Source organism: Pinus tabuliformis, chromosome 5_2, assembly GCF_031772625.1.
Source record: "Pinus tabuliformis cultivar Carrire ecotype Pingquan chromosome 5_2, CPIR1, whole genome shotgun sequence".
Lineage (NCBI taxonomy): Eukaryota > Viridiplantae > Streptophyta > Pinopsida > Pinales > Pinaceae > Pinus > Pinus tabuliformis.
The window spans coordinates 215,951,392-216,023,480 of NC_142306.1; positions in this window are offsets into that span (position 1 = coordinate 215,951,392).

Sequence of the window (72,089 nt, forward strand, 5' to 3'; positions counted from 1 at the left end):
GCAAGTGTCATAGGAGAAGTTTCTGGAAGATTCCAAGATCATCCACTTAGCAAACTGCTTCCGCCATTTGTCTACTCTCGTCCATCGCACCCCATAGAAGGGCTTTTTGAAATGCATCACACTTCTCGTGTGTACAAGGTGCGATGCATCGCACACTGGCCATGGAGAAAGTGAGATGATCCAGTTTTGACCAGTTCTCAGTAGTTTTTCATGGAGAACTTCTGGGAGATGATGTAATCAGCTGACCTTGTTCCTTTAGGGTATGAAACAACACTTTTATGGACTTAGGAGCCCTTGGTTTATGGACATGTTTGATTGGGGTTGCAGTGCCCAAAAATGTCTATAATAGTTGCCCCCTAAAGCATGAGGTCATTAATCTTTTGATGTCGGGTGAAATGCTTTATCATGAGGATCCAAATTTTTTTCAAGCTAGAAGGAGACCTATAATAAGATACAATAAAATACATTATCTTCATAATATTTTCACGATCTAGCTGAGGCGGGAATTCCCATGCTCAACTTTATAAATTCATTTTCATGTACATAAGACAGACAATCGTCTGAGTGTAGACTGATGATTTTGGTAGAGCCATCATCCCATAGATTGGATGATTATCTGTGCAGAAATGATGTACATTTGATGTCTTTATTTTCCTGAATATATATCGTAGCCCGGATGGATGAAACTAGATCCGGGGTCTTCAATCTCGTTCGATCTTCACTCAAAGTACAAGTCAATCTATGTGAGAGATGTTCTGGAGTCGAACATGGAAAGGCATCGCCTGATTACCAGCTAATGATGTAAGATGTTAACAGGCGCGAGAGGAATCACCGATAATGATAATGATCCTCAAGGTATTGTAGTACAATTCACGTGGTGTGAATAAGGGACTTTTCGTCGAACACCACGCAAAATCTTTTGGTTGAAGGCCATTGATGTGAACCTGTCGTCGGAAGTGAGAAACTTGCCATTAAGGCATGCAAGCTTCAAAGTACTGAAAGGGGTGTTCCTAGATCGACTTCTTGGATAATGAGCTGACGTCGACAAGAAGTGATCCATCATAGGAGGGCCTTAATGAATCCCACATCAATGACACAGAATGGAGAAAATGATTTTAGTGGAGGTGAAAACGATCTGGTGATATAAGGTTCAGTGTGGCGGTCATGAAAGAATGGAACGTAAATGTATTGCAGCGGGTGAGACACAGGTGAATTCTCTGAGTGACTTCTCTTGAACATATCGGCGACACTGACATGATGGATTGGTAGCATTAACCCCAAATGTGGATGGTGTGATGTGACCGGTGAATGAAACAACCCAACCCGACTTGGATGCAGAGTGAAAGTGTCATGTTCAAGAGCGACTTGCTACCAACAAAGTTTCTTCAAGTTTTCTGCCTAATTTTTCCCAGTCATTGCTAACCAGTACCTCTTTATTTTTGTCAAGCTTGAGGAGGATAACATATTCTTGTTCTATAATTTTCCCTTCGGGGAAAACCATCACTATGTTTTAACGAGCCTAGCGATAGTGAAACTCGTTCTTGTCTGTTATGGACAAGTTTGTCGCTATTAGGTTTTAACGAGTTTAACGACAAAGATAACTCGGTCCTTTTCAATTTTAGAGAGTCTGAAAAGGGACGTAAAGGAAACTCCAAAAATCCTTTTTCTTCATCTAATCCTTTAGGTCTGAAAAAGTATAAAACAATACAGAAGGGATGAATTTTTGGTACTTTTAACGAGCTGAATAAAACAAGCACTCGATCTTTTTGTGTAATAATCCCTCAGGTCCAAAAAGATTAAAATCTAAAGGAGGGATAACACTTCCGTTCACTTTAATGAGCTGGAGAGGCCAATGGCTCGACAATATTTTCATATTTTACGAGTCAGTTGAAAAGAGCTTAAAGGAGACTCATCTTTGAGGAACGAGTGATAACTTCGGGTAGCAGCTGATTCCAGGTAAGGTTTGGAATTTTCCAATCACGGCAGTGTTACAAGGATGGCTAACAGGATCACTCTTCGCAGCTGTTCCTCAAAGGAGTAAACAATCAAGTGGAGATGAATGATCGGCCAATATAGAGTGGATGTGATGATGAAAACACGACCAAGGCTTTAAAGGCTAAAGTACTACATTCACGACGGTTATTTACCAGAAATTGGTTCTTTTTTATTGAGATTAAATGCTGGGGGAAACATTTGCTCATTGCTTATGTTTATTTTTTAACGAGCATGAAGTCCGCGTTAAAACTGCTCGATAAATCCAATCGTATAATAAGAATGTCTCATATATAAAAATGGCATTATTTCAAAGCTTTTCCCCACATCCTTTCTTTATGCAAGTTAGGAAACGACCAATCCTACGAGTTTAAAGGGTTAGAGGACCTACAAACTTAAAAAAATAAATAGTCGCTCTTCGCTTGCATGCCAAAAGGTTTGCATGCCCCCAGGTATAAAATAGAGTTTCAAGGTCACCTCTCAATCTATCGACAAAACATTTGTTTTATCGGGAAAGGCCTACCTCTTTCAGGTTACCAAATTTGTTCTATCTGCACCGCAAACAAAACCCTTCTTCGACGATGCCTACCGAAATAGACAAAGGCGAGTGGCGCAGATGCCTCTACCCACATAACTTTGACAAGGGAATCTTATTCTAGTCTAACCCCCTTTTCCAATTACGGACGGGAGTGTCAGACTAGTCATATATCTCTCGCGGAAACCTATCCTATATTTGAAGTTTTCCTACCGAAGCAGACTAGGGTGCATGCCCCCTGGGTTTTAGTCATGTCCTCCGAATCACTCGCGCTCATCAGGTGGATGGACTGGGGATTAATGAGACATTCCTTGTGTGAAAAGACCATTCAGGGCTGGTATATGACTATTTGCCATGTGTGAACCGGGAAATGAAAGCTGGTCTATGAGCTTGACCACTCTTCCTTTGTGCGAAAAACACATTACTCTAAAGAGTGATGAGACAATGGCTCCCATGCAATAAATATAGTCTCGTCCAAGGAGTAGATTATAATCTAGGGGTCCTTGGACTACCATTACATTCATTTGAACAGTTTTCCCTCTCAATGTTATGGGCACATTGGGAAGGATCCCTAATGGTCGACTGGTTCCTTTGTTGAAGCCTGTTAGATTTCTCATCTTAGGCAAAAGCGAAGGCGAACCAAGCGCTTTCCAAGCAGTCGAGGAAAGGATACTCACAGAAGCCCCTTCATCTATGATGGTACCGGCCATAACCATTCTATATACTTGAGTAATGATTCGGAATGGTACACTAGCCAGTAAACGGGGTCTGCCTAGCTGATTCCAGTCGAAGGAAACAACTAGGTTGCTTGGAGGTGGGACCGAATAGATGGCTGGGTACGACTCTGACGAACTTCCTTCCTGCAGTAAAGGAATGGGTAAATTTCCCCTATGTTCATTGGAGTCTGTGTTTACGAAAAGAATTTGGACGGTGTCATCCTTGTTCTCCCGGTGACTGTATCATCTGAAGATGGAACCTCTGAAGGCAAGACCAGGTCAACTGTTGCCTCGACCTTTTAACTTTCGTCTGGTATGGGTTCATATGGTTTATCTTCAATGATAGATGCTTCAGCCGACCACCTGGGCAGGTCAGCCAAATTTTCAACTAGTGATGGACTTGGCAAGAGTTTCTTATATCCAGGAGGAAGTTGTAACGGTGAAACCGGACGATTGTCCAAAACTCTTTTGGCCTCGTCGACAACGATGGACGCCGTGATCGCCTTCACACAACTTACAAGGAAATTTGCACTTTCCTTTTTGTCCAGGGGCTTCACTTTCACTGGCCGACGGTGTGTTTTCGACATGATCATCAGAGGTTAATGACACCGGGTTGTGCAAACGAGGAGACCAGTCCCTTAAGATCCGATGGATGTAGGGACAAACTCTATGATAGTGGTCTCCTTTGCAAATGACACATGGCGATTTAGGCCTGGTTAGTGCAGTGTGTGGATTTTCGCTAGACGACACTTGGTTGCCCCTTTTCGGCTTTGGCTCCTTCTTCTTCTTCTCTTTCTTCTTCTTTTCCTTCTTCTTCTCAGGTACTTGATTTTTGGCTTTACCGGCCCCATCAAGTGAAGAGGAAGGAGGAGAGGAAGAATTGGATGAAGTAGAAGGTTGGGGGGTAACTCTAGAATTGTCTAGTTGCTGACTCGATTGTTCAGGAATTGCGGTGTTCTGAATGATGGAGGTTGAGAAAAGCCATACGGGCAAGTCGATTGTCAATCCTGGAAGCAACAATGTGGCCATGTGGGGTGCACCAACATCTCCCCAAGAGGAGAAGGTACTAGGATTTCCTCCAAGGGGAACTCCTTGGTTGGTGGACTCCATTTTCTCAACCTAAGACCAACGTAGGAAAGGTGATGACTATTCCGTTTAAAATAAATTTTAGATGCTTTGACACAACTTGTTTTTTCAATTTTTAAGAGTCGAGAAAAAACAAAAGATGTCTCTAGTCGCCTTCGATTTTTAATGAGCCTGAAGTGATAAGTGCTCAGATGGACCTTTTCCGTTAAGGAGTCTGAAAAGGAATGAAAGGGACTGCTATGGAAATCTAGGCAGAGGGATTACCAAACCAATCACAAAACTGCAGAATACTTTTTACGGTACGACAGTCAATCTTCCCGAATGCTGTGTTCAGTGCATTGTGATCGATAGGGCGGCAGACACGACTTCCTATGGATAAAGGATTAATCCTATTGTGGTCTCCCAAAATATACTCGATGGTACGTGGGAGCACAAGTCCGTACTAGCACTTATCGTCTCAAAGTGGAGGAATCACCCAACCAATAGTGAGAACAACAGTTACCAGGCTTTACGACGCTGAAATACGTCTCTAGCCTAGACTTCTAGATGTTGTGCGTTAGGTTCCAAAGCGTTGTTAGATTCATTAAATTTATTTTATAGTTGATCTTGCTTAAGAAATTTGCCTTTCAGGTTCACCGCGTGATGTAGATGTACAATTCCTAAAATGCAATCTAAGATGATAAACAGTCGTTTTATCTTCTTTGTGCAATGAAAATCCTAGCTACTAAGGAAAGAGAGACAATATTCTTTCAACAAAGAGCAAAGAGCACACACTATATGCACCGTCCTAAATCAAACCAATCAAATAGTCTAAATGCAAATGCACATGCATGTATTTGTTTTCAGCCTTCTTAATATGTGAATGATAAAAGAAAGCTAATGCGCAAATCTGAATTATTTTTCAAAGCGACAATTACTAACAAGTTTCTTTTCAAAATCAAAATGAAGACAATGACAACACTTTGCGATTTGGAAATGAAAACTTGCTTTCGACACTAGAAAAACTACTAATTCAGATCAAATACAATAGTAACAGGGTAATCGACTATCAAGAACAATCAGATTCTCTTCTATGACTGAAAACGACACTTGCGACACTTTCAAATCAAGAAACGACAGTATAATTACGTTACTTCTTTGTAAGGGAGAACTGAAAATGACTCAACAAATACATAAAAATATTTACAGTTCTTTGCACAATGGAGGCGGAATAACAACAAGGAAATGGGTTTCAAATAGAGGTGTACTGACTACAAGCAGCAAAACTCTTGAATAGATCTGAAAAGAGTGAACACAGAAACCAAAATTTAGGAACAATGCCTAGTCTAATCAGCGCACCTGTAACACAGTGAATCTGAAATGAAACGCACCTACTACACTCGGGAAGTGCGCTGAATTTGAGATTCACATAGCAGACAGTGCGCTGGACCAGGGACGAGATTTTGATTGGGTTCCGGGTCATAGTTTGCAGTTCAGTTCAAGGATTTTGGCCGAGCAAGTGGTAATCAGTAAATCAATCACAGGGGTAGATCTAAGGAGGTTACTAGAGCCACCACAAGGGCAATTAGAAAGTTTGTAAATCAGTTTTTTAATTCATAAAAAAAACCCGGAGATTGACTGAAGCGACATTTATCTACTTTGCATTTGCATAGCAAATGCAGTTGGAAGGCTAGCTGGCTTGACTTCAGGCTCCGTCTGCAAGTTTATAAAGTAAACAAATGTAGATAAACAAACAACCTAGTCGCTCCCCAGCAGAGTTGCCATTTTGTTACAGGGAAAAGTGTCTATGGAGAACTGCTAATCCCACTAAGGCTGGTAGCTACCTTAGAAACAAACAAAGTAAAACTATTTTCGTTTTCCTTTATGAAAGATAGATGAGAGAAGAATAAAGGAGACCAACCTCTATCTTGGGCTTGGTTCCTTGCTCGATTCCTCTCTCTTCTGATAGTCCTTTGCTACTTGCTTTCTCGTATACCCAGCTTCACACAGTACTTGTAGAATCAAAGCAGCATAACACTATACAAGAACATGGATCTATTATCATAAAAAATCTAGGATCAGATGTAAATTGACCATACAAATGCATGAAACATAAATTACACAAGAGTATGGAGGAAAACTTGAATAGCTTTATTGATAATCAAGAAAGAGCCAAGAGAGTTACAACCAGTTGTTCTAACCCAACATCATCCTCTCAGCAAGTAAGCCCTTCTTCACCTCATGAAACACTTAGATCACCCAACACTATGATGTTGCCTCAAGAAACCAACAACAATTCCTTACAAGATGCAAAATTCCAGCCTCCTAACCTCTGGATCTCTGGGATGAGAGATCTATATATAGATATTTGCAGAGGTGTGAGTCAGATCTGGGTTTTTGATTAGTGTCTTCTCTCTGATAGTTCTTGATTCCACTTGGAGATCTCATTGATCTCTTACTCATCCTTGGGCAATTCTGAGAGGCAAGTGTCCCAGGAGAAGTTTCTGGAAGATTCCAAGATCATCCACTTAGCAAACTGCTTCCGCCATTTGTCTACTCTCGTCCATCGCACCCCATAGAAGGGAATTTTGAAATGCATCACACTTCCTGTGTGTAAAAGGTGCGATGCATCGCACCCTGGCCATGGAGCAAGTTAGATGATCCAGTTTTGGCCAGTTCTGAGTAGTTTTTCATGGAGAACTTCTGGGAGATGATGTAATCAGCTGACCTTATTCTTTTAGGGTATGAAACAAAACTTTTAGGGACTTAGGAGCCCTTGGTTTATGGACATGTTTGATTGGGGTTGCAGTGCCCAAAAATGTCTATAACAATATGAAAACCATTAAATCGATATATAAACCAGTGCAAAAGTAATAGAACTTATCCTTTATTGATCATAGGAAAATCTAATTAGGTTCGGGACTTCCACATACCACCCAACTATAGACATGGCTGAACCAAATCTCTCTTTCAGTGAGTCACCCCCCTGCCATATTCCAAGCATGAATGTGGGATCTCATAGAACAACCAATGGAATCTAGAGGTTAAACACCTCCACCCCCTATCGAACCATGATCACACCTAAACTAGTGCTCCAATCACAACTGAACAGAACTTGGAATGCCATCTAGCATCCATCACTATCCTTGAGGAATTTTCCATCTCCTTGTCTCTCAGGCTTTACAACAATCCAAACCTGGATCACTATGCCCTAAATCGAGACTACTCCTACAGGATTTACTGTGTATCCCGCCAAAACCAGTCAAGGGATTCATAGGCCTCTAGGAACGAACGTTAATACCACCTCCACCCCACATTCCAAAATACATCCGGCAAATCCAAAGTTCCAAAACTGAAGTAAACATCCAAACATACCATGGCATCCGAAGAAAGGCTAGGCTAGGCTAAAATCCATTGTCATAACCTAGCAAGACCATGCCACCGACAACAAGAGAACCATACAATAACATGCAAAGCCATGTATGTCTAAACCAGGTACGAAATCACACATGTAAAAGGTTACTTGCGAGTATTCCTATTGAAGTTTTTTGAGTGCTACTTTCCTTTCCTTGATACTTGTTTTCTTTTCCTTTCCTTTCCTTGCTCCAAACTAGAGTTCTCTAAGAAAACTCTAAGTGACCAAGAGACTGAGAGAGAGAGAGAGAATAATGAGAGAGCTCCAAACTTGAACTTGATAAAAGCTTAAACTGACTAAGCTTGAGCCAAGATCTTACACTATCAAGAGCCTAACACTAAGCAACCTGCCAACTGATCCTCAAAAGCCTTTTTATGAATGAGGCCTCCATTTTCTTCATTTTCCATTATTTTCCTTCAATTTCCTCTTCACATGCAACCTGTGACCTTTCAGCTTCCTTTTCTCCTAATTTCCTTTATTTTCATAAATAAATGTGCCAAAAATGCCTTTTTTCCTTTTAATGCCTTTTCCTTAGCCTTTTCCAATTTTGCTTAGCCAAAACACACATTTAGTGGTGCCCACTAGGATATATTTTCCCAACATTCAGCTTGGAATACGTGTCCCTTACCTGTGGTCTTATTTTGCCTTTATTAAATTTTATTACATGAAATTTTCACTAGGGATGTTAAAGAACCCTCCCCTTGGGAAACACCATCCTCAGTGTTAAACCACACCAAGACCTCAAAAAAGCCACTGAAAAGCAAAAATACTGGCCATGGAGCTTTATAAGCTAGCTCATTGCATTATTTACAATGAATTACCTGCTCAAAAGAAACATCATGATAACATGACCAGATAACAAGCATACCACATACTGGAGCTTTATAACACAGCTCATTATGGTATTTACAATAACCACATATACACATATGCACAATTGCTAAACCAACAAATAAGCAGATACGATGCATGTATCATTCAACAAGGGAATCCACAAAATCACACCTCCACCCTCAAAAGTAGTACCAAGATTCACCTCCTTCCCAGGAAGTCCAGAATCCACTACGACAGTCAAAGCTGCATCCAATGTATAACACTACAATCTTGCACCACTTGTCCTCTTAGTGAACAGTTACCGGCCCATTGTTCCAAGGCGCACTCCCAATGTGAATCTGATTCCATCTAACAATGCTAATGACCAAAACCAATATATCTGTGACCTTCCCTTCTCTGCTGCACAGTCACTCGGGAAATCTAGTCACCCACTTCCGTGCAGTCACTCATCTTCCAAGTTCCCCATAATACCCTAACCCGAATGATCCATCCCTTGGCAAGGCTTCCTCACATCGAAATATACAAAACCAAGGCATATGTCTGCCTCAAAACTATCATACCGGTCATAGCATGCTCATGGAAATCAATGGACACTGTTGGGTACCAGTGTCCCAGAATGGACCTGTTCCTAAAGTGCTTTACCAACATACTGCTGCATGTTTTAATTTATTTCATTGTTGCTACCAATTCTTGCAGTCAGTTTTAACCACCCAATCATGCATGTTCATGCATTCCTGTTCCAAGCACATAATTTCCATTAGATTCAAATAAATTGAAATAACATCAAATCATACCTCATTGGTAGCTCATCAATAAGGTACACTTGCAATCCCATTTACTTCCTATCACGGCATGTCAAACTAACATCTTTGACAAAATCATCATGCATAAACATATCACATTAGGTTAGCTCAAAACAAAAACATCATAGATCAACATCATAAATCACATGTAACCATCATAAACTAGAATCATAGATACATGTAATCACCATATATAATAGTCATAAATCACATACATAATAAAACTGGAATAAAATACTGACACTTATCCTTTAATCACTCCTTAGCATCTACCTTTTTCTTTATTCTTTACACACTTTAGATCGGTTGCCACACCAGACAAACACCCAGTTCCTTCTCGTCAACCATGTACACATACATATAGTGTGCATCACACATATACAACTACACATATCATACAACACCATGCAATACATGCATCTACAATAGTACCTTATGTAAAGGATGTACACAGTACCACCTGTACAAAGCACCACCTGAACAATGTGTGCACAACATCACATGTACATGGCACCACCTATACAACGTGTACACAACACCATATGTACCTTACACCACTTGTACAACGTGTACACAATACCACATGTACATAGTACCACATGCATGACATGTACGTGACACCACATGTACACAACACTACATGCACGACATGTACACAACACCACCTGCACACAATGCCACCTGTACAACATGTACCCAACATGACATGCACACAACACCAATTGTATAATCATGCACACCACACCATATATACATAGTACCACATTTACAACATGAATGCAACACCAAATATACATAGCACTGCATATCCAACATGTACATAGCATCATATGTACATAACATTGCATATCCCACACACAGAGAAAACCATATGCTTATAACACCACATATTCATCATGCACACCGTACAATATATAACAAAACCTTATATCCAACATGTACATAGCACCATCTATACCCAACATTGAATATGCAACATTCATACAACACTATCTGTACTATCATGTACATAACATTGCATAAACAACATGTACACACGCTATGTATGCACAACACCACATGCTCACAACATCATAGATGCAACACGTACAACATATACAACAATAGTACCTCACATCCATAAGCATATTGTCTCTACCAATAAACCTTGTTCCTAGTGTCTTATCCATGCTTGTCCCAACATGTCGCAACCATGCTCCTTTGTTTCGTTGATGTATCTCTCAACGTTATCTGTCATAACATAACATAGGCTTAATATAATCACATGATAGCAACTCATAAACATATGATACCGACCTTGTATATTTGTCATGACTACTCTTCTCAATTGATTCCTCATAAGACCAAAAATTTCTTCATGCCATTCGCCTGTGTAAGCAATCATTCCTCCATAAGAATGATCCTTTCCAACCCTGTTAAATAGTGACAACATACAAACATACATATATAATCATTAGCATAAAACAATCATCATCTTGTCAGACAACGACATACATACATACATGCATATATATATAAACATTAGCATAATCATGATCATGACATAATTACCAAATAACATAAGGTCTAGGTTAAGAGAACTTCATTTATCCGTGTACAACATGTACAACATTGAGAACAATCATTCCCAACATAGCCAAGGAATCCAACACCTCAGATCCATTTAATTTACCTTTTTTAGTTACCTTTTGCATGTTTGTACTGCGACCATCCATTTACCACTATGGACCAACCAGTCCAACCGACTGTCATAGTCTTACCTTCCACTGCACTTACTCATGCACAAAGCTTCATCTGAGTCTTACCTTACCTATTGGGTACCACACGACTCTCCCCGAGCTCCACTAACTTTCCTCTTTCCCAACCAATTCCCAAGACTCAAAACATAAAAGGCAACCCAAGAAACAAACAAGAACAAGATCATGAAAATCCATAACAACAATATGACACTGCAACAAAGTGGCATATCTATGCACCAGACACATGAAAAATCGTAAATCGAGTACAAAAATAGCAAAATACCAAAAGCACAAGACTAACAATAGACATCCTTACTCAATCCCCATGGTTCCCAGTGCTTCCAAAGGAAAACTCAACCCGAGCCTTCTTCAAGATTCATGGAGATATCTCTTTCCATGCAACTCCCTGCATTATACTTCCATAAACACATAATGTCATTGCATAAATAACAATACATCAGTTAACTCATCTTGTCATGCCAAGCTTGTTTCCTTTCAACTTAACACATCCACTCCATCTCTCAAGGGACTCCAATTATCTTGAGAGATCCACCTGTAACTAGAAACTAACTAATATACTTAATACCTATCAAGTACATGTTCATGAATCTAGCACATATCCTCATAATGTCAACAAAATCAAGGTTAAGAAGACTCCCTGTATGCAACTCATTTGTTTGGAATCTCAGTTTCTAAACCTAGCCAAAAATATTATTGCCCAAATCCTTTCTTTTACCTTTTTCCTTGTTGCAATCGAGGATCACTATGCACTATCGCATCACCCAATTGTTAGTTATATAAACACATCAACTATTATCTTGTCACGCTAATACCAAGCATGTTTCATGCAACTACTCACACATGTCAACCACATGTTCCACATATCAAGACAATCATATCTATCAATTCGAAATCAACCTTTACCAGGACTAACAATCATGTCATAATCCATATTCAACTCATAGTCATCAGTCATAATACATAATGCTACAACTATCACCTATCATACTCAAGTACAAGTCAGCTATCTCAACGTATTAGCAAAATCATCTGAAAACAAGATCATTTGAACACATACTCATATTATGCAATTCATCAAACATTCAACCAACTTGCCACATACCATGTTAAATAAACCAACTAGGAGACATAATCAAACAGTTAAGCACCAAATATACAATATAAGCAAACTCATATCTTGTTGTGTCTCAAGGGAGGCTATCTTGTCTGCAAAATCAATCTAGTTAGCATGATATAACTTCACAACATATCAATTTAGACATAAATAAGATCATGATATCTAGAATAGTCATTAGCTAACATGTTTACATCATAACTCATACAAAATTATCATTCACACGTATGAAAATTCAATCTAGATTAGTACAACACCATATCAGAAATATGTCGTCTCATACCTGAATATCGTAACCATAACCATCTGCATAGGCCAATCCACTTTAGAATGATACATATAACATCAAGGTATAAATTATATAACCCTAATCATTAAGCTAACTATCATATAACAACAACAAGTTAACCTATAACATACTCATCAGCAACATATAACATAATCATTACGTTATCTAATATAAAACAACAGTAGCAATGCCTACAACTACAAGTTCCTATCATTCTTGACTATCCAACACATGTGCATATAACTACAATAATCAACTAACATCTATCATGAATGTAACCATAACATCAAAAGACGTACATAACCCTAATGTATATAAACCTAATGCATATAACCTAATGCATATAACAATCATTGACTTACATACATGCATGCCAAACATACAATACTTGTATGATGATCTGATCTTACCCCAAAGTCCAATGTTAAAACCTCATTATGATGCTCTACATCTCCTGCTCTATCTCATCCAACACATTAACATCATAACATACCAATATCACCCTAATGACCTAAATTGCATACCATGAATTCACAAGGCATGTTTGACCTACTATTCATGCATAACTATAACAAATACCATACATGCATGACCACAACCATTACTCCATTGTACACATTTCCTCATGCAACTATCAACCCGCATAAGCAATGCTTAATCAACTACACATATGCATAACCGCATATAGTCGAGCATAAGCGATCAATTTTTGTAATCAACCTACAAACCCATTTTTTCTACTCTTCTGAAGATAATATTTATTCGAAAAAGTATATAAGACTATCATGATCCGTTTTTACCTTGAAGTGTCTTCCCATTAGGTAATATTGCCATTTCTTAAGTGCATGTAGTATTGCCATCATTTCCTTCTCATAAATAGCTTTGTGTAAATACTTTCCTTTGATTGGACGACTTTCAAAAGTAATGGGTTTTCCTTCTTGCATTAAAACAACACCAATTCCATTTCCCGAGGCATCACATTCCACAATAAAGGTTTTTGTGAAATCTGGCATAGATAATACTGGTGCTTGGCACATTGCCTCTTTAAGATATTCAAAGGCCTGCGTTGCTTCTGGAGTCCAAGAAAATGCATCTTTCTTCATTAATTTTGTTAGAGGTGCTACTGTTTTCCCATAATTCCTAACAAACTTGTGATAATAACCCATCAACTCAAGAAATCCTCACAAATACTTTATAGATGCGGGGATTTTCCATTTCTTATTGGATTTAATTTTTCTAGGGTCTACCTTAACACCTTCATGAGATACAATATGACACAGATATTCCACCTCCTATACTCAAAAGAAACATTTGGAGGTTTTTTCATATAATTGTTTCTCCTCCAATAGTTTGAGCACCCTGTCAACATGTTGAACATGATCCTTCCAAGACTTGTTGTAGATTAGTATACCATCAAAAAACACTAACAAAAATTTTCTAAGGAAGGGCTTGAAAATGGAATTCATCAAACCTTGAAATGTAGAAGGTGCATTGGTAAGGCCAAAAGGCATGACCAAAAATTCATAATGACACTCATGAGTTCTAAATTTTGTTTTCAAAATGTCTTCAGTCTTCAGTCTTCATTCTGATTTGATGATATCTTGAACAAAGATCCAACTTGGTGAAGTAAATTGCTCCATGTAATTCATCCAATAATTCATTAATGACAGTAATGGGAAATGTACCTTTAATAGTGATCTTGTTGAGCTCCCTATAATTCAGACACATGCTCCATGATCCATCATTATTGTGAACCAATACTATTGGAGCAGAGAAAGAAATTTGACTAGGTTGAATTATACCAGCCTCTAGTATTTCTGCAACCATATGTTCAATTTCACTCTTTTGGGCATAGGAATATTTGTAGGGTGTGATGTTTGGAGGAACACTTCCCAGAATTAAATGAATAGCATGATCATGATCACAAATAGGTGGGAGACCTTTGGGAGTCTCAAACACCTTAGAATGATTGTCCAAGACTTTTTGGAGATCTTGAGAAATAAATGATTTCAACGTGGAAACTTCTAGTGAACATAACTGTGCAATAACACCCCATTGTTCTTTCTTTAGAAGCTATTTCATGTTGTTAGAGCTAGTTATCTTTCCCGGTTTCCATACGATACCCCTTAATTCAACTCCCTTTCATTCCCTACTATTGGAGCAGAGAAAGAAATTTGACTAGGTTGAATTATACCAGCCTCTAGCATTTCTACAACCATATGTTCAATTTCACTCTTTTGGGCATAGGAATATTTGTAAGGTGTGATGTTTGGAGGAACACTTCCCAGAATTAAATGAATAGCATGATCATGATCACAAATAGGTGGGAGACCTTTGGGAGTCTCAAACACCTTAGAATGATTGTCCAAGACTTTTTGGAGATCTGGAGAAATAAATGATTTCAACGTGGAAACTTCTAGTGAACATAACTGTGCAATAACACCCCATTGTTCTTTCTTTATAAGCTATTTCATGTTGTTAGAGCTAGTTATCTTTCCCGGTTTCCATACGATACCCCTTAATTCAACTCCCTTTCATTCCCAACAAAATTTCATGAAAAGTTCTTGAAAATTAAAAGCCATCGTACCCAAAGATTGTAGCCATTGGACTCCTAGTACAACATCAGCACCACCCATTAGAATAGAAAGCATAGGACTATTCAATACATATTATCCCATGGATAGATTGATATTATGGCACTTTCCAGATAAATTTATGGTTCCTCCATTTGCAACCATCACTTGACAATCTGGTCATGGATATAGGATGCAATTAAATTCCTTAGCTATCTTACAATGAATAAAATTATGGGTACTACTTGAATCAATCAACACTATTACCTTTTTCTTCTTGATATGTCCTTCTATCTTGAGAGTTTGAGGAGTAGTAATTCACACCAATTTATTACAATATATGGTTGGATTCATTTCTTATTTATCTAGGGTTGATTCCTGATGTATATCCTCTTCTTTTGACGTTTCTTATTCCTTTTCTTCCTCCTCTCCACAATCTATATAAAATAATTTCTTCTCAGCACATTTATGACCTTTAGTGTATTTCCTATCACAACTATAACAAAGCCCTTTTGTTCTTTTTTCTTCCAATTGTTGTGTTGTCAACCTTGTAGGTTGTGGAAGGCTAAGGGCAGCAATACTTCCATCTTTATAGGTGTGAGTGGTAGGCTTCCTTTCTGCCATAATTTTGCTTTCAATTTTTCTTGCCAACCTAAATGCCTTCTCCAATGAATCAAGTTCACAAAGGGGAACCTCATGTTGGATGTTATCCTTTAAAGTCCCTATGAAAATATATATTGTATGCTACTATAGAATATCATTTACCCTTATATTAAATTTTTGGAAGCCCTTAATGTGCTCCACCATTAAACCCTTTTGTTTGAGATTTATCAATTGGCTAAAAAAGGTGTTTCTCTTTGTATCGTCATAATGTGCTATCATTTCATCCGTAAAAATTGACCAAGTGACAATTTGTTTACAAGAGCAAAGTGATCGATACCATACAAACTGATTGGGTTCCAAATATAAAGTTGCAATTCATACTTTTTATGTGTTTTGCACATTATGGAGATCAAAATATTGCTCCATCTATAGTATCCACGTTATGCAATCCTTTCCATAAAACTTCCTCATATCGATCTTTGGAACATGGTGGGTCTTTATTCCAATATTAGAGTCTATGAAATCATGATTAACATTTCTTTTGTTCTCATCATGAGTTTTCTCTACTACCTTTTGCCATTAGGAAGCCTTTCCTGTAGCAAATTTATCAAACCTTCCTTCAAACCTTCCATGTCTTTCTTCAAATCTTCAATTTTGTCTTTCATACCATTGATGCCATTCTTCAAACCATCCATCTTAGCTTCTGTTACTTTTTGTGAGAGAGAAATTTGTTGCACTCTGTCTCATAATTTTGATATATCATGTTGCATTTCTTCCTCTTCTTCATGTGTCATAGTAGATATTTCAAGTTGCTTACTAGGTGTTTCAATTTTTTTCTTCGGGGCATCAACTAATGATAAGTTTCTTCACTTTTCCCTTTTAATCACTTCAAACTAATTTTTCAAACAAAACTTATGCAAATTTTTAAAAACACTACACACATTTTTTTTTGTAGGAGATTGATATTGAATCTGATATATGTCTGAAATTTCGGAACTCCAAGGTATAAAATTGTGAACTATGGTATCTCTCTGAGTTCGCTTTCCAATGCCACCAGTCTGATCGAAATTGTATCCTCCAAGAAAGAGTTATGTTGAATCTACCAAGATGACCTGATTATACACTTTTTCAGTAGAGCAAACTTGTATGAAGTGCCACGTGTCACTGTTTCAACCTTCGGACCTGAAAATGATGCACATAAAATTACAGTCCGTCATCTTTTTGTACCTTCTAAGCAAATTTCAATCTAATACTTAGAGAGAATGTTATGACAATTTTCCCATGGTATCCTATTTGGGATGTAATTTGGGATCCTGCGAAAACCCTAACTTCCTTGGATCATATCTCTGAAAGTATAGCGGTATAAGCTTTGAAATTCGAACCCATGGGTCATCAAGATTTCATCTCAAATGGGTTTGTTTTTCAGCTTTTAAAACGTTGTATAGAAAAAGGTATAGAGAAAATTCCATGATGACCTATTTGGAGCAGCGAAACCCTAGAATCCAAAGCTCTGATACCAAATGTTATGCAACCAGCTCACAAAATAGAAGAACAAATAGATCAACTACTTCAAAATAAGTCTCTTCGAGGGGGAAACCTCCTTTAAATTACAAAAATGAACAATTCTTGGATGATTCAAATGACAAAACCTCATTTCTATATATAAGAGTCTAAGGGGCACAATATAATCAAAGCTGACATAACAATAATAATATAAGGGCACAATAATAAAAATAATGGGCTTCTATGGGGCATAATAATAACAATGTGGGGACAACACAAGCACAAAAATAACAATAAGAGGCTACAATGACAATAGTAATGGGGGAATCAGTAGTATTATAGGGACCTAACAAGGAATGAACCTTGAGACCACCTCTACCTTGGATTCTGAAATCCATCTAGCAAATCCAAAGTTCCAAAACTGAAATAAACATCCCAACATACCATGGCATTGGGAAAAAGGCTAGGCTAGGCTGAAATCCACTGTCATAACTCGACAAGACCATGCCACCGACAACAAGAGAACAATACACCAATATGTAAAGCCATGCATGTCCAAGCCAAGTAGGAAATCACACATGCAAAAGGTTACCTGCAAGCATTCCTATTGAAGTTGCTTGAGTCCTTCTTTCCTTTCCTTGATACTTTCTTTCTGTTCCTTTCCTTTCCTTGATCCAAACTAGAGTGCTCCAAGAAAACACTAAGTGACCAAGAGAGTGATAGAGAGAGATTAATAATGAGAGAGATCCAAACTTGAACTTGAAAAAAGCTTAAGTTGACTAAGATTGAGCCAAGAGCTTACATTGTTAAGAGCCTAACACTAAGCAACCTGCCAATTGATCCTCAAAAGCCTTTTTATGAATGAGGCCTCTATTTTCTTCATTTTCCATTATTTTCCTTCAATTTCCTCCTCACATGCAACCTATGATCTTTCACCTTCCTTTTCTCCTAATTTCCTTTATTTTCATAAATAAATGTGCCAAAAATGTATTTTTTTCCTTTTAATGCCTTAGCCTTTGCCAAATTTCCTTAGCCAAAACACACATCTAGTGATTCCCACTAGGAAATATTTTCCCAACATTCATCTTGGAATACGTGTTCCTTACCCATGGCCTTTTTTTCCTTTATCAACTTTTATTACATGAACTTTTCACTAGGGCTGTTACACTTCCAAAAATAAAAAGTAACATCAAAACAATGATACAAATGAAAATACTTGAATGGATCCCTACTAGCCATGATCGGCATTTCGTCAAACATGCCACAAATATGCATCCTACAGGTTTAAACAACAAATCTGAGCATAGGGGTCTTCCACTTATCTGAGAATCACTAAGAAACATTGCTGACTCATCACAATAACTACATTACCATCTATTAAGCCATATATATTCATTGTACATTTAGTGATTAACCAAAACATGATGAAAGCGATACGTTTTCATTGTCATAAAACTCACTCATAACCAACATATAATTAAATAAAATATCAAGGATATAACAACCATATAAGCCACATATAAACAAGTATATTTACCCATAAAATACCAAGGAGGAAGAGCTCTTATTGATGATGTATGGGACTTCCACAAACCACCCGACCATAGACTAGGATGAACCAAATATTTATTTTATCCAGTCACCCTTGTGCCATATACCAAACATGAATGTAGGATCGCATAAAACAAATCAATCAAAACCATCCAGGGCTTCCTGTAACAACCCTAGTGAAAAGTTCATGTAATAAAAGTTAATAATGCAAAATAATACCACGGATAAGAGACACGTATTCCAAGCTGAGAGCCCATAGCATGAGAGCGATTATGTCCTAAGAGTTGCAGAATAGCAGTGGGACCTAGGGACAAACTGTCTGAGTGGCTGACTTGTCTCCTGAGGGTTCTATTGATGATGTTGGATGACTGTATGTGATGTTATGTCGATTCCACTTCCTTAAGGTGACATAGGAGTTTGAATTTGATTGCAGTAGCATCTCTCCTCATGTTTACCCTGGTTGTCATGGTTACTTTGGGTAGACCTAGGAGGGGGTGTTATAGATTGGTATCATAGCATGGTTGCGCTATCTTTGGGTATCTGGTGCTACAAATATGGGTGAATTTGTTGGTCATGCATGCATGTCAGTTGCGTGTGTGGTTCTTACACTTGCGTTCCATGTGATTTTTGCACTGCATCATATTGATCATGATAGTATTAAGGTTATCATGAGGAACTTTATGTCAATTTTATGTAATGCATCATCATGAGTGTATGACTGGTTATACCATTATATGTAGCTTGATTACATCCTTATACGTTGGGTTGCATTCTTGGTTATTTGATTACATGCATCAGTCTTGTAGGTTGATCACAAGAATTGATCGCTTATGCACAACTACATGCGGTTATGCGTATGTGTAGTTGATTAGGAATTGCTTATGTGGGTGGATAGTTACATGAGGAAATGTGTATACTGGAGTAATGATTGTTGTCATGCATGAGGTCATAGCATGCATTGTTGATATGGCCTTGCATTGATTACTGGACCCTAGTTATTATGATGGTTATGTGTTGATGCACTTATTGATATATGTCTATATGTTATTATGGTTATGTTGTACATGAATCACGCTGATTTGATGATATTGCAGGTAAGGTATCCTCCCTGAATTATGATAACGTACATTGATTTATGGTGATTTGGTCTAGTTGACATAGTATGCCTTGGAGGAAATAGATCAGATGGGTAGCAAGGTGGTAGACTAAATAGAATCTCCCTATGCATCAAATGGGTAGTGTAGTGTGAGGCACTCTTTTGAACTGAAAGACACATTGAGAAGCCTGAAGGAAGAAATAAGGAGTTGCAAATAAGACAATGACAAAATTATGCAGGCACAAGAGAAACAAGCAGAGCTGAATGCGATATTACTTCAGAGTTTTTTAGATTTGCAACAACAAGGACCTCTTCAGATCAACCATGGACACGAGGAAAAAACTAATGAGGCATATGGCAGTAGGTCTCATAGTAGACATAGGTTAGATATATCTGACACTATCAAATATGGCAGGATGTTGGACACTCCGGATAGGAGGGGTGATAGACACAGGTATTACTCTAGTTTTGGTTCTGATAGACATCATGATCTTCATCATTATTGTCTATACAAGAGGAATGATAGGGGATACTTTCTGGATGAGTTCAACAAGGAGAAGCCACCTACCTTTGATGGATATATGAAGAAATCATAAAATGTGGAGGCTTGGTTGCTTGGCATGAGGAAATTATTTAGATTTCATGATTACTCAAAAAACATGAAAGCAAGGATGGTCCTTTTCAGTCTCAAAGGTTAAGCAGATATTTGGTGGGAAGATGTGAAGGATGTAAAGGACATACATGAGGATGATTTGACTTGGCATGCTTTTGAAAGGCTCTTCAAGAAGAAGTACTTGTCTAAGAGGTTATATGATGAAAAAGCTAAGGAGTTTTATGAGTTGCGGATGGGTTCTATGATAGATGAGGAGTATACTAGCAATTTTTTGGAGTTGTTGAGATATTTGCCTTACCTTAGAGAGGAGAAGGCCAAGGTTTAAAGATTAATTAGTCGATTTCTAGTTACATACAGAGTCTAGATTGAGTTCAATGAGCCTAGATCATTGGAGGAGGCCATCTGAAAGTTGAAGCACTATTATGAGAAGTCGAAGCGCAAAGTTGAGCTGAAACATGACTTGAAGATAAATGGAAAAGCTAAAGGAAAATGGCCACCAAGCAAGGAAGACCTCAAGATGCAAGTGAGAAAGATAATGCAATTCCTTACAAGAGATTCAATACAGTTGAGAAGGGACATGGAGAGTAGCAAGCTAGAGGCAGTGGTAGGGGACTATTTTAGTGTTGGATATGTGGTAAGGATCATCGTAAGAGGGATTGTATAGAGTATCAGAGTGATGGTAGACCCCAGATCTACAATTCTTAGGAGGGACATACAGTTGGTGATGTTGGTCATAACATTCCTTGGATTTATGCAACTGTCGAAAACAGACAGGCGGATCATTAGGCATCGATCATTGAGATGGAGGGTAAGATTTGTGATCAAGTTGTTTCTATTTTGATTAATCCTAGATCTAACTATAGTTATATTAATCTTGACCTGGTGGATAAGTGTGGGTAGAGAAAAGAAGTGCATGTAGAATCTTGGTTGGTACAGTTGGCTACTGGTACAAAGAAGCGAGTTCACCATTGGGTAAGAGCTTGTGCATTTGAGCTAAATGTTATGCCTACAACAACACATTTGAATGTGTTTCCATTGGGTTCATATAGTATGATTTTGGGTATGAATTGGCTATACCTTCACAGAATCAAAGTGGATTTCTTCGACAAGGCCATTGAGTGTGTGGGTGATAGTGGGGAAAAGAGGACCTTGCAAGGAAAGAAGAATCCTACATTTGTGAGGATGGTTACCATTATGCAGGCTAAGTATAGTTGCAGGAAATGTTGTTTGATGTTTGAAGTACACATTTCCAGTGACAAGGGTAAGGAGGTTGAGGATGCAGAGGTTTTAAGCATGTACCCAGTATTGCAATAGTTTCAGGATGTATTTCCTGAGGACATTTCAGAGTTTCCACCTCACACAGAGGTAGAATTTTCTATTGAGTTGGTGTTAGGGGCAGCTCCAACATCGAAAGCACCTTACCAGATGAGAACACCTAAGTTGGTAGAGCTGAAGTTATAGCTAAAGGTAATTTTGGACAAAGGATACATCAGACCTAGTGTATCACCTTGGGGCGCACCAATGTTGTTCGTAAAGAAGAAAGATGGCACTCTTAGATTGTGTATTGATTACATGCATCTGAATAAGGTAACGATCAAGAACATGTACCCTTTACCGATGATTAATGATTAATGATTTGATGATCAAGAACAAGATCGACTTGAGATTTGTATACCATCAGGTATGCATCAAGGAAGAGGATATCTTCAAGACTATGTTCAGGACCAGGTATGGGCATTATGAGTTTGTTGTTGTTCCATTCGGTTTCACTAATGCTCCAGATACATTCATGTGTTTGATGAATAGTGTGTTGCATCCTTATTTGGACAAGTTTGTTATTGTATTCATTGATGACATACCAGTATATTCTAAGAATGAGGAAGAACATGCCGAACATTTAGAAGCAGTGTTGAGATTGCTAAGAGAACATCATTTTTATGCTAAGCTTAACAAGTGCAATTTCTTTCAAACTGAGGTACACTACTTAGGACATGTTGTCTCCAAGGAAGGCATAGCAATAGATCCAGAAAAGATAAGGGCCATCATGGAATGGGCAGCTCCTAAGAATGTAGATGAGGTTAGAACATTCATGGGATTGGCAGGTTACTAAAGGAGGTTCATTGGGAACTTCTCATGCATTGCATATCCTATCACATCAGTGCAACGGAAAGGTAAGAAGTTTGAATGGATGACGAAATGTGAAGATAGTTTTGAGCATATCAAGCAGTTGTTGACAAATGCACTAGTGCTAAAGGCTATAGATCTAGACACAGAGTTTTCAGTGTGTACAAATTCTTGTAAGAGGGGACTTGGTGGAGTTCTCATGTAAGAAGGACAGGTAGTGTGCTATGAGTCACAGAAATTGAATGAGCACAAGTAGAACTATCCAATGCATGATCTTGAGTTAGCAATGATTATACATGCATTGAAGATGTGGAGACATTATCTTCTGGGTAGGAGGTTTACATTGTTGAGCGATCACAATGGGTTGAGGTATTTGTTTGGTCAACCAAATCTAAATGCCAGTCAAGCTAGATGGTTGGATACCCCTAGTGAGTTTGAATTTGAGATCAGATACTTCAAAGGGAAGGAGAACTAGGTTGTAGATGCTCTTAGCAGGAAGGTACAAGTAAATCATGTAGCATCTATAAGTTCCAATGGGACAAAGTTACAGGATATGATCTTGCAGGCAAGACAGTGGGATGAAAAATACATGGATATCATGCACAAGTTATAACATAGTACATGTACATGTATAGGTGACCAAGATGCAAAATATCATCTCACGGAATGTCAGGCCAGGTTAGCTCAGAAATTAATGAGCGCAAGAAACAACTGGATGAGTATTATTCATTCAACTATTATTATTTATACAAATGCAAAACGGATCAGTTCATCTTCTAGATGACTGTCCGACTTCACCTCATCTGTTTCGGATTAGGTGTCAACATTCCCCCCCTTAATCTGAAGGGATGTTGGTGAGTCCAAGCATCGTTCTGAATTTTTCAAGCTTTTCTCTTCCAAGCGCTTTGGTGAAGATGTCTGCAATTTGCTCGTTTGTGGAACAATGACGGAGATGGATTGTTTTGGCCTCAACATGATGTCGGATCAGATGATATTTAGTATTGATGTGCTTAGTACGATCATGGAATTTTGGATTCTTGGCCAACTTTATTGCAGATGTGTTATCAATCATGAGTGGAGTAGATTGTATTTGTTTTACTTGCAAATCTTCAAGAATTTTCCTGAGCCACACAATTTCTTTCGTTGCTTCAGCTGCTGCCACGTATTCTGCTTCTGTTGTGGAATCTGCTGGTACTGATTGTTTGCGTGATCTCCAGGAGACAGCTCCTGATCCAAGACTCATAGCATATCCTGAAGTAGATACCCCAGTTTCTTTGTCTCCATCGAAGTCTGAATCAGAGTATCCAATCAAGTTGAAGTCGTCCACCTGTGTATACTTGATTCCAAGGTCTTGAGTTCCCTTCAAGTACCTTAGAACTCTTTTTGCAGCAGACCAATGTCCCTCACAAGGCTTTTGCATAAACCTGGAGAGGATTCCAACAGCAAATGAAATGTCTGGTCTGGTAGTAGTGAGGTAGATGAGACTTCCTACAAGCTGTCTATACCTTGTTGCATCCTCAAATTCCTTTCCTTCAGTAGATGTGAGCTTCAAGTTTTGTTCCATTGGAGTAGAAAGGGGATTGCACTCTGTCATGCCAAATCTGTATAACAAATCTCCAATGTATTTCTTTTGAGAAAGAAATATGGACTTTGGATGTTGGGTTACTTCAATGCCAAGATAGTAATGAACATAACCCAAATCAGTCATTTCAAAAAATTTTCCTAATTCTTTCTTTATGGATGCAATATAGCTTTCATTGTTCCCTGTCATTAAAAGATCATCTACATATACCACAAGATATACAACTGTTTTGCCAACTTTCTTGACAAATAAAGTTGCATCATCAAGATCAAAATGTTTGAAGTTGAGTTTCAGAAGATGCTCAGTTAGTTTTTCATACCAGGCTCGTGGTGCTTGTTTGAGGCCATACAAGGACTTCACAAGTTTGCATACTTTGTGTTCATGTCCTTTCACAGCAAATCCTTCAGGCTGGGACATAAAAACATTCTCTTTTAGATCTCCATTCAAGAATGCAGTTTTTACATCCATTTGATGGACTTTCCAACCGTTCTGAGCAGCTAGTGCAAAGAGTGTCCGGATGGTGGCCCATTTTGCTGTGGGAGCAAAAGTTTCCTCGTAATCGACCCCTTCTTTCTGTGCAAAACCTTTTGCCACAAGCCTAGCTTTGTGCTTGTCAAGTGAGCCATCAGCTTTGTACTTGTTCTTGTAGACCCACTTGCAGCCAATTGGTTTGGTTCCAAATGGAGGATCAACCAGCTTCCAAGTGCCATTCTTTATGAGGGCATCATACTCCTTCTGCATCACTTCTTTCCATTCATCATAAGAAGCAGCTTCTTTGAAGGAAGTTGGTTCAAAATCTGTAGACAAGTTCAATTCACAATCATAAGTAACATCCATATCAACAGGTGAATTAGAGTTATCTACATCACCTCCATCTTGTCGATTTGAATTTCGGGTTCCTGTTTTTCCAATTTCATCAGGATGAACACTTTCAAGTGTCTTTGTCAGCCACTTTGGGGGACCTTTCTGAGATGGTCCAGGCTGTTCTATTGATTGAGTTGGGTCTGAATCAAGATTGAGTCTCCCAATTCTATCAATTACATCACTTAAAGCATCATCCGTTGTTGGAGTGTCATGCAGGGGAGATTGTTCTTCAGAAGAAGATTCCACATGTTGATCTAGTATAGGAATCCCCCCTTCAAGATGTGGAATCTGATTATCAAACTCTTGGAATGATTTTGGTTTTGTGAATCTATCCAAGCGATCAAGTTGCCGCTCAACAACACTGTCAGATTTGGATGATTCAAGAAAAATGACATCTCTAGATAAAACAAACTTTTTATTTACTTCATCATAAAGGCGGTATGCTTTAGACGTGTTTGAATACCCCAGGAAGATACACTTACGACTTCTTGCACCAAGTTTGTTTCTATGTACCTTTGGTATTAAAGCATAACAGGTGGAACCAAATATCCTGAGATGTTTTACCGAAGGAACATGTCCATACCACAATTCATAAGGAGTCTTGTTTCTTATAGCACTAGATGGACATCTATTCTTTATATATGCAGCACATAGAACAGCATCAGCCCAAAACATTGTCTTTACATTTTTGAAGAAAAGCATGGATCGTACCATATTCAAAATTGTTCTGTTCATTCTTTCAGCTACACCATTCTGTTGAGGATTATAAGGCACAGTTGTTTGATGTTTAATCCCATGTTGGCGAAGATAGTGTTCAAATTCATTTGATGTATATTCTTTTCCATTATCAGTACGAATAGACCCAATATGAGATTGTGCATCATTTTCAATCCACTTATGAAAATTCTTAAATGTTTGAAAAGCATCAGATTTGTTCTTCAATAAGTAAACCCAACACATTCTGGTGTAATCATCAATAAATGTCATGATATATTTATTTCCATTTGCAGAAGGAACAGGCATTGGACCACATAAATCTGAATGAATAAGTTCAAGCTTCCTATGTGCTCTTGAATGTGAATCATGAAAAGACTGTTTGCTATGCTTTCCTAGAATGCAAGCATCACATTGTTTATGTTTTCTAGGAATTGTAGGCAAACCAGCAACACCATTTTTCTTCAACAAGTGGAGACTATCATAGTTTAAATGCCCAAATCTAGCATGCCATAATAAACTTGATGGAAGTGTACATTCTTCATGATGAGAAATATATGAGAAATGTTGTGCATGAGCAGAGGTTCCTTGCAGTTTAAGGAGTCTTTCTTCTTCTATACCCCTCATGACAAGTGAGTGGTCAGATGCCTTTCTTACCTCAAGCTTGCCATCAAACATGTGAATGGAGTGACCTTGCTGGCGGATGTGGACCAGGGACAGCAAGTTTCTCTTCAGCTGTGGGAGATATAGAACATGATCCAGAAGAAAGTCTGGAAGACCAGGCAGTTTAAGCCTGATTGTGCCAAGCCCTGATGGCTTGATTTTTGACTGATCTGCAAAGTATACTGCTCCATCAACATTGTTAGTGAAATCTTCAAAGAAATCTCTCCTATGAGTCATATGACAGGTTGCTCCTGAATCAAGCAACCAGTCATTTTTCGAAGAAGCAAGTGAAGCATTAAACAAATCTTCATTTACTCCAATATTACATTGTGCCTCAATATAGTGTGCAGATTCGGGTGCTTTACCTTTGTCTGAGTCATCAGTTTTACCTTTCTGCTGATTTCTTCTCTGCTCAACTTTGTCCCATGGTAGCTTGCATGTAGAAGCATCATGTGATCCATTTCGTTTGCAGCGAATGCAATGCAGATCTGCCTTTTCTGCTTGAGAATGTCTGCCCCCCCTGCCTCTGAAGTATCTTCCTCTTCCTCTTCGTCCACCTCTTCCTCTTGCAGAATCTTGAGCAGGATGCTTTTCTTTGTGAGCAAGGCAAACAGTCTCTTCAGAAGATTCAGGGACTGTTTTCTTTCCAAAGGCTTTCTCTCTTTCAGCAAACTTTTTCACAAGAGAGTCAAAGGTTATATCTTTAAGGTTTCCATTTGCTTGTAAAGACTCAAGATAATTGGAGTAGGTAGGATAGAGTGCTTTGAGAAAGGCAATAAGAGAGATATCCAGCTCAACCTTAGTGGATTTTATATCATGCATTATAGACTTTATTTCAGATGCAAGAGCAAGAGGATCATTATTTTTTAGTTCAAGAGTGAAGAGTTTAATCATGAGCTGAACAACTTCAAGTGCAGAATGTGTATCATAGAGTTCTTTCAGCTTTTGTATAGCTTCAAAAGCAGTGGAATAACAGGAAATATGACGACTTACTTCCTCATTGACAGATGCTGTGATCAATGCAAAGGCTTTGCTGTTCTTGTTTTCCCAAATGGCGAGTTCTTTGTCTGATGTGGGCTGCACAGGGTCTCTGTCTTCTTCTCCGACACACACACCTTTCCACAGCTCATTGTAGATAAGGGTGTGTTTTACCATCCGGGACCATTCAGAATAGTTCTCCTTGCCAGTGAGAACTATTCCGACCATAGAAATGATTGAATGCATTCTGTGAAGAAGAAAAAAAATCTCTGCCAAAAAACACTTCTGTTTGAGAGAAAAAAAATCCTTATATGATTACCTTATGCAATAGTATATATATGCTCAATACACTGTTCATTGCTCAAAGACTGCTCACATATATGACTGTATTACTGTTTAACAAAAAAATAAGGGCCCTCACTACTTTTCCATATATCAATATCTGAGAAAAAAAATTAGCGCTCATATATATGACTGCTTACATATATCACAGCTGAACAAAAGAGGGCGCATATATATATGTCACTGATCAGACACTCATATGAAAATCACTGTAAAAAAGGGCGCTCATCACTGTGGTTTATATCACTGCTTTAATAAAATGCGCTCATATGAAAATATATATGTCTATCATTAAACTCAATATTCTCAATATATATATCAGTGTTAAACTCAATATATATCCGCATTAAACTCAATATATATCCGCAGGTTTGCATCCATTCTTCAATATAGTGCAGACTTTAACAGCTTTCACCACAGCTTCAATCCGACCAATGGAGTTTTTTTTTTTTTTTTTTTTAAAACAGTCCATAGCATTAAAACGCAGTCCATAGCATTAAAATGTATATACCATGAGATGTCATGAGATGTTTGTCTTCAAAAAAACACAGTCACAAAAAACGCAGTCGGCTTGGAAATTCATTCTCAGATCACAGCATTCCGGGTCGTGAGCTAGCTTTGATACTATAGGCAGTGTTTAATCCATACCATGTCAGGCCGCAAGCTTCAGGTTTCAAAAGAAATGCATTAAAAGAAATACATCAACGCAGTCTTTAACGCAATCTTCATGCTTCACGCTTCAACGTTTCTGTCAGGCAGCAAGCTTCAGGTTTCAAAAGAAATGCATTAAAAGAAATGCATCAACGCAATCTTCATGTACTAATCCGCTTCAGGCTTTAGTCATATTTCAAAAGGAAATGTATTAACGCAGTCTTCCATACATTAATACAACGCACTCTATAATAGACAGAGACCGATAACCACAATCTATTTGCAGCGTTTCTTCAATCCAAAATCTATTTGCAGCGTTTGCAGGGTTATATAGACAGAGACCGATAACCAAAATCTATTTGCAGCGTTTCTTCAATCCACAAAAATGATAAAAACGCAGTCTATACCATAACCACCGATACCAAAATGATACCTCAGTTTTCAGTTTCAAAACGCAGTCTATACCATAACCACCGATACCAAAATCTATATGCAGGGTTTCTTCAATCCATAAAAATGATAAAAAACGCAGTCTATGCCATACAAAAATGATACCTCAGTTTTCAAACGCAGTATTCAGCAGCGCATTCCACGCATTCCATGTCAGAGCCAGAGGCGCTCAGATCACTGCCAGTAGCACGCAGTCTCGGGACAGAGGTAGGTTTCATGAGGCTGTAGAAACCTGGCAAAGGCAGGAGCTATTTCTGGGACCTGTGCTCTGATACCATGTCAGGCCAGGTTAGCTCAGAAATTAATGAGCGCAAGAAACAACTGGATGAGTATTATTCATTCAACTATTATTATTTATACAAATGCAAAACGGATCAGTTCATCTTCTAGATGACTGTCCGACTTCACCTCATCCGTTTCGGATTAGGTGTCAACACGGAAGATGGCTTGGTGAGGTTTCGAAACAAGATATATGTGTCAAATTGCAGTGAGATCAAGAAGCTTATCTTGAGGGGTTTTCATGTGAAACCATATTTAGGTCATCCAGGAAGACATTGACGATGGTGAATAATTTTTACTATTGGCCAAATCTGAAGAAGGAAGTGGCAGAGTTCATGGCTAGATGTTTAGGCTGTCAACTGGTAAAGGCGAAATGCAAGCATCCAGGTGGTCTACTACAACCTATTGCGATTCTAGAATGGAAATGGGAGGCCATTTCCATGGGTTTCATTATAGGTCTTCTAAGGACAATGAGGAAACATGATTATATTATGGTCGTGGTTGATAGGTTGAGCAAGGTAGCTCACTTCATTCCGGTGAAGACTATATATTCCGTCAGTGAGGTAGCACAAGTGTTCATCATAGAGATAGTGAGACTAAATGGTGTTCCAAAAAAGATTGTGTCAGAAAGGGATGCAAAGTTCACTTCCAAGTTTTGGAAGGAGGTAGTTGTAGGCTTGGGTACAAAGTTGGCCTTCAGTACATCTTTTCATCTGCATATAGATGGTCAGACACAGAGGATCAATGGGATCTTAGAGGATATGCCGAGGATGTATGTGATGCACTAGCAGAGGAAATGAGAGGATTATCTTCCATTGGTGGAGTTTGCATACAATAATGGTTATCATGATTCATTGAGGATGAGTCCTTTTGAGGCATTGTATGGATGAATTTGTAACACTCCCATCAACTGGAGTGATCCGGTGAATAGGGTACTTATTAGATGGAACATGTTGATGAACATGGAGCAAGAAATGTAGGTTCTAAGAAGAATCTAAAGGCAACACATGATAGACATAAGAGTTATGCAAATCAACACAGGGTGTTCAAAGAGTTTTAGGTTGGGGAGCATGTGTATTTGCACATCAAGCCCAAGAAAATCTCTTTGAGGATTGGTTCATGTGCCAAGTTGGCACCACGGTATTGCGGGCCTTTCGAGATCCTTGAGAGGATTGGACCAGTGGAATATTGACTTGCACTGCCTCCAACAGTGAAAGTCCATGATGTTTTCCATATTTCATTGCTTAAGAAGTATATAAAGGATGTTGTTCACGTTATTGATTAGTATGTATTGTCGGTGGAGCAAGAAGAAGAGTTTTAGCCAAAGCCTCAATGCATATTGCAACATAAGTATCTCATGCTTAGGAACAAAGACATAGAGCAAGTTAAAGTGCAGTGGAAGCACTTTGGGCTTGAAGAAGCGACATGAGAGATGGTGGATCAAATTCGGGCCCTATATCCTTCATTTTTTTCTGGTTGAGGCAAAGTAGTTTTGGTTTGATGTTGGTTTATGTTTGGCATATGTTTTATTGATGTTTCCATATTTGTATATGTATATGTATATGGATATAAATACTTCCATGAGATAAGTTATAAAGCTCCAATAAGTGGTATGGTTATTATCTTGTCATGTTCTCATGATGTTTTTCTTTTGAGCAGGTTCTTCATTGTAAATACTACAATGAGCTAAGTTATAAAGATCCATAGGTAGTATGTTTTCTTTTCTGCTGTTTTGCTAAGGTTATGGTGTGGTTTAACACTGAGGATGGTGTTCCCCAAGGGGGAGGGATCTATAACAGACCTAGTGAAAAATTCATGTAATAAAAGTTAATAAAGGAAAAATAAGATCATGGATAAGGGACACATATTCCAAGCTGAATGTTGGGAAAAGATATCCTAGTGGGCATCACTAAATGTGTGTTTTGGCTAAGGAAAATTGGCAAAGGCTAAGGCAAAGGAATTAAAAGGAAATAAGGCATTTTGGCACATTTATTTATGGGAATAAAGGAAATTAAGAGAAAAGTAAGGTTAAAGGTCACAAGTTGCACGTGAGGAGGAAATTGAAGGAAAATAATGGAAAATGAAGAAATCAGAGGCCTCATGCATAAAGAGGCTTCTGAGGATCAGTTCACGACTTTTGTCAAGTTCAAGTTTGGAGCTCTCTAATTATTCTCTCTCTCTCCCTCACTCTCTTGGTCACTTAGAGTTTTCTTGGAGCACTTTAGCTTTGGATCAAGGAAGGAAAAGAAATCAAGGATCAAGGAAAGGAAAGCAGGATCAAGAAGTTTCAGCAAGAATACTTGCAGGTAACCTTTTGCATGTGTGATTTCCTACCTGGTTTGGACATGAATTGCTTTGCATGTTGGTGTATGGTTCTCTTGTTGTCGGTGACATGGTTTAGTCAGGTTATGACAGTGGATTTCATCCTAGCCTAGCCTTTTTCTGGATGCCATGGTATGTTGGAATGTTATTTCAATTTTTGAGCTTTGGAATTTCCGAATGGATTTTGCAATCCAGGGCGAAGGTGGTTTCAAGGTTCATTCCCAAAGGCCTAGGAATCCCTTGAGTGGTTTTGGCGTGATACATGGTAAAGCCTGAGTGAGAAGTCTCGGTTTAGGGCCTAGTGATCCAGGTTTGGATTGCAGTAAAGCCTAAGAGATAAGGAGACAAAAAATTCCTCAAGGATAGTGATGGATTTTGGATGGCATTCCAAGTTATGTTCGGTTATGATTGGAGCACCGGTTTTGGTGTGATCATGGTTTGGTTAGGGTGGAGGTGGTTTAACCTTATGATTGCCTTGGTTGTTCTATGAGATCCCACATTCATGCTTGGAATATGGCAATGGGGAGACTAGTTGAAAGAGAGATTTGGAACAACCATGTCTATGGTCAGGTGGTATGTCGAAGTCCCAAACCTAGTCGAATTTGCCTATGAGTAATAAAAGCTAAGTTCTCTTAATTTTTCATTGATCTATATGTGGAATTAATGGTTGTCATATCTATGATATTTATATGGTTTTATGTTGGTTATAAGCATGGTTGAATGACTGGTTTATGTCATGGTTATTTCATATATTTACTTGTGACTGTTAAATCGATGGATGCAATACATAATTGATGATGCACTAGTTCAATGGAGAAGGAGGTGATCCTTCTAGTTATGTTTCATAAGTTGTTTCAGTCGTTTATACTCTGTCTTGTATTCTAGACCTGTAGGTTGCATTGATGCAAAGTGTTTCGCAGAATGTTAGTCCCGGTTAGGGATGCTCAGGCCTAGTCCTGAGGGTGATTTTTTATTGATCAACATTGTTATCATGTTTTTAATGAATTTTAGAAGTTACAACAAGTTCTGGGTAGAGGCCAAGATTCTGGGCTAGAAAAGTGGCTTAAATCTCAGGGTCATTGGAACAAAATTGTCAATTCTGGTCCACAGTCGCTGGTAGGTAGGCCTATGAGAGCGATTTTGGGTTTCTGGTCACTCCCATGCCCATAGCATGAGAGTGACTATGGCATAAGAGCTACAGAATAGCAGTGGGACCCAGGGATAGGCTTTTTGAGTGGTTAACTTGTCTCCTGAGGGTTTTTTTGATGATGTTGGATAACTGTATGTGATGTTCCATCGATTCCACCTCCTTAAGGTGACATAGGAGGTCGAATTTGATTGTAGTAGCATCTCCCCTCATGTTTGCCCGAGTTGGAATGATTACTTTGGATAGACCTGATATGGGGTGTTACACTTCCAGAGGCCAAACCACCTCAACCCTTAACTAGTTATTCCACCTCACGGTCAGACATCACTAACCATCACCAAATTGGTCTCTACCCAAGTTTTCTAGGGCTTTAGAGCATTTGTTCTAACCAGGGCTTTGAGGACTAGTAACTCAATCCATATCAAGCTTCCATGAATTTATCCAACCAGGGCTTCCAGGACTAGCAATTCAACCCACCAAGTGATTCCATAGCACTTTTCCAACTAAGTCTTTGAGGACTAGTAACTCAAACCAAGTTGTTATAGGGCTTCCAGATCGTTTGTCCAACCAAGGCTTCAAGGAACTAATAACTCAAACCACAACCAAAGGCACAAGAAAACAAACCATAAAAAAATTAAAACCCACAGCACCATGGCTATCTAGGAAATGGCAAGGCTAGGAAAAACTACTGTCAATCCAAGAAATCTTCCATGCCAATGATAGATCATGACCAAATAACAACATCCATATGCAATACATGAAATAAATAGCAAGGAAATCATGCATGCAACTCGGTACCTAAAAGCAAAATCTATTGTAGCTGTTGATCCCGATGTACTCTTACGTTTTCCTGCTTTTCCTTTGCCTTCTTTCTCCAAATCCCAAGTATGCCAAACTACTCCAAGAGTGCTCCAAGAATCTCTACATGTCCAAGAGTATGAGAGAGAGAGAAAAAAATGAGAGCTCCAAAACTGAACTGATTAAAAAGCCATGAAGTGATCCTCATAAGCCTTTTTATTAATGAGGCCTCTATTTTCTTCATTTTTCCATTATTTTTCTTCATTTTCCTCCTCACATGCAACTTGTGACCTTTCACCTTCCTTTTCTCCTAGTGTCCATCATTTTCATAAATAAAATGTCAAATAATGCCTCTTTGTATTTCCAAAGTGGTGAGCGCCAGTATTGCAGCAATAATGCTGCAACTCCTGGGCTGCTTACTTTACTCTTATCAATCCGGTAGTTTGTAACAAACTTGGAAGCGACGGTGCTGTATGCACAAGTACTAGTTCTTACTGTAGGCTGTCACTTAGTCAGCCGACGCAAGATCACTAGGAGCTCAAGCCAACTTCTATGGATTCCAGAAGAAGCTCTATAGGTGATGAAAGGAGAGAAAGACTACTATACATATACTACTCTAACTGCATAAAGGAGAAAGACTGAAATGTAAAGGAAACCAAGTAAATCCTAATTAACCAAGTAATCCTACTTTTGCAATGAGCACTATGAAAACCATGAAAAGAATGCCATTATCTATTCAAAGAAGCAAACAACATCTAACTAAGCTATTTCTGGAAGTAGCAAAAAACATCTTTTTGGATTTTCATGTATTTTTATGTGAATTTGACATGTATGTAATTTATTGTTTGTGAATGAGGCAGCGAATAGGTGGTGTTGAAGGATGGTTTTGGGACTTGAGAAGATGTAGGATGGTGTGGTTGGGTCCTAGGAGGTCTTAAGTGGCCTTCTGGAGGCTTTTCCCACACTCAGCCTTCAAAAGGAAGCCTACAGGAAAATCTACAGGAGGACACTGGAAATCTACAGGAGGAAAAACAACGTTCTATAGGAGGCCTACAAGAGGAGACGAAGAGCAGTTTTTGCTGTTTTGAGGGTGTGAGAGTGGGTGAAAAAGGTGGATGAGGGATGAAATGAGGTGTTAGAGTGCCTAGGTTCTACCAAGAATCATCAGGAGAGAGAAAGATGATTGGGTTTGCTCAAGGAGAGAGGAAGAAATTCTATGGAAAATGTAGAAAACTAAGGCAGGATTGAGGGGAGACTTGGGAAACCTGGGCATGGATCAGATGGAGGATGGGATAGCTGATAGGCTGGCCTGATGCTAGAAGATATTTGCTGCATACACAACTGACAATCAAGCAATAAGATCAAGCAAGCAATGAAATCAATGCATATAGGAAAATAGAGTTTTACATCAAAATAGTCTAAACTATGATCTATGAAATTAAATGCTAAGGAATGCTGCAAGAAAGGAAAGCATGAAAGAAGAATAGTGCAAATAAATAAGTGAGCATGATGAATAAGTTCTGAAACAAAGCAAACTAGACTATTAACCAATTAAAAAACTGCAAACACTAGAAGTCCTATGAATGAGGAAAATCTGCGTTTTTGGGGCAGCAAGAGGGTCTTTGCCTCAAATCATGGTCCTAAAGGGAGGAAGAGAGGCCAAGGCACTATTTCTATCCTTTTGAATCTTTTCTTTATCACTGCTTAACCTGCTATAGAAAGCACAAATAGAAGAAAACTATTGAATCATCAAAAGCAACCTATTCTTAACCATAAAAGAAATGCATTTAACAGCAACCTAATATACAAACTGAAATAAAACATACAAATATAAGTAAAGAGGAGCTTATCTGCTTGGATTGGGCCCTAACCCAAGAGTTGCAGCCCTCTGAGTTAACTCAGTGCCAAATAAAAAAGGATTCCATCTTTATTTCAAAACAGTAACAAGATTACATGAAATTGTCACAAAAATAATAAGCTCGAAGTTGAGCAAAGTTTACATAAGAAAAAATACAACAAAAATCTGACCCTAATGAGGTCCTAGGCCTCTCTACTTATACAATTGAAGCTACCAATAGCTTCCTAAAAATCGGGGAGGCTTGGCTCCCGAAACTTGAGATAATCATCAGCCATCCTCCACTTGCTCGGCTGCCTTCTAGTGCATGACTTGGCTGCTTGTACTCCAAGCTGAATGAAGAGGAATTCGAAGTGAGGATTAATAAATGAGGGGGGTTCCCTCCTATAAGTCCTCTCCTTTTTCCACTTCGAGTTATTGCTGCCATTTGTCCACTAGATCTCTGACTTTGACCCCAAAATTCATCAATAATATGCATTAAACACATGTTAGACCACATGGCATCATAAATAACTCGACTCACTCTAGAAGCATAAATATAATAAGAAAATAATGTAATCAGCTAAGAGAATGGTTGATTTGACTAGGTTAGGAGGTAAAATGAGCCCATATAATTACCCATTTATGAGGCTTATCATCACCCCCCTACCGAAAGTGTTGCTCATCCTCTGAGCAACTTAGTCCATCTCCTCATATTTTATGGCCCTAGTGGCCTCCCTAACATCCCAAGCTAGTCTTCTCTTCCTTGTCATAGAATCCTACATTTCTGTCTATCTCTTCCCACTGTTCTTGATCTTCTTCTTCTCTTTTGCCTTCCAACATGCCTAACAGTAGTGAGGGACTTTGTTTGAGGCCAATCCAGTTGACCTTCAACCTCTACATGGAGTGCTTATACATTGGCACTCTCCTTAATTCCTCTTTCATCCTCATGGGGGAATGATATTCCCTAATCTGTAGACTGTGTCGTAAGGTGTTCCATCTCCTCATACATGCATGCACACAGTCGTCCCCAAGTAGCCTTTCCATATCCTCAAAGTGTGTAATGGCTTGTGCATGATCACTTATATATCTAGGGGCAATCTGAGGATTATTGGCAAGCAAGTTATGTGTGCTGATGAGTGCCATGGGATCTGATGGCTCTGCTCTGATCATTAATGGCTCATTATGCTCTTTTATCATCAATCTTCTTATTTCTGCTACCCTTAACTCTTCATGGTTCATCCATGAGGCCATGGCCATTAGTTGCAGGTCCCCTAGCCTGGCATTGGGGTCCCACACATTCATGTCTATGAGGGCCATGTTATGTAGGTAGAATTCTGCCATCTTTGCCTTATCCTTTGATGTGCTTGGGCCACACGGGTCCATAAATTGCCTATAATCTTGGAAGGGCATTGTGCCTTTTTGTGCCAAAGTCTTTATCTGAAATTGCAACCATTGGTCCTTGAGATATAGGCCATAGGATTTTGTTGGTGTTCTACATTTCAATGCCTCCATGGATAAGCTGGCCATGCATGCGAGCTGGGTCTCTTTCTCTTGCAGCTGCCTCCTTAGCAATTCATTTTCTGTTTCAATTTGGCTTCTTGTAATTTCTTCCCTATGTCTAATAGCACTCAACTCTCTGCCAATTTCTCTGAGTTTGTTCTCCATATGGCCAATATCCTCAACTCCTTTGGATTTGGCTATTTTCATCCACCTATGTGTTCTTATTCTCTCTTTCTCTAATTCAAAGAATAGTGGAATTGCGAATTTTTGTGGAATTATTATTCCTCCCTCAAGTAGATTGTAGTAGGAGGCAAGACTGGGCTGGGGATCAGGTTCTTGTAGCTCTATTTCTTCCTCCTTTACATGTGGCTATCCTTCCATTTCTTTCTCTAGCTTTTGGGTCTCCTGTAGTTTTGATAACTATAGAACAACTGAGCCTCCTGTAGGATTGTTTTTGGGTCCTATAGTTCTACCTTTTCTTTCCATGTGGGAGATCTAGGAGTCCCCCTCTCATATGTGATAGGTGCCTTGGAAGGGGATTCTTATCCTTGGGTAGAGGGTCAATCTTCAATTGTAATTGGCACTTTTGAAAAGGGTTGAGGTTTCCCTGTTTTGATTCTTGTGCTCTTCCTAGGCCTGAAATACATGGAGGCTTGCCTTTTCCTCCTTTTTTTTGGCTTGATTGATGTACTGAGGGTAGTGAGAGCAGCTGCCGCCTCTCTTTCTAGAGTCTCAGGGGATACTTCTCCTTGTTCTATCTTTTATGCCTCTTTCTCTCCTCCTTCTGTCTCTTTTTATGTCTCTGTTTCATCCTGCTTTGTTTCTTCAACTTGTTCCTCCTCTATCTTAGTTTCTTCCTCCTTCCTTTCTTGTTTTGCTAAGTCACCAGTTACTTCACCTTCTCCCCCTTGCTACTCTTCCTCCTCACTACCAGTAGGTCTGATATCATAGGTTAGGGCTTTTATGTCATCCTCAACTGTCATGTTTCGGAAGATTTCCCATGCTATCGGGAGTGTAAATGTATGGAGGGCTTCTTCACTAAAATTTAGTTAACCCATGGTGAGCTAGCTATTCTGAATTTCCTGCTTTTACTTTAGTGCTGGAGTCAATGAGGGACTGCAGGAGGAAGTAGGGGATGCTAAGCTTCTGAGGGTCTGGAGTGTCCATGCCATACCTTAATTCATGAAGGATTCTAAAGTGATAACCATAGACAATGGTGTACCTCCCCTCACAGGAACTAACTTGATTATTTGGTAGCTACCCTCATCCCAAGGATATGGTATGCTAGCCCTTCTAATGCCATTTTTATCCTCTATAGGGGTTTCATTGTTTTGGAAGAAGTTTTTTTTGGCAGCCTGGCCAATTGGTTTCTCATCCTTACTCCAAGGCAGTCCAAGAGGAAGGGTAGTGAATCCACTGATAAATTTAGGGGTTATCTCCATGGAAAGACCTCTAAAGGTGACAGTGGCATGTGTTCTTGAGTGAGGGACCAAAGAGTGGGCAAATTCTTGGGCAATATCCTCATCAAACCCTCAAAATTTCTCAAAAAAGTTCATCCAATTTGCCCTTGTGAAGATGTCCACTACTTGGGGATGTGCATGGAGCTTGGAGGAGTTGGTGAGCTCCTTCCTCATAAATCCTCCTATCATCTTGTTTATACTTCTTTGGAAAACCAAATGTGGATATGGAGACAACAATTTTTGAAGAAAACATAGAAACAGAGGAGACTGTATTTTTTAAAAAAATAAGCAGAATTTTTTTATGTATTTCCTCCTCCTAAAGACTTTATCTCCTCTTCAAATTTAAACCACTGCTTGCATATTTTGATATTCAATGGAGGCATGCATGGAACCTACCTCCTCAGATCGAAAACCATGCTAAAACTCGTGTTTTCTCCCTTCAAACAACTCACTACCCCTCCTGTAGAAGCCTATTGTCCCTCCTGTAGAATTCCTATAGGTGCTCTTGTAGAACCTGCAAGTGCTCCTGTAGAAAACGCCGAGAGTAGGAATATGGGAGAGATTAATGGAGAATGATGGTTACGAGGCTGTGGGGGCACAGAGAAACTGTTGTAGCTGAGTTTCGAGGAGAGAATGAAGGAAAAGGTGGTGAGAGTGCTTGGAGAGGAGCACTTACTGCCCTTTATGGATATTTCCGGTGATGGAGGGTGAGCTAGCAACGTATACGTTGACTATATTCAGACCATTGGTCCCCACCTGCCTTGTAATCATGGCCCCTCCTCGTAATCATCCCTCATGATTGCATCAAATTTCACACTTCCTCCACTACCTGTCCTTGACATCTTTCTTAAGTTGACTATGCGCACGTGTGGGTGACATCCTCGGATGAGTCGAGTCAATTAGATAAAGGTGGCCAAGTTAACTAGCCACTTTTCCCTTGTTCAACCTCAACCATCTCATTACTTTTGCATGCCTTCTAATTACACAAATTCAAACAGAGGAGTGGGTTAGTTACTTACCTGAGATCTGAATGTATTGCTTGTGAGGTACTGTGGCTCTCTCTCTCTCTGCTGCATGCCCTCATTTCTTTTGATGCATGTTGTCTACTTGTTGATGTGTGGCTGTGTCCTGTGTAGGTTCTTCTCTGGCTGGATCTGAGCTTCAAGTGTCTTTTTCCACCTTCATGTTTGCACTCTCTTGTTGCTGATGTTGGATTTTAATGGGATCAACTACTACAGGAATTCCTATAGGAGCTCCTGTAGCTACTTCTCCCCTTGAATCTTTAGCTTCTTTCTATGCTTGGAGCTATGAGGATGATGCCAGAGATGTAGATAGAGATGGAGAGGTAATAGGTAGGCTTCAAGTGAGGTGGATGATGCTGTTCCTTTCTTATTTTTTGTTTTTTTCTTTTCCTAATAAACTATTTTTTTTGTGTTTTCTTGGACAGGAAGAAGAATGATGCTTGGGGTGTGATGCAGGCTTGGAAATGATGGCAACAAGGTTCGAAGACTGTAGGAGGATTTATATATTCCTCATGAAGCTTCCCTATCCCTCAAACTGCCTTTTATATCCATTTCTGGCTCTCTATAATTCCTACAGGAGAGTCCTATAGAAAACACAGAGCCTCCTGTAGAAAACACAATTTTTTAAAAAGAAGCATAGTGAGGTCAAAGAAATGCCAAGAATGATGGAGAAAGGTGTGGGAAGGTAGGATGGGTGCTTGTGTTGGTTTCAGGGCTCCCTTAGCACCTTTTTATGCTTCCTGTAGTCCTCTTGGAAACCTGCAATGCAAATGAAAATTCATTTTCCTTTTTCTCTTTTTTTTTTTTTTGAAAACAAATAGGGCGCCTCAAGGGGGTTTTCACCCTAATTGCCTGCCCTGGGTGCCTCCAAGGGAGGTTTTCACCTTGGGATCTTATTTTTCTTTCTTTTCTTTTTGACATCACTAGGCCGCCTTAGAAGAGGTTTTCAACCCAATGATGGGACTCAAGCGCCTCATGGAGGTTTTCACTTGAGTCCTTATATTTCTTATTTTTTATTTTTTCTTCAGTGAGTGGGTGAAGTGGAGGCTAAGACATGCTCCACTACCATCACTTTCTTATTCATATCTTCAATGAACTCTCGCTTGGAGAGGGGTTTCTTGTAGACTTTCAACTGGTGTCCATTTACAAGCATGAGGATGGCTTCATCATCAATGGTTCTAATCAGAATTGAGCCATTGACATTGCATTTCTCCATAGTGTAGGGTCCTAGCCACCTTGTCTGTAGCTTGCCTTTGAAATATTTGTATCTTGAATCATAAAGTAGTGCCCAAACTCCCTCTTGGAATTGCTTCTCCTTGATATTTTTGTCATGCCATATCTTTCTCTGAAGATGAACTACCTTTGTATGGAGAAGGGCCTCCATTCTGTGTTCATCCAATCCATTGATCTGAAGTAATCTTTCTTTCTGTGCATGGCTGAGGTCTAGGTCCAACAGAGCTACCATCCTCAGGGTATTGAATTCAAATTCTATTGACAGTAAATCCTTCTTCCCATAGACCAGTTTATAGGGTGTGAACCCTGTAGTGGTCTTCCATGTTGTGTTGTAGGCCCAAGTGGCCCCAACGAATCTGTCTGCCCAATATTTTTTGCTGCTGCTCACTACCTTTGTTAGGATCCCTTCCAATGCTCTGTTGGTGACCTCCACCTGTCCATTGCCTTGTGGATGGTAAGGGGTGGAATTCCTATGCTTGATTCTATGATGTGTGAGCAAGTCTTCAATCACATTGGAAGTAAATTGACTGCTTTGATCTATGACCAACTCTCTTGGATACCCAAACTTGTAGAATATGTTTTCTCTCAAAAACTAAGCTACTTTTTCCTCTGTCATTGCTTTGATTGCTTTTGTCTCTGCCCACTTTGTCAGGTAATCGGTGCACACAATGATGTATTGTTTCTACTTTGAAGGAGGGCTGATAGGACCCACAAAGTCCATGCCCCACTTCTGAAATGGCTCAAAGGTCACTTGAGGTTGCATGGGCATCTCATCCTTTGGAGTAGGTTTCCCCATCCTCTGACACCGATCACACTGGCTGGTATATCTCCTCACATCCTGATGAAGAGTGGGCCAGTAGTAGTCTGCTTTCAGTATCTTGAAGGTAGTTCTTTTTACTACAAATTGACCTCCACAAGGCCCATCATGACAGGTTAGGAGGAAGTTAAAGACTTCCTCCTCCCTAACACATCTTCTCAAGATCTAATCTGGGCCAAGTTTGAAGAGATTGCCCCCAATTCAGGTGACAGGGGCACTTTTCCTTACTATCTTTCTCTTCTCTTTTGAGGACAGGTGTGGTGGAAACTGTGCTGAAACCAAGTAGTTTTCTATATCAGCAAACCATGGAGAGAGTATTGAGATAGCAAACAGATGTTCATCTGGAATTTGGTCATCCACCATTCCTTCTTCATGTGTAGATAAATTTACTCTAGACAGAAAGTCAGCAACAATATTTTCTTTACCAGGCTTATCAATAATGATCAAGTCAAACTGCTACAATAAAAGCAAACATCTAATAATGCGAGCATTTACATCCGGTTTTTTCATTAAATATCTAATTACAACATCATCAGTGTGCAGAAAAGTTTGATAGCCTGTGATATAATGTCTGAATTGTTTAAGGAATGCACGACAGCTAGGAGTTCCTTCTTGGTCACCGTATAGTTTAACTCTGCCTTTAACAAGTTTTTGCTTATAAAGTATAAGACATAAGGTAACTTTTCATCAATTTGTCCCAAGGCTACTCCTATTGCTTTGTTTGATGCATCTATGTGAATGTGGAAAGGTAGGGCCCAGTTTGGGCCTCTCAGAATTGGGGCAGTCACGAGATTTCTCTTCAAGGTATCTAGGGCCTCTTGACAATTTTCTGACCATATGAACTCGATATCTTTACCTAAGAAGCCAAACAAAGGAGAGGCTAGCTTGCTGAAATATTTAATGAATCTTCGGTAATACCCAGCTAAGCCTAGGAAACTTCTAACATCTCTCACCTTTTGAGGAGGTGGGACCCTTTGGATGATGGCAATTTTGTTGGGGTCCACTTATAGTCCTTGTTGAGATATTGCATGACCTAGCATGGTCCCTTCAATCATCAGAAATTCACATTTTTTTGGACTGAGGGACAGGCTCATCTCAATACGCTTGTCTAGAACTTTTCCTAGGTTAGATAAAGCTTCCTGAAAGTCAGAGCCATAAGGAGTAAAGTCATCCATGTATATCTCTACTGCATCATGAACTAATTCAGAAAATATACTCAGTACCGCTCTCTGGAAAGTGGCTAGAGAATTACACAAACCAAAAGGAAGGACCCGATATGCAAAGGTACCCCAAGGACAAGTGAAAGTGGTCTTATCTTAGTCTTCCAGGCTAATTTGAACCTGATTGTACCCGCTAAACCCATCTAGGAAAGAGAAAAACTTTTTCCCTGCCAGACCGTCTAACACTTGATTTATGAAAGGTAAAGGAAAATGGTCTTTTTTAGTGGCTTCGTTCAATTCTTGATAGTCGACACATATTCTCCCCTTACCATTTTTCTTTGGCACTAGCACCAAAGGAGAGACCCATTCACTGTCAGAGATGGGATAGATGAATCCTGCATCAAGCAATTTTTGCAGTTCTTCCTTAACAATATCTTTAAGTGCTGTATTCATCCTCCTTTGAGGCTACCTAACTGGCATGCAATCCTCCTTGATGTATATATGATGGGTACATACTAAAGGGTGCACTCCCTTCATCTCCTTATAACTCTAGGCGAAGGCATCTAGGTGTTTTTTCAACAAGCTACACAGTTCCTTCTTCTGGGAAGTGGATAGGGATGGATTGATTTTCAAGGTTCTTTATGGGCCGAACTCTATGTTCTTAACATAGAGAGGAGTGGAGTCGGCCGCACGGAGATCAATTGAGGGGTTGTTTTGGGTTTCTCTTACTATGTCCTCTAATGGTGATACACTGGGAGGTGGATTTTGAATCAGATTTTCAATCATATCATCCTCATCTTGCGATTTCCCCCCCATGGCGATTTCTAATGCACAAAGTGGTGCAGAATTGACTTCATCCTCATCTTCCTCCTTCAACCAGAGAGGTAGATCATGTTCTAGCAAGGGTTGGGCAGGAGGGTATAGGATTAACTACTTGGACATATGACAGTTCTTTATGGTCATGTTCCCAGCTCGACAGTTAATGTAGGCATTGAAAGTAGCCAACCAGGGTCTTCCCAGAATGAGAGGATACCTATTGAGCTATGCCTTTGGCTGGAGAACTAAGAAATCAACAGGGTACTCCCAAGAATCAATGGAGACCATCACATCTTCCACAATCCCCTCAGGGGTCACAGTGGAGCAGTCTGCAATCTGTAGCACGGTCGTGGTCTTCCTTAAGGAGCCCTAGAGGTTGAGTTTGAGAATTGTGTCCTTTTTCATCACATTAATGGCAGCTCCAAGATCAATCAAGGTGTGTGGGATCATGGTGCCATTGATGTGGACATCAACTACTGGGCTTTCAGGGTCTAGATATTTTGGACAGATTACCTACCATAACATTACGTCAGACAGTTGCCCTATGACATTGATGGTTGGGGCATCTCTCTTGCGCCTTCCTGGATGCCCAAAGCACTTCTCTGTGATCAACCTATTGTAGATAGGCACATCTTTTATGGCTTGGAGAAGTGGTATCTTCACACATAAATGTTTCAATTCTCCTAAGAGTTCAGTTTCTTCTGGGGTAGGTTGGACTGTCGCAGATAGTCTCTCAGGAAAGGGTGGATTTGCTTTAGGTTCACTTTCCTCTTTATCTTCCTCAACTTCCCTGGGTGGAGGTTGGCTATCTGGGAGAACTTTCCCAGATCACAAGTTAATTTCTTGAATCTCCACAACATAATTCGGGTATGATGGTTCCCCACTATACACTTTTTGATCCTGTCTATTGTTCGGGTTCAGATTTGGTTGGGCAGGCATTTGGGGTTGCTTTGCTGGAGCAGGAGGTAATGGTTGTGGTTGGGTAGGTGGTGGAGGAAAAAGAGCAGGAGGAGAGTTGTCTTAGGGCCTCCACCCCTGATGAGATGCATTCCACTGAGGCTGCAGCTGAGCATAGGATTGAAATGAATGGGTGGCTGGTTGGGCATGATATGGAGATGTGAAGGACGACGAAGGAGGTGTGGACTAGGAAGGATGAGCAAGGGGACCCCAAGAAGGTATGGAAGTGACTTGGTTGGGGTTGTAGTATGCCTAAGATGTCCCTTGCATCCCATGCTGATATGGTCTAGGTCCATGCAGCCTCCTTTGGTTTATGTAATAGAGCTGTTCAATGACTCCCTCAGCCCCTTGACATATAGCTTTATGTTTGGGTAAGGAAGGTCACTTGTCTGTATAATGATTTTCTTCGCAGAATGAACAAACTTCTATAGAGTTCAATGGGCATTCATTCCTAGGATGCCTCCTGGTGCATCTAGGGAAAAAAATGGCCAAAGCCCTCTCTGCTTCCTCTTGTTTCCTTTTGATATGTAAGGTATCCATTTGCATGGCAAGAGTCTGTAGCATTTCACTCTTGAAGTCTTCCATCATGTTTCCAATTTCTCCTTTAATGGATGAGCTAGAGGACGAGGTATTGGATATGGGTTGACTCCCCCTACTTTTCTTTCTAGTTGCTCTAGAATGGTTCCTAGAAACCGTCTTTATGTCCTCATAAGATAGTTGGTAGATGTCTCCCCGGACCAGTAGATGGAGGGTGTATAAAACATCTTCCCGAATTCCACTAAGCAAGGCCAACTTCAGAGACTCAGGGTCAAGTGTACACCTGACCTTTTGTAATTGAGCTGGAACCTCTCTTCATAGTCCTCCAGGGACTCATCACTTCCTATGGTCATTTAGAAAATTTATTCTTTAGTATCTTTTGACCTACAATAGTCTCGATACTTGTTGTTAAAGGCTTGCTACATTTGAGCCCAAGTTGTGATGCTATTACCAGGTAATCCCATGAACCAACACAATGCCACATCTTTGAGAGTAGAAGGGAACAGTGTTGAAAATAATACTGAGAGGGGGGGTGAATCAGTATTATCAAGAAATTTAATAAATCTTCCTTATTTGATCTTTGAATTATTTTTGCATATCAGTACCATAAAATAATGAGCATGAAAAACAGATAATCACACCAAAGAACACAAGATGTAAGGTGGAAACCCAATGTGGGTGAAAACCACCTGCTGCAATATGTCTCTATCTTCTTTCAATTTAGAAACTTCTTTTACAATGATTTTGTACTGGTGCAGTCCTTTACCAGTACGCAGGCTGCAACCTGCAGAGAGCTACAACTCTCTCTCTTTCTCGTTTTCCAGTCTACTCCTGGAAGGGAGCTACAACCCCCTACTTCTTTTCATAAAGTATCAAATGATCAACAAGTACATAACAGATATAGACCACTACAGATATCAGATCAGCAATAACAGAAACAACCCAGAACACCTTATCAACAGAGAAATTTAATCAACAGAACATCTTAAAACAAAGACGCAGTTTTTCTTTATGTGGCCTGCGACCAGACGCTGTTAACTTTCTGCTACTCTGCGTCCACACGCAGATATCCTTCTGCTCCGCTGCGTGCCCACGCACTGTTCCTGTGTCTGCTCTGCGTTCTGTTGCTTCAGGGACGCACCCAAAGATACTATCGCGCCGCGTCTTTCGCTACAGAGACGCACCTGAAAACATTATCGCGCCGCGTCCTTTTGCTTCAAAGACGCACCTGAACCTTGATCATCCTGCGTCCCCACGCAGGTCTCTCTCTACTGTACTGCGTCTCGGCGCACCTACCCTTTACAGTATCAGCGTCCCGGCGCACTTTCCCTTCACTGAACCTGCGACCCTTCAGATGTAAATGATATGAAGACTTCAGAACAGACCCAAACAGTCAGATCTATAGATCTGATCATGCGCCATAGAGATCACAGTCCATTAGAAGATTCGCCCTCTTAGATTTGGACTAGATCTCACCAAATAAGATATTCAACCCAAGACTCTTGCACAATCCAAATGAACACCTTTGCTTTATATAGGCAAGCTCCTCCCCAAAACATGGAACAATACCACGAGCCGACACCATAGAAACACAAAACCGTCGGCTAGATACCACACAAGAAACCCCCACGTGCTTTTCTCTGCCTTGAAATGTGTGCACTGGGTAGACGCACCCCCTGAACGGCTGGCCGGCGTCCCTGGACGCGGGTTCTGCATGGTATACCTGCGGGGACGCACTTTCTGAACCGATAGTCTGCGTCCTTCTTAATTTTTAACAAACTGAGAGCCTTACCACTGGAGTTGCCATCAAGTACAACATCTGTAACATACATTCATACCAGAAAACATAATGCCAACAATCTCCCCCTTTGGACTTGATGGCAACCTCACAATCTTCAGCTTCATTCTCCCCCTTTGACATCAAGGGCAAAGGGTATGCTCCCCCTAAGCTCATGCTCCCCCTGAATATGACCCAGATCTGCAGCAACGCACCACCATGAAAGAGATAGAGACATATTGCAGCTATTTCCAAGATCTCCTTCTCCATAATGCCAACAATGCATTATGTGCTCCCCCTGAGCCTGTACCACCAATAAGAAGAGGTTCAACAAGATGATGCATCAACAACCCCCAGCTTTTTCCTGAGGTATTCAAACGTGTCCCTGGGTAATGGTTTGGTAAGAATATCAGCAACTTGTTCCTTGGAAGGAACATACTCCAACTTGACTTTCTGTGCAAGCACTTGTTCCCGGAGAAAATGGTACTTGATTGGTATGTGCTTGGTTTTTGAATGCATAACTGGATTCTTTGAGATGCTGATTGCACTTGTGTTATCACATAAGATGGGGATAGGTGGTGTACAAGTGATTTGAAAATCCTGCAAAGTCTGCATCATCCAAAGTAGTTGAGTGCAACAAGATGCAGCAGCAACATATTCTGCTTCAGCTGTAGACAAGGCAATCGAACTCTGTTTCTTGCTGAACCAAGATACCAGTCTGGAACCCATAAAGAACGCACCACCACTTGTGCTTTTCCTGTCATCCACGCTTCTGGCCCAATCTGCATCTGTATAAGCATGAAGAGTAAGATCTGTATCTCTAGGATACCATAAGCCATAATTTTGAGTCCCTTGAAGATATTTGAAAATTCTCTTTACTGCCTGAAGATGAGTCTCCTTCGGATTTGCCTGAAATCTTCCAACTATTCCAACTGCATGCATGATGTCCGGTCGGATACCTGTCAAATATAGTAAACTTCCAATCATAGATCTGTAGGTTGGTTGATGTACTGCTGCAGATTCATCATTTGCACTGAGACTACATCCTGTGACCATGGGTGTACATACTGGTTTTGCATCTTCCATGCCATATTTCTTCAAAATCTGCTTGAGATACTTGGTTTGAGATAAAAAGATTCCTCCTTCCTTTTGTTGGATTTGCAAACCAAGGAAATATGTCAGTTCTCCTAGCAAGGACATTTCAAATTCTTTCTGCATGACCGAGGCAAAGCTTTGACTCATAGCTTCTTCATTGCTGCCAAAAATAATGTCATCTACATACACAACAAGTATTAGTAATTTGTCATTTTCAATTTTTATATACAGATTGCTATCTGCTGAACCTTTTGAGAAGCCTTGTTGATGAAGATATTTGTCCAACCGGTAGTACCAAGCCCTTGGAGCTTGTTTGAGACCATAGAGAGCCTTTTTCAATCGGCATACAAGATTTGGATCATTTCCAAGAATGAACCCATCTGGCTGTTCAATGTACACTTCTTCTTCCAAGTCTCCATTCAGAAAGGCTGATTTCACGTCCATTTGAAATACTTTGAAGTTTTGAAAACTTGAGAGAGCAAGGAACATTTGGATGGCCTCAAGTCTTGCAACAGGAGCAAAAGTTTCTTCAAAGTCTATTCCTTCTTGCTGCGCATACCCTTTACAAACAAGTCTGGCTTTGTTTCTAATTACTTCTCCATTTTCATTCAATTTATTTTTGAAGACCCATTTTGTTCCGATAACATTCTTATCCTTTGGTCTAGGAACCAGCTCCCAAGTGTTGTTCTTTTCGATTTGCTCAAGTTCTTCATCCATTGCTTTCACCCAACATTCATCTTTGCATGCTTCTTTCACATTTTGTGGTTCAGTAGAGGAGAGTAATGCCAAATAGCTTGAGGCTTCTGCAACTGTTCTTCTTGTTTGTACACCTGCTTCTTTCTGCCCCACAATCTGAGATTCTGGATGATTCTTCTGAACATATCTGGATGGAGTTTTTTCTTCTATTCTTGTCTGCTCCTCTGGTTCTTCTTGAGGTTCTCCTTGGGGTTCTTCTTCTTCATCATTCTGTCTTTGAGGGTAGCCTTCATCTTCTTCTATATCTTCATGATGTACTTGCCTAGGAATATATCCCTTCTCATCAACCACTACATCAATGTTGTCAACAATTCTGCCAAGTCTTTTATTGCAGCATTTGTATGCTTTGCTATGTGGAGAATAGCCAAGAAGAATGCCTTCATCTGCTCTAGGTTCAAGTTTGCCAAGCTGCTCATCAGTATTCTTGATATAGCATTTGCTCCCAAAGATTTTGAAGTGCTTTACCGAAGGAGTTTTACCACTCCAGAGCTCATGAGGAGTTTGAGTGCTGTTCACCCGGACATTTGTCTTGTTGAGAATAATAACCGCAGCATGTGCAGCTTCACCCCAGAAAGTTGCGGGAGTTCCTGATTCATCAAGCATAGCACGAGCCATTTGTTGGATTGTTCTGTTCATTCTTTCAACAACTCCATTTTGCTGAGGAGTTCTAGCTGTAGAGAATTCTCTCCTTATCCCATGTTCATCACAGAAATCGAAAAATTCATTTGAAGTAAATTCCCCACCTCTGTCGGATCTGAGGCACTTAATTTTGTGACCTGATTCATTTTCAACCAAGGCTTTGAAGGTCTTGAATTTTTCGAATGCTTCATCTTTGTGCTTCATAAGTCCTAACCAGACAAACCTGGAGAAATCGTCAATAAATAATATCAAGTATTCCTCTCCTCTAGGTGTTCTTTCCCTGAATGGGCCACATGTATCTGTATGTACTAGCTCAAGAGGCCTGCTAGCTGATCCCTCTTTCTCTGGAAAGTTAGTCCTGGTTTGTTTTCCAAACTGACATGATCTGCATATGGTGTTGTCAGGAATTTTGATATCTGGAAGATCGCGAACTGCCTGATATTTGCATGCTTTCCTTATTTGTGAGAAGCTTAGATGTCCCAACCTTCGATGCCATAACCAGTGCTCTTCATCCTTGCTAAGATAGCATTGTTGTTCTCCTTCTTCAAATATGTACAGATTATTTGGAGTTCTTTTGCCTTTGAGTACTGTTTTACCTGTATCAAGATCACGAACAAGACATCCATTCGATCTGAAAATAACCTCGGTTTTTTGATCACACATCTGGCTGACACTTAGAAGATTATGCTTCAATCCATCAACATACAAAACATTTCCAGCCTTGACCTTTTCTTTCAAAGGAGCAATACCCTTTCCTTTTATAGTTGCAGGAGTATCATTTCCAAAAGAAACTTTCTTTCCCTTTTCTAAAGTAGAATAAGATTCAAGTTTTTCTTTATCACCTGTCATATGTTTCGAACATCCACTGTCAATGTACCATAAATTTTCCTGTCCTTCTGCATAAAATGCTATCCCACATCTTTATGTTTGAGGTTCCTTTATTCTCCATGTTTTGGTGCTTGTGGCTTGTTCCTTTTTCTCCTGAAACCTGCTCCTGCATTCAGAGTCTTCATGACCAAAATTATTGCAGATAGAACATTCAACTTCATTTTCAAGAACCGAAAAGTTGTTATAGGTCCTTTTTGTAATCCCTGTCATACTTCTTTGTTTTTGAGCTTCCCTAGTCATGATTGTTTTATATGCAACACATTGAGCTGCTTTGTGACCAAAGTTATGGCAAGAAAAGCATTGTCCATTGAAGAAGCTTCTGCGGTTATTGAATCTACCAGCCAACTGATTGTAATTTCTATTTTCATCTATTCTTGAACCAAACTAAGAAGATTTTACCTGTGGCTGGTTGTAGCTTTTGTTCACCCTTAAGATGGATTGTCCCTGATAGTTTCTGTTTGTAATTCGTCCCTGCTTTACCTGATTATCTTCATTGTTCTTCTGCTCATTTCTTCTTGCTGCATCAAGATAACTTTTTGAGGTGGATGCTTGAGAAGTTTCTCCATTATAGCCCAAACCTGTCTTGTTTAGAGGAGACCGCTGCACATTGATAATCTCATCCAAAGTTTCAGATCCTTTGACAAACTTAAGATTAATAGCTTTTGTTTTCTCAATTTCTTTTCTGAGACCAACAATTTCACCTTCTAGTTTTTCAAGATGTTTTTCCTTTTCATCAATTTGAAATTGCAAAGTATCAATGATCACATTCTTTTCTTCTATGCATCTCTTGAGTCTAGTAATTTCATCATAGAGATTATCCACATCTACAGCATCCTCATAATCATCATCTTCAAATGCCATTAATAGCTTATATTTATTACCTTGTTCATCTTCATCACTGTTTGATAAGCCATCACTATCTTCATGGGTATAGTAGCTTTTTTTTATTTGCACTTTGTTTCTTGTTCCATTTAGCAGGTTCTTTTCCTTTATCCTTATAAGGACATTTTGCAGCATAATGACCTACTCTTCCACAAGCAAAGCATTTGAAAGGTAGCTTACCTCTGAACCTTCCAGAACCCCTTTGAAGATTTCTGACAAAATTTGATTCTTCTTCCTCTTCTTCTGGAACATGGCTTGCTTCATAGTAATCTTCTTTCCCTGATGCCTTAAAAGCAGCTTCCCTTCTGTCTGATGGACCTCCCTTTCTCATTTCATAAGCAGTTAGAATTCCATGTAGCTGGGACATAGTGAGAACACGAAGATTTTCCTTTTCTTCTATTGCAGATACTTTAGATTCAAACTTGGGGGATAATGATCTTAGAATCTTTTGAACTACTATAGTCTCTTTTATTTCTTCACCCAAATTTTTCATACAATTAACACTCTCATCTACCCGAAGAAAATAATTAGCCACACTTTCATCATTATACATCTTGAGAGTCTCATATTGAATCCTGAGAGTTTGAAGTTTAGCTTGTTTTACCTGTTCATCTCCTTCATAGCTAGTGATCATTTTGTCCCATATCTCTTTTGTTGATTTGAAGTGCATGACCTTCATGAATTCTGTTTGGGATATACTTCCTAATAGAGTACTGACTGCTTTTGCATTTGTTTCATACTGCTTTTTCTCAGCTGGATCTGTAGGTGTAGCTGAAGGAAAAGCATAGCCAGTTTCTACAATGCTCCAAACTTCTGTACCAAGAGATTGAAGATATGCAGTAACTCTTACCTTCCAATAATTGAAATTTGTCCCATCAAAAATAGGTGGCCTGATTGATGCTTCTTTCTCGTAGTTGCTCATGATGAACGATCTACCTTCAAGCGATCAAGCTTCTCTGAAGGACCTGCTCTGATACCAATTGTTGAAAATAATACTGAGAGGGGGGGTGAATCAGTATTATCAAGCAATTTAATAAATCTTCCTTATTTGATCTTTGAATTATTTTTGCATATTAGTACCATAAAATAATGAGCATGAAAAACAGATAATCACACCAAAGAACACAAGATGTAAGGTGGAAACCCAATGTGGGTGAAAACCACCTGCTGCAATATGTCTCTATCTTCTTTCAATTTAGAAACTTCTTTTACAATGATTTTGTACTGGTGCAGTCCTTTACCAGTACGCAGGCTGCAACCTGCAGAGAGCTACAACTCTCTCTCTTTCTCGTTTTCCAGTCTACTCCTGGAAGGGAGCTACAACCCCCTACTTCTTTTCATAAAGTATCAGATGATCAACAAGTACATAACAGATATAGACCACTACAGATATCAGATCAGCAATAACAGAAACAACCCAGAACACCTTATCAACAGAGAAATTTAATCAACAGAACATCTTAAAACAAAGACGCAGTTTTTCTTTCTGTGGCCTGCGACCAGACGCTATTAACTTTCTGCTACTCTGCGTCCACACGCAGATATCCTTCTGCTCCGCTGCGTGCCCACGCACTGTTCCTGTGTCTGCTCTGCATTCTGTTGCTTCAGGGACGCACCCAAAGATACTATCGCGCCGCGTCTTTCGCTACAGAGACGCACCTGAAAACATTATCGCGCCGCGTCCTTCTGCTTCAGAGACGCACCTGAACCTTGATCATCCTGCGTCCCCACGCAGGTCTCTCTCTACTGTACTGCGTCTCGGCGCACCTACCCTTTACAGTATCAGCGTCCCGGCGCACTTTCCCTTCACTGAACCTGCGACCCTTCAGATGTAAATGATATGAAGACTTCAGAACAGACCCAAACAGTCAGATCTACAGATCTGATCATGCGCCATAGAGATCACAGTCCATTAGAAGATTCGCGCTCTTAGATCTGGACTAGATCTCACCAAATAAGATATTCAACCCAAGACTCTTGCACAATCCAAATGAACACCTTTGCTTTATATAGGCAAGCTCCTCCCCAAAACATGGAACAATACCACGAGCCGACACCATAGAAACACAAAACCGTCGGCTAGATACCACATAAGAAACCCCCACGTGCTTTTCTCTGCCTTGAAATGTGTGCACTGGGTAGACGCACCCCCTGAACGGCTGGCCGGCGTCCCTGGACGCGGGTTCTGCATGGTATACCTGCGGGGACGTACTTTCTGAACCGATAGTCTGCGTCCTTCTTAATTTTTAACAAACTGAGAGCCTTACCACTAGAGTTGCCATCAAGTACAACATCTGTAACATACATTCATACCAGAAAACATAATGCCAACAAACAATTTCAACTTTTGCTTATCTTGTGCATAGTCATAGGTTTGACAGATAACAACAAACTCAAACAAAAAGGTGTCAGGATCTTCTGTAGTCAGACCATGGAAATGAGGTAGGGTGGAAGGGCTTATATTCTTCATTTTGGTGTCCCCATTGGTCTCCCAAATGGGAAAGGTACCCTCTATTCTCTCTCCATTCCCCCTAGCATTTCTGTGTTCAGCCATTAGCTCCATAGGAATGTTTTCTTCTTCTTCTTCCCCTATAGGTTCTTCAAATATGTCTGGCTATTCACCTAAGGGTTCTTCTTGATCGCAACCACCGAAGAAGAGAGAAGGTTGGCTGTGTGAAGCAATGGGGGTGTTGGGAAAAAAATTTCCTGAGTTATCTCTATTCCTACGAGGCATGAAAGGAAATCTTTTTGGTTGGTTTTTGTTTCTTTTCCCCACACTAAAAGTACCTTCAAAACTGAAATTGATTAAACAAAACAAATTGCAACTAATTGAAATGAACTTGCTAAAATGAAATTTGCAGAATTGAAGAGGAAAGCAAGGAAATGCAGAACTAAAGGAAAAGAATGACTAGTCTACTCTTGCTGAAGTGAAATTTGCAGAATTGAAAAGGAAAGCAAGGAAATGCAAAACTGAAGGAAAAGGACTAGTTTACTTTTGTTGAAATAAACTATTAGCAAAATGTTGCAATAGAAAATAGAAGAAAACAGTAATCACAGAATACTCTGACGCTTCCCTGGCAATGGCACCAAAAAAGTGGTGAGTGCCAATATGGCAACAATAATGTTGCGACTCTTGGGATGCCTTCTTTACTCTTATCAACATGGTAGTTCGTAACAAACTTGGAAGCGACCGTGTTATATGCACAAGTACTACTTCTTACTGTAGGTTGTCACTTGGTCAGCCAGCGCAAGATCACTAGGAGCTCAAACCAACTTCTATGGATTCCAGAAAAAGCTCTATATGTGATGAAAGGAGAGAAAGACTACTCTACAAATACTACTCTAATGGCATAAAGGAGAAAGACTGAAATGTAAAGCAAACCAAGTAAATCCTAATTAACCAACTAATCCTACTTTTGCAGAAAGCACTATGAAAACCATGAAAAGAATGCCATTATCTATTCAAAGAAGTAAACAACATCTAACTAAGCTATTTCTGGAAGTAAATGAGCAGAAAACATCTTTTTGGATTTTCATGTATTTTTATGTGAATTTGACATGTATGTAATTTATTGTTTGTGAATGTGGCAACGAATAGGTGGTGTTGAAGGGTGGTTTTGGGACTTGAGAGGATGTAGGATGGTGTGGTTGGGTCCTAGGAGGTCTCAGGTGGCCTTCTGGAGTCTTTTCCCACACTCGGTCTTCAAAAGGAGGCATATAGGAAAATCTATAGGAGGACACAGGAAATCTACAGGAGGAAAAACAACATTCTATAGGAGGCCTACGGGAGGAGGCTGAGAGCAATTTTGGTTGTTTTTAGGATGTGAGAGTGTGTGGAAAAGGTGGACGAGGGTTGGAATGAGGTGTTAGGGTGCCTAGGGTCTACCAAGAATCATCAGGAGAGAGAAACATGATTGGGTTTGCTCAAGGAGAGGGGAAGAAATTCTATGGAAAATGCATAAAACTAAGGCATAATTGAGGGGAGACTTGGGCGACCTATAGGGCAAGGATCAGATGGAGGATGGGATGGATGATAGGCTGGCCTACTGCTAGAATATATCTGTTGCATACACAACTGACAGTCAACCAATAAGATCAAGCAAGCAATGAAATCAATGCATATAGGAAAACAGAGTTTGCATCAAAATAGTCTAAACTATGATCTATGAAAGTAAATGTTGAGGAATGCTGCAAGAAAGGAAAGCATGAAAGAAGACTATTGGAAATAAAGAAGTGAACATGATGAAGAAGTTATGAAACAATGCAAACTAGACTATTAACCAACTAAAAAGCTGCAAACATTAGAAGTCCTATGGATGAGGAAAATCTGTGTTTTTGGGGCAGCAAGTAGGGTCTTTGCCTCAAATCATGGTCCCTTTGGGAGGAAGAGAGGCCAAGGCACTTTTGCTAGCCTTTTGAATCTTTTCTTTATCACTGCTTAACCTGCTATAGAAAGCACAAATGGAAGCAAACTACTGAATCATCAAAAGCAACCCATTCTTAACCATAAAATAAATTCATCTAACAGCAACCTAATCTACAAACTGAAACAAAACATACAAATACAAGTAAAGGGGATCTTGGTTTCTTAGTTTTGGCCCTAACCCAAGAGCTTTAGCCCTCTAAGGTAACTCAGTGCTAACCCAAAAAGGATTCCATCTTTATTTCAAAACAGTAACAAGATTACATGAAATTGTCACAAAAATAATAAGCTCGAAGTTGAGCAAAGTTTACATAAGAAAAAGTACAAGAAAAATCTGAACCTAGTGAGGCCCTAGGCCTCTCTACTTATACAATTGAAGCTACCAACAACTTCCTAAAAATCAAGGAGGCTTGGCTCCCAAAACTCGAGATAATCATCAATCATCCTCCACTTGCTTGGTTGCCTTCTAGTGCATGACTTGGCTGCTTGTACTCCGAGCTGAATGAAGGGGAATTTGAAGGGAGGAGTAATAAATGAGGGGGATTCCCTCCTATAAGTTCTCTCCTTTGTCCACTTTGAGTTATTTCTACCATTTGTCCACTGGATCTCTAACTTTGACCCCAAAATTCATCAATAATCTACATTAAACACATGTTAGACCACATGGAATCATAACTAAATTAACTCACTCTAGAAGCATAGATATAATTAGAAAATCATGTAATAAGCTAAGAGAATGGTTGATTTGACTAGGTTAGGAGGTAAAATGAGCCCATATAATTACCCATTTATGAGGCTCATCACAAAGCCTTTTCCATTACCTTCTCCAATTTCCATAGCCATTAATAAACAAAATGAACTGTCACCCACACTAGGATGTTTTTCCCAACATTCAACTTGGAATATGTGTCCCATGACCAAGGTCTTATTTTACCTTTATTAATTTTTACATGGTTTTTTTTAACCAGGGATGTTATAGTTTTGAGGCATCAAATGACACTTTTTTTGGGTAAACTTTTCTGTTGGAGTAAGACTCATAAATTACCTATTCTACATGCAGAGGCCTTTCCAATGGCATATGAATCGGATCAATTGGATTCCTTATGTGAAAATTATGACACTCAGAAGCTGACCTTCCTATTTTGTCACCATAATTCGAGAGGATGTCACATCAAGCCTCATTATTCATGAAAAAGGGGCTACCCACATGATTTTGAAGAAGAAGATTCTATAAGATTCTATATTGTAGCTCTAGTTAAGAGTTGAGGTAGTCAAACCTAACCACTAGTAAGCTACCAGGTTGTGTTATAATTGAGCCACTAGGAGGAAAATGGGTTCCATTCTTTCAAGTGAATTTTGTTCCATAAATGAGCGAAAATAGTTAAGAGGGATAGGAGATATAGCACATGGAGATTATTTATACATTGTAGTAGCCCTCGAGTCATATACCATACTTCTTTGTAATCACAACCATTTTATAATTAGAGAAAGAGAGCAGAGCAACCTCACCTTCCAACTAGGTTTTCCTTCTAAAAGTGTTTCCCAAGTCATATCTTGTGTAAAATGATCCGGATTGGATCATTATATTGTTTTTCATCCATCTCCATGCTATCAAAGTGGAGAAAGTGGAGGAATTAGCTAACGGGACCATTTTAATCAGTGGGACCCAATTTGGCAAAATAAGGACTAAAACCTTCTGAGAGAATTTTCAGGCATCAAAAAATGTTTTTTGGGGTTAAGAATTTTGTGCTTTACTTTGTATTGTAATTCTACACACAAAGACCTTTCTAATGACATAAGAATAACGTCAATTAGGGTCTATATGCAAAACATATGCCACTTAGAAGTTGACGTTCCTATTTTCACCACCATAATTCAAGAGGATGCCATGCCAGCCCCCATTATTCATGAAGAAGGGGCTAGACACATGATTATGATGTAGAATACTTTATAAGATTCTATATTGTATCTCTAGTTAACAGTATAGGTGGTCAAACCTAACCACTAATAGGCTATTGGGTTGTGTTATAACCGCCCCTAGGAGGAAAAAGAGATTCCATTATTTCGAGTGCATTTATTCCATAGCTGAGCAAAGATAACCAAGAGGGATAGGAGGTTGAACACACAGAGAGGATTTGTGCACTATAGCAACCCACATGCCATAGGTCATACTTCTTTGTACTCACAACCATATTTGAATTTAGAGAAAGAGAGCAGAGTGGCATCACCTTCCTATTGGGTTTTTCTCCTGAAAGGGTTTACCAGATCATATCTTGTGTCAAATGTGTGTGTGAGATTTAAATTCGTAGTTCTTCTAAATAATTTTAATTCACATGCATGCACTATTAATATTTTACTTTCTAGTTGTTTTTCAAAAACTTCATAATACAATAAATTTCACATACGGTGTCAGGTTGAGACGATTCAAGTGTCGTTGCAATCAGAACGAGGAAATCTATGATTTAGCACTAGTTTTGAGCGATTTTGAGCACTTTTATTTTTGGGTATATTTTTTATCACTTGGATCAACTATAAATTATTTTGTGACCCCTGTGGGTAATTTAATGTGTTTGTGTTAGAGTTTCTTTTAATGAGGCTTATTCACTTAGGATGTGACAATGTGAGCTTTCAAAGAAACTAAGTATCAATATTCCAAAAGGTGAATACCCTTGGTACAAAGTTTAGATGAGCTTAGTGTGTGGAATCAAAGTGTGTGCACGTGAACATGTGAGCAGAAAAAAGTACGAGGAAATGTGGATGATCCAAAATGGATCTTAAACCCTCTAAAAATGTAAGTCTTCATATATATTAAACTATCATAAAACAGAGATCGCAGAGGAAAACACTAAGGAATGGCAGAAAACAGAGTGATGCAGAGAGTAAAGTCTCGTTGCACAGGAGCCGTCGAATCAAACAGATCAACAACCTAGATTAAATCAGGGTATCGCATTAGGAGAGGCCAACTGAGTATATCAGAGGCAGCCCTAAGGGAAATGCGACTGCGATTGGTGACACAACATGGACCGTTGATCGAGTGCACAGATCAATAGCAAAAATTACAATATTGAATCGCATATTTCCAAAGGGAGGACTTACCGCAGGCCCACAGACTCAACGATATGCGATTGAGACTTATCACATCGCAATATCACATCACAACAATACAAAGGGGTGATGCCAATAGGCTTCAGGTAATGCGATTGTGATTAAAATGGGCTGATGGTGCCGATCGGCGATCGGTGATCGACAAGTGGACTAGTGGAACAACACAGAGACTCGCAACCCCGCAATATGTGATACACCGATATCGGCGATCGGCAATCAGCGGAGGAATGGGATCGAAACCAAATACAAATGGATTATGACCCATAGCCAATGCGACTTGTGTTTGTGATAAAACATGGAACCAAGAGGATTATAGGGCAGACTTGATATCTTTTGAAGTCCGGCTTAGTCAGATTTTCCACTGTTTTTAGAGTATTTCCTGTGTATTTCTTTGTGTAAATAGAGAAGCGATTCTTTGGGATTTTCACCCACGTTGGTCCTTTCCATTTGAAAACTGGTGGCCACCATATCTTAGAGCGTTTTGCAATGATTTTTTAATGCTCAATAGGGATTTGAATGGACAGCAGAAGGGAGCTAGAAAGTCTGAGAATGGAGCTAAATAGACAATGCCGATAGGTTTAAAAAGAGCCATCCCATGACCATTGAGGAGGGAGAGATGGTCAGAGAAGTCAGTTGAAGACAGTCATAGAAAGATAGTCAATCGATTAGATTGAGGAAGATTGAATAGAGGAATAGGACAGAGGGAGATTCTATGCACTCTTTTAGACTCGAGGTTTTCGAGTAGATCCCTCTTTGATGTCACTGTTGGTTGAGACTCTGTTTTTGATCTCACTCTTGTAATAATCTGTTCTTGAAGAATTAATATAGAGTTTGACATTGAAAACTGGACTAGGAGACGTAGCCAGGAAGTCTGGTGAACTCGATTATTTGTTGTGTTGATGTGTGCGTCTGTTATGTTTGCTGACTGATTAATTGTCTATATTATTTGCAATATTTTCGATCAGTTGCACTAAGTAATATAGGCATTTTCCTGCACATTAGTCTGTAATACTTTTTCTTCTTGATTTAGTATCCATTTTCGGATCAAGTGGTATCAGAGCATTTGGTTTTGTTAAGGTTAGACAAGCTTGTGCTGGATTTTGAATGCTAACTAGATTAAAGCTCAGACTGGGAGAAGGAGAACTTGTTGAGGCTAATCCAGAGATTGGAAGAGTCTATTCTTAGAGGAGAATGGTAGAAGAAGCTCCATTGGCATAAGAATCTCAATTTATAGAAAGTTTTAAGACACTCCAAGCCATGGTGGAAGAGATGTATCTGGAATTTAAGAAGGGTCGAGGTGAAAGCACTTCAACACCTAAACCAAAAAAGGAGCAGAGGAACCTTTTCTAGTTGCCCCTCCAGAAGGTAAATCAAAAGGAGGAATGACTCCTCCATCATCTCCTCCACCATCTCCTCCATCATCATCCTCGTAATCATCATCTTCTAGCTCTTCTAAGAAGAAGAAGAAAACTTCCTTAATCAAATTAGATGTGAAGTTTGATTTGCCAATTTATGATGGAGAAATCAATACAGAAAAGCTAAATAATTGGATAAGGCAAATTGATGTATATTGCAGGGTATAGAACGTTGATTCAGAAAGGAAGAAGATTCAACTGGCTAGCCTTCAACTTGCAGGAACTACACTAGTATGGTGGGAAGGCAAAACACAAGCTGATCTGCAAAAACATGGTAAAATCATTTATACTTGGAATGAATTTGTTTCTGCTATCAAAAAGCAATTCTATCCTTTAGCTTACATGCAGCAGGAAATGATGAGTTGGCAAACTCTTCGTTAGTTGAAGGGTCAGTGTACAAAGTTATACTCAGGAATCCAGAAAGAGAGCTTTAACTCTAGATATATCATTAGATTCACCTGATACTTTATTGAAGTATATAGGTGGTCTTCGTAGCTATTTAAAGCATACTATTCTCATGTTTAATCCCACTAGCTCAGATGATGTATCAGTTCAAGCCACACATCTAGAAGATAGAGGTAAGAATGTAAACCCAGAGGTTGAGGGAACATCTAAATATTTTGTAAGAAAGAGCAAGGAAAAGAAGAAACTGAAATGGAAGGAGAGGAAAGCAAACACTATAAAGAAGGATAAACCTTCATGCACTTATTGCAAGTTAGAAGGAAACGATGAGGCACACTGCTGGCTTTTGCATCCAGAATGGAAACCTAAGAAGTTCGGTGGTAAGGAGAGAAAGAATGATGCTGCTATTCAGTAGGACTTGGGATCAGATTTAGGTGATGAAACAACAGTTATAGCCACGACTATTAAAGGTAAAGATTATGAAGCATCCACAAGTAATTATGCACAATCTGTTGATTTTGAAAATAATGAGAGGGAAAGAAATGAGATTTTTCGTATTAGAGTATTTTCCAAGCACAATAATATTGATACTTTGTTTGATAGTGGATCACAAGTAAATTTGATTTCTGAAACAATTGTAAAGAAGTTGGGATTACAAACAAAACCTCATGAGAAGCCATATCCATTAGGTTGGGTATGTGATAAAACAAAGCTACAAGTAACGAGATAATGTAAACTTAGGTTTGCTATTGGATCAACATTTGTAGATGAGGTTGAATTACATATAGTTCCATTGGATATATGTGGTATTGTTTTGGGAAGTCCATAATTATATGATAGAAAATATATTTTCTATAGAGCTGAGAATAAGTATCAACTCACTAAATATGGAATAGAATATATTGTAAGAGCTCATAAACTCAAAGGTAATTATTCTCTCATAAATTCAGGACAGATGAAAAGAATTGTGAATTCAAGTAAGCAATTTTTACTAATGGTTGTAAAGGCAAAGGATCCTGAAAAATCCAATGCATTTGAAGGCCGTGATTCTTAACAGAAAGTTGATTTAGTTAAAGTTGTTTCAGAGTGTGATGTTCTATTTCAAGAACCCAAAGGTCTGCCACCCAAGCGATAAATAGTACATGATATTTATTTGCAGCAAGATGCTCCATTACCTAACATTGGAATGTACAAGTTGTCAGCTTTAGAGAATGCAGAGATAAAGAAGCAGGTACAGGAGTTGCTCGATAAAGGGTTTATACGACCAAGCACATCACCATGTGGATCTCCAATCGTGCTGGTGAGAAAGAATGATGGTTAGTGGAGAATGTGCATTGATTATAGAACACTAAATAAAATAACGATCAAGAATCGTTATCCTCTTCCTCGTATTGATGATTTATTAGATCAATTGAAAGAAGTAGTTTACTTTTCTAAGTTAGACTTGCGAAGTGGTTATCATCAGGTCAGAGTTGCAGAACAAGATGCATGGAAGATTGCTTTCAAGACAAAGCAAGGACTGTATGAATGGTTGGTTATGCCTTTTGGCTTAACTAATGCTCCTGCTACATTTATGAGAGTTATGAATGATGTACTCAAACCATTTATTGATGATTTTGTAATTGTTTATTTAGATGACATTCTTGTTTTTAGCAAGACATGGGAAGACCATGTAAAGCACGTAAAGCAGACTTTAGACGTTTTAAAAAAAGAAAATCTCTATGTAAAACTTTCAAAATGTGAATTTCACAAAACATCTTTAAACTATTTGGGTTATATTGTAGGGGGTGGTGAATTGAAGATAGATCCCTCTAAGGTTGAAGTCATTGTGAACTGGCCTAAACCCAAATCTGCTACAAAGGTTAGGAGTTTCCTAGGGGCAGCACAATACTGGAGAAATTTTATTGCTAACTTTTCTTTGATTGTAACTCCATTACATGCTTTAACAAGATTGAAAAAGGTGTTTAAGTGGGGAGGTAAACAACAGAAAGCCTTTGACACCTTAAAAGAGAAAATCAGTACAACACCACTACTAGCACTGCCAGATCATCAACATCCATTTGAGATTGAGACAGATGCCAATGACTATGCCATGGGAGCAGTGTTGATGCAACACGGAAAACCGATATGCTATCATTCTGAGACATTTACTTTTGAAGTAGTTAATTATCCCACATATGATAAAGAATTGTATGCATTAGTACAAAGTGTGAAAAAGTGGAAACATTACTAATGGGTAAAGAAACAATCATACATACAAATCATCAACCACTTCAATATTTTCACTCACAAACTAAATTGCAGCAATCAAGACATTATAGGTGGATGGGTTTCCTACAACAATTTCATCTTGTCATCAGATATAAGAACGGCATACACAATAAGGTTGTAGATATGTTATCAAGACAAATCATAAATGCATCTACTATACTTAAGCATAACTCAGTAATGCATGAAAGTTACATTGAACAATATGCTCAAGATGTAGATTTTAAAGATGTATATGAAACATTAAGTCATGGCAAGCAAGTAGAAGTATTGGATTATTATGTAAAGGACCAACTCTTATATCATTTGAGAAAGTCATGCATTCCATAAACTAAAAGAGTTAACATAATTCAAGGTCATTTTGGTGTAAGTAAAACATTTGCACAATTGCAAAGGTTTTGTTATTGGCCAATAATGCATGAGACAGTTTCTAGATATATCAAAGGGTGTACTATGTGTGCTACAAGCAAGCCCCGTAATAGAAAATTAGGCTTGTATACTCCACATCCAATTCCTTCTTATTGTTGGGAAAGTGTTTCCATGGATTTTGTTGGGGGATTGCCAAAATCTAGGAAAGGTCATGATTATTTGTATGGTTGTGGATAGGTTCAATAAGATGTGTATTTTGATACCATGTAACAAGCAAGTTACAGTTAAAAAAACAGCAAAGTTGTTCTTCCAGAATGTATGGGTTCATTTTGGGTTACCCACTTCTATTGTATCTGATCGAGACTCTCGATTTGTTGGGAAGTTTTGGTCAAATCTATGGGAGTTGATGGACACCAGGTTGAAGAAGAGCACAACATTTCATCCACAAACAAATGGTCAGACAAAAGTGGTCAACATGATAGTGATCTAGTTTCTCAAAGGCTATTGCAGCAAGCATCCCAAGTTTTGAGATGAGCATTTGTGTTATGTGCAGCATGCTTACAACCATGCCAAGCACTCTTCTACTCAGAGATCTCCTTTTGAGACTTGTTTTGGGTTTATACCAAAGTCTCCCTTGAATTTTGTCTTTGGTAAAGACATAACAGTTGATGGACACAGTGATGTGGACAAAGCAACCAATTTCATTGAACAAATCCATGAAATTCACCAGGCAGTACAGGAACAATTGGAAAGAAATCAAGCCAAGTACAAGGCAAGACATGACAAGCATCGAGTTGAGCATAATTTTCAAGTTGGTGATCAAGTCTGCCTATACATCAGAAAAGACAAAATGCAGGGTGAAGGTAAGAAGCTAAAACCAATAAGGTATGGACCTTTCAAGATACTTGATAAAATTGGTGAAAATTCTTTTTGCCTTGATCTATTCAATCGTTAATGCAGAAAACTTGAGATTGTATGAACCTTCATTGATTGAAGATCCTGAAGAGTAAAGTCAGTTGCATTCTATTGGGGATTTGTTGCCTGAGTATCTCAATGAGTTACAGGAGGACACAGTTCTGGACAGGAAGGTAAGAACTATGCGTCAAGGGGATGTTGAGTACCTGAGAGTAGGAATCAAAGGTTCAAATCCAATAAAGGCACGATGAATAGAAATTGGACAAGTGAGGGAACTGTATCCTCATTTGATTGATGCGTAAGACCAAATTTTGGTGGTCCAAAAGCTTTTCAGTGGGAAGGCGTGGTCCAAAATGGATCTTAAACCCTATAAAAATGTAAGCCTTCATATATATTAAACTATCAGAAAATAGAGACCGCAGAGGAAAACACTAAGGAATGGCGGAAAACAGAGTGAAGTGGAGAGTAAAGTCTCGTTTCATAGGAGCCGTCAGATCGAACAGATCAACGACCAGATTAAATCAGGATATCGCATTGGGAGAGGCCAGTGGAGTATATCAGAGGAAACCCTAAGGGAAATGCAACTGCGATCGGCGAAACAACATGGACCATTGATTGAGCACGCAGATCAACGACGAAGATTACAATATTGCATCGTAGATTTCCAAAGGGAGGACTTACCGTAGGCCCAAAGACTTAGCGATATGCCATTGCGACTTATCACATCGCAATATCGCATCACACCAATAGAAAGGGGTGATGCCGATAAGCCACAGGTAATGCGATTGCGATTGCAATGGGCCAATGGCACTGATCAGCGAGTGGACTGGTGGAACAACACAGAGACTTGCGACCCCCCGATATGTGATACACCGATATCAACGATCGTCGGAGGAATGGGATCGAAACCAAATACAAAGGGATTATGACCCATAGTCGATGCGACTTGCAATTGCGATAAAACATAGACCCGAGAGGATTATAGGGCGGACTTGATATCTTTTGAAGTCTGGCTTGGTCGAATTTTCCACTATTTTTAGAGTATTTCCTATGTATTTCTTTGTGTAAATAGAGAAGCGATTATTTGGAATTTTCACCCATGTTGGTCCTTTCCATTTGAAAACAGGTGGCCACCATACCTTAGAGTGTCTTGCAATGATTGCTTAATGTCCAACAGGGATTTGAACGAATAGTGGCCAGGAGCTAGAAATCCCAAGAATGGAGCTAAACAAACAATGTCGATAGGTTTAAAAGAGCCATCCCACGATTGTTGAGGAGGGAGAGATGGTCAGAGAAGCCAGTTGAAGACAGTCACAGAAAGACAATTAGTCGATCAGATTGAGGCAGATTGAATAGAGGAACATGATAGAGGGAGAGTTTGTGCATTCTTTTAGACTCGAGGTTTTCGAGCAGATCCCTCTTTGATGTCACTATTGGTTGAGACTCTATTTTTGAGCTCACTCTTGTAATAATTTGTTCTGGAAGACTTAATATAGAGTCAACACTAAAAGATGGACCAGGAGACGTAGCCAGAAAGTCTGGTGAACTCCTTGATTATTTGTTGTGTTGATGTGTGTGTCTATTATGTTTGCTAACTAATTAATTGTCTATATTATTCGAAATCTTTTCGATCTGTTGCACTAAGTAATATAGGCATTTTCCTGCACATGAGTCTGTAATAACTTTTCTTCTTGATTTAGTATCCATTTTCGGATTAGTGGACATGCGGCGGTCCTTTACAATTCCCCTAATTATGCTATGTTATGATTGTTCTTTGCAAGAAAATAAATCATGTGTGGATGATTGGCCACTTACTTCTTTCCTAATTACACTATTTGAGCATATAGGGAGATGGAAAAAAGAGTGGTTTGAGAAAGGTTTCATATGCAAGCCCAGGATAGTCACAAGGATGCAAGTGAAGCAGGGGCTACTCCCTTTCTTACTAACACGTGCTCCTAGTCCTGATAAAAAAATTGAAAATATTTGGTTAGTAAAAAATATGTGTGGATAATGGGCCACTTACTCTTCTCCTAATTAAGCTATGTGTGATGATTGATTTAAGAAAACAAGATAGAAAGGATGTGTGGATTAGGGCCACTTACTTTCCCCTAGTTAAGCTATGTGAGGTGTAATTTTTTTCTAAGTAAAAATAAGCCATCGTTTTACTAATAATGGTTAGAAAATTAACTAAGAATCCTATCTAGTTTGTTAGGTGCTGCCAAAATACTCAAGAAAGAAAAAAGTACAATAATTTTTTAGCATTTTGTAACCCACGTTGGTTTTTATGTGCACAAACATGCGACCACACGTCTATCTGTGGGAATAGCTACGTGACTGGCTCAAAACATTGAATTTAGGTTATGTTTGCTCTGGGGACAAGTTTGAGTGGATCCTTCATAATTCCATATAAATTACAGAGGCAAAATTAAATGAAAATGTAGAAAGAAAGGTCCTGCACACAACTAATTAGATCAAATAAAGGCAACTAATGGAGTCAACATTTTGTAATTGGTGTTTTGCTGAGCATGAGTCTCAAAACATCTTTCTTTGTAATTTGGTTGTACCTACAAAGAGAGTACAAATATTTGGATGTTGTTAGTGGACACGCATGGGTAAACAAAGCATTAAAAGAAATGGAAAAAATGCGTAAACATACATAAAATACAACTACTCAAAATAAAACATAAAATTGCTTAATGAAGCATAAACACATCAACAAAAAGACATAGGAAGAAAATGCCCTTTATTTAAATGTTGGTAGAAGAGCTATACTATGATACATCCAAACACTTGAATATATTTATTTGAGAAAAGGTGCTCAAAATCTCTCAGCAAAGAACTCCTTTCTTCAATCTCCTATACAAAACTCCACTCTCTCAAAGAAACTAAGAGAATTCTCAATGATGGTAGAAATATCTCTACAACAAAATACATGATTGCTGGGGAAAAATTTTGCCAACATAACTTTGCCTATTGTTTTTGGTCTTCCAATGGCCTGTTTATATAGAATTTTGAACTCCTCCTTCCCTCACTTAGATCATTAATTAGAAAATGACTTAATAGAAGAACAAGAGGATTCCCTAGGGGCTGCATATCTCCAAGTCAACTCAAAATTGGTTGTCCTTGGATGGTACATGTTAAGGAATCCCAAATCAAATTGTGTGCAGTGGTCCCAGATTGCTTACTCGAACTTTGGTTAACCCGTGCGGCTATCGAAGAAACAATCGTGCAGTTGCTAATTTATGCCTTTGGAATGCCCGCCCGGTTTGATTTTTTATATTGGCCCTTGGAAAACCTTTTATTTTTGGTTTTTATGATGTCTTCAGTTGGAAGATATTCACTTGTACATATTGTTGTCTAACTCTAAGTTTCATGTGACTTTGTACAAATATGTGTATGATTTTTCCATATTAACACTAACTTATACACTTTGCCAAAAGTCCTTTTATACATCTTGCTATGGGTTTATAATTAATTGCTTGAGTAATTAAATACAATTCAAGAATTTGATTATCGAATTCTTTGTATGAGTCATATTTGAGTCTCAAAACCCTCCCATATCATCAATGCATGAATCTACCATAACCATGTCAAATTTCAATGCATACAAGCACAAATTTGAAAAATTTTCAATGTTGGCACCATTTTCACATCACATTACAACTAGCTCAAGAGGCTTTTGCAGCCCTCTAGAAATTGATTCACTGAAACTTGCAAAGAATAAATAGTGAAAAACAATAAATTGTACACTCAACTGATAACCTTTTCAGATGATGATGATCACGATGAGAATAAAGGTGACACCTCCAGGTAGTAGAGCAATAAATATATCAGTAATAAAAAATCATTAGCTCACCAATGGCAACAAAATAGTATCTTTTTCTAGCACCATTTTGCATAATCAATTAATTATAAACCAAATTTTAACACCTAAACATTAATTTAGTCAATTTTATAAAAATCATTATGAGACCTCCTTGTGGGAACTCTGTTGTTACTTTCCATGATTGTAGAGGTAATTTAATTACTTAAATTCCTTAACATAAATTATCAACCCAAGGGTCCATGGACTTGCGAGGTACACATACACCATATGCGCTAGAGACCGGTTTCCAATTTCGAAAGAGAAATCTTAATCTATTAAATGAAAAATGACAATTGACATAAAAATAAATCTATTCTAGAAAGAAATAAATCACACCACATACTTCCGGAAGTAAAAATCATTTGCGAGAATTAAAAGGACACATTTGCATGAATTGAAATGCTATACTAAAACATACTTGTAGAATGGAAAAGCACACTCTATTGAGAATCAGAAGAACGTCATGTATTCTATAAATTCACGAATTACATAAAAAAGAAGAATCTACAACTATCAACTCAAAATATATGCTACAAGCCTATCACTAACTTATCTCATTACATCCTCACTTTAAATCTCCTTCCATGATTCTAAACTTCTCCATTATTACAAGTTTCACATTACAAATTCTTTTTTTTTTCTATGAAAGGAGAATGTTCTCTTATTTATACAAAAATTAAACAACTACCTAATTAATGGTGATCCACCATTCTCTCCTTGGATCCATAAAAGTCTCAACCAATTAGACACATATCCATGATTTTTCTCCATTAGATATGTTTGACTCCTATTCCAAATCTCCTTCCAATCTTGAAGAGAATTCGAAATTGAATCTTGGAGGCCACATAAGAGTGTCTTGGAAGCTTCCACATCACCTACACATGTCACCAAACTCATTCCACCATTAGGTATAAGTAAATACATGTTATTTTTCTAACTTTTAATCATAAATTCACTTTAAATACTTGAAACTAATAACTTTGGAAAATACAAATATGAACCCATATGATAATGAAAATGGAGGTTAATGTAATGACAAGGTGATGAAATGAGGCAATAAAGTGGGAATGAAGGTGAAAGTGTATGACATTGTGAAGACATTTTTGAGGCCCAACAATGATATATAAGAGCCCATGATTTATAGAGGCTCAACATGAAGGCAAACATGAAAATGACGACATTAATGATGATGATGATGATGATGATGATGACGATGATGATGATGATGACAATGACATGGATGACGATTGAAAGGAAAGAAACCTTTTTTGATATGTATATTTAATTATTTTATTTTTGGTGTTTCAAATGAGTTTTGGATCCTTAATCATAGTCTAGGTAAGAAGATAACAACATCTAATTATAATAATTATTTTTAGTCTCAAGAACTGTCAATAATTCATTGAACCAACACATATGATCATTGTAGCTTAAAATTCACATATAGGAGGGATATATCCACCATGAATATAGGCTATTTATGAAAGAAGAATAGATCTCAAGGTCTAACATGGTAAGCACCCAATAACATGGATATCTTATATGGATAATGAGCCTTTCCCACATGAAGACTTGAGCCTTTTAGAAGACTATGAGCATTGCACGACACACATGATATTTTGTCACAATTATACAATTACTCTAACATGGACTATGCCTAACTCCTTTACACTTCAATACTTAGCAACTTTTCCAATTTAAGTTCTATCTATTCAATTACTTCATTCAATAATTATACAAATATGTGATACCATAACTTCAATACAAGCAATGGAAATAAAATTTTGTGATATCCTAAAGCAGTGAAACAGAACAATACAAATACAAGTATATGAGATAGGAGGGGAAAACTCCAAAAACAACTTCTCCCTTTTATTTATTTTATTAAACTTCCAAATAGATTACGATTGTTTACAAGGGGCAAACCACAACTAAACCTGTGTGCTACGCAAGTTTACAAATTTACAAAGTGTGGCAGTCGTTGGCCCTACCCAACGGACCTTCTTAGATGCCCAGTTCCACAACCCAGGGTATGCCCAACCAAAGTTAAGCACCTTTCCCAATAGAAACCTCAAAATTAGCACCCCAAACACTTCAGAAAACAAACCCTTGGACTCTACCCAGAAAACAAGCTCGCTTGGGTGTGCCCCACCTCTTTCTGTGATGTTCCTTAGTTGTGTTCTCCTTTCTGCAATGTATGCCCCTACCTGCGGTTTTGCGATATCGTACAAACTCACATCTCTATGATTTTCAGTGATACCCTCTACTTATATGAATTGAAGCCCAAGTATTAAACTTAATCAAATCCCCTTCAAGTGTTGGGTTGACCTTACTTCTTTTGTTCAAGTGCCCTTTTCCAAGTCAGTCTGACCCATCAACTCATCACATGAGTGCCTGTTTTGGGCAGGGGCCCTAGCGTGCTCAATGCACAACACCCCCATGGGTGCCCAGGCGCCCCTCCTTCATGCAGGTGTGCCCAGGGTGCGGGTGTTCGCCTTGTCATGCACGTCATGTTATGAATTTTCTCATCTGTTGCTTCACTCATATGTCATCATTCGCTCAATTGTCCAGATGTCTTGTCCTTGCTTATTTTTCATGTTTTCTTGATCATCATGTCACCCAGTTCGCACGTCACCCACCTCGTTTGGTCCACTCGATGTGCCTAACTCGTCAACTCATCACCATGTCGTGCAAGTCTCCTTTGGGAGCTTGAGAGCCCCACCTTTGTGCAGGTGCACCTAGGGTGTGAACCCTTGCCATGCACATGACACCATTATTTCACTTCACTCGTTCGATTTTTCCATCATGACGCCCATCTTGTTGCCCATCGTGCATGCCTCGTTTTCTCATGGGTGCCTAGGTGCCCTTCCTTATTGTGAGCACTCTCAGGGTGCTCACCTCTGTGTTGTGCATGTGACACCCTCACAGTCGCACTTTGGTTCATACTTCAGTTTTTCACCACTTTAAGTGGGCATAGGAAATCATGGGCCAACCTTACTTATTTTTTGGAGGCACCCCTTTCTAAGTTGGGCCAACCCACCATCTCATTGCATAGGTGCCCCTACCAGGCTAGCACCTTGACGTGCCTAGCACACGACACCCCTATGGATGCCCAGGTTCTCGACCTTCATGCGGTTATTCGCCCTACTGTGCACATCATTCATTAACATTTTTCATTGGTAGCTTCATTCATATGTCATCATTCACTAGACCACTCACATATATTCTTCTCACTCATTTCGCACATCTACCTAACCACAATGTCGCCTGGTTCATCCGTCGCCCAACTTTCCTATACCACCTGATGTGCCCAACTCGTATGGTCGTCACTATGTCATGCAAGTCACCTTTAGGCACCCGGGTGCCCCACCTTCGTGGTCGTGCCCAAGGTGTGCACCCTTGTCATCCACATGATGCCCTTGGTTCACTTCACTCATTCGGTTTTCCCATTATGTCGCCCATCATTCACACCCTATTTACTAATGGGTTCCTGGGTGCCCTACCTTTATGTAGGAGCACTCAGGTCCCTTGCCTCCACATTGTGCATGCGATACCCCCACGGTCGCACTTTGGTTCATACTTCAATTTTTTCCCACTTTAAGTGGGCATGGACAGTCATGGGTCAACCTTAGTTCTTTTGTGCGAGCGCCCCTTTCTAAGTCAAACCAACCCATGAACTTTTCACATGGGTACCGCTATCAGACAGGCGCCCTGGCGTGCCTAATATGAAACTCCCCCATGGGTGCTCGGGCACCTCTCTTTCATGTAGGCACACCCAGGGCATGGGCATTTTCCTTGTTATGCATGTCACACTATGACTTTTCTCGTCGTTTGCTTGGCTCATATGTCATCATTCAATCGACTGCTCACGCGTCTTGTCCTTTCTTATTTCTCATGTCTTCCCAACCGTCATGTCACCCTATTCACTTGTTTCCCAACTCGTCTGGTCCACCAGACATGCCTAATTTGTCCGTCCATCATCATGTCATGCAAGTTGCCTTTGGGCTCTTGGGTGCCCCACTCTCGTGTGGGATTGCACAAGGTGCACACCCTTTTCATGCACACAATGCCCTCGATTCACTTCACTCATTTGGTTTTCCCATCGTGCACACCCTATTTTCCTGTGGGCGACCTTCCTCCATGCGGGCACACCCAAGGCACTCGCCTCCTTGTTGTGCACGCAATAGCCCCACAATTGCACTTCGAGCCCTAATATTAATGTTATATTTATTATAATTAGTTAAACTCAACCTAAAGTGGTCCCATATTAAATTTTGTCAATGGGAAAAAGTCATTAATGGTGGAATTGAACATTATACAACAATTTAATGTCATTTTTCAGATATTGGATAAAAAGCCAGAATTCGATGGTAAAATAAATCCTGTCGAATATTTGATGACCATCGGGATTAAATATATATATATATATATATATATATATATATACAAAATGTCAGACATTTGATGCGAAAAGAACTTTTTACAGTTAAAGAACTCTTGTTGGATATTTGACAACCATTATGACATAAAAAAATACATTTAACTTCTGGTAGTTTTTCAATTTTATTCGTTCTG